The sequence below is a fragment of the Gigantopelta aegis genome, chromosome 3 (assembly GCF_016097555.1).
Source record: "Gigantopelta aegis isolate Gae_Host chromosome 3, Gae_host_genome, whole genome shotgun sequence".
NCBI lineage: Eukaryota > Metazoa > Mollusca > Gastropoda > Neomphalida > Peltospiridae > Gigantopelta > Gigantopelta aegis.
The window spans coordinates 25,392,854-25,464,942 of NC_054701.1; the positions used below are offsets into that span (position 1 = coordinate 25,392,854).

Genomic DNA, 72,089 nt, shown 5'->3' on the forward strand with positions numbered 1-72,089 from the left:
CAGGTCAAATGCCTTGATTGTCCCTTCCTTTAAGGCCTGATGAATACAAACCTGTTTTTGAACGTTTGTGAATGTCTATCAGCTTTCCACGTAGCAACTGGGAGTGACTTTATCCGTCCATTATGATCTTCACAAGTTTCAGATATTCAATAAGATGCAGAAACATCATAACGCAACATCCTTACTGACAAGGTCAACATATGTACATGTGGATAAGATTATTGATTCTAGTCTGTATATGGTATACAACTGGCCCGAAAGGGGCCCCGAAACAAATCCTGGGGAAAGTCGGTATAGTACATCATGCTATTCCCTGACAAAGGGAGACGGCTGCGATTTACACTATTGAAGGACCTGCCTCCTGTCAAAAGTTCACTGATATATAACTTATCCTAATTCACGTGATTTGGTTCACTTTTAAGCCAAACATATATCCAGTTAGAAAGACGTTTCCAAAATACCAACGACAACCGAGTCAGTAGCATTGTCAAGTGATTTTCACGATGCCAGCACCACTGGCCATGACATGCCAGATGAGCTAAGATAATAACCATGATTCCAGTTCGATACCAATGGTAATGGCTCTGAATTGGAAGACAGCGATCAGACCGGTGATGAAAGTAACTCAACAATGAAGAGTCATAAAGATGATGTGACAAATGACATTTAAATTTTCTTGTTCTGCTATTGTAAAAATATATCAGGTTTCCTTTGAAGACTACTGGTCAAAAATACCAAACGTTTGACATTCATGCCGATGATTAATTAATTCATTTCATTTCAACTTATCTTCGTGCTTATATCCAATTAAGGTTCAAGTACGCTGTACTGAACATACACCTCAGCTAACTGGGCTGTCTGTCCAGGACAGCGGGCTAGTTGTTAGTGGTTAGTGAGAGAGAAGAGGGTGTAGTGGTCTTGCACCTACCAAATGAATCGTAAAAACTGCGAACAGGTACCTACCAGCCTTATGTCCGATGGCTTAACCACGACACCACCGAGGCCGATTAATTAATAAGTGTGCTCTGGTAGTGTCGTTAAAATAAAATAAATTTTGCTAGAGCTATCGCAAACAGACAGACAGACACAGTTCGTAGTTACCACAAATCATGTTAGACACTAATAGCAAAATTATAAAAATATCAGTGTTCACTTGTCAGTAAAGACGTCTGGTATATCAAATGCCGTGGTATGTGCTATCCTGTCTATGGGATGGTGCATATAAAAGATCCTTTGCTGCTGATGAAAAACTGTAATGGGTTTCCTCTGTAAGGCTATATATGAGCATTACCAAATGTTTGACATCCAATAGCCGATGATTAACGAATCAACGTGCTCTAGTGGTGTCGTTAAACAAAACAAACTTTGTCAGTAAAGAAACATTGCTATCCTTTTCATTTCAACTTATCTTCATGCTTATATCCAATTAAGGTTCAGGCACGCTGTCCTGGGGACACACCTCAGCTATCTGGTCTATCTGTCCAGGACAGGGGGTTAGTTGTTAGTCGCCAGTGGTTAGTGACAAAGAAGAGGGTGTAGTGGCCTTACACCTACCCATTCAGCTCTTAAGAACTCGCTCTGTGTTGGAGCCGGTACCGAGCTGCGAACCCTGTACCTACAAGACTGTAGTCCGATGGCTTAACCACGACGCCACCGATGCTGGTCCTTTTCATTTATACTAGTATTATTGACTGTTGCAAGAGTTATCGCCCCGAATGCATAGTTGTCAAAACACTATTGTGAGACAACCTGCCACTGGTGTAAGTTCAGCCAGACGTGTTTTCGCTAACGTTTGCTAGCCTAGGTTTTACGCTACACATTAAGCCGAATGACCACGTTAGGAACCTGTCATAATAGACTGCAAACGTTAGCATCGCTGGCTTTCGCTGAACACGAGGCTGGACCTCCGAAAGCCATGATCACAAAGTTACGATCGTGTTTGATTACGCGAATCTTAAGGGCGGAACGTAACCCAGTGGTAAATCGCTTGCCTGATACGCGGTTGGATTAGGATCAATCCCAACCACTTTCAATTTCAATCAATTTCTCGTTCCAACCAGTGCACCACGACCATGGTATTTGCTATCACTGACGTAGCCAGGATTTTGTAGGGGTGTGTGTGTGGGGGGGGGGGGGGGGGGGGGGGAGACATACATATTGTATGTATGATTTTATAGCATTTAATACAGTTTGCTATCCTGTCAGTGGTATTGTGCATATAACATATCCACTGATACTAATGGACGAATGTAGCCATATTTGTTTTCTAAGACTATATGTCCAAATTAACAAATGTTTGACATACAATAGCCAATGATAAATCAATCAGTATGCTCTAGTGATGTGGTTAAACAAAACTTTAAAAAAAATTAATTATAAAATTATATACACATGGTTATGTGGTCTACATTTATTATGTTTAATTATTTTAATGAGTATAATGCATCGTATTTGAATCTAGTTTTTCATTTCATTTTGTTTTGCTGTTATTCTTTTTCAGCTGTTGGCAGATATGTTATAATGTGTTTAACAATAATTATAATATAAACATAATGTGATGTAGTGTAATGTAATGCGATATAGTGATAATATGTGACGTCACAAGACGTAACAGGATACTATCGTATCATAAACACGTAACAATATAGATACTAATATTATACTGGTATTTATTTTACATAATGTATTTTTTGTCTGAAAGCTGTAGTTGTGTGTTGTTGTATTTCAGTGTTTCGTTTACGTATTATGATATTATATGTGAAAGACAACACGGAATATAATGATACATGACACCGAACTCTACTGTAATATAATGATACATGACACCGAACTCTACTGTAATATAATGATACATGACACCGAACTCTACTGTGATATAATGATACATGACACCGAACTCTACTGTGATATAATGATACATGACACCGAACTCTACTGTGATATAATGATACATGACACCGAACTCTACTGTAAAATAATATAATGACACCGAACTCTACTGTAATATAATGATACATGACACCGAACTCTACTGTAATATAATGACACATGACACCGAACTCTACTGTAATATAATGACACATGACACCGAACTCTACTGTAATATAATGACACATGACACCGAACTCTACTGTAATATAATGACACATGACACCGAACTCTACTGTAATATAATGACACATGACACCGAACTCTACTGTGATATAATGATACATGACACCGAACTCTACTGTGATATAATGATACATGACACCGAACTCTACTGTGATATAATGATACATGACACCGAACTCTACTGTGATATAATGATACATGACACCGAACTCTACTGTGATATAATGATACATGACACCGAACTCTACTGTAATATAATGATACATGACACCGACACCGAACTCTACTGTAATATAATGATACATGACACCGAACTCTACTGTAATATAATGACACATGACACCGAACTCTACTGTAATATAATGATACATGACACCGAACTCTACTGTAATATAATGATACATGACACCGAACTCTACTGTAATATAATGATACATGACACCGAACTCTACTGTAATATAATGATACATGACACCGAACTCTACTGTAATATAATGACACATGATACCGAACTCTACTGTAATATAATGATACATGACACCGAACTCTACTGTAATATAATGATACATGACACCGAACTCTACTGTAATATAATGATACATGACACCGAACTCTACTGTAATATAATGATACATGACACCGAACTCTTCTGTAATATAATGACACATGATACCGAACTCTACTGTAATATAATGATACATGACACCGAACTCTACTGTAATATAATGATACATGACACCGAACTCTACTGTAATATAATGACACATGATACCGAACTCTACTGTAATATATTGATACATGACACCGACACCGAACTCTACTGTAATATAATGACACATGATACCGAACTCTTCTGTAATATAATGATACATGACACCGAACTCTACTGTAATATAATGATACATGACACCGAACTCTACTGTAATATAATGATACATGACACCGAACTCTACTGTAATATAATGACACATGATACCGAACTCTACTGTAATATAATGATACATGACACCGACACCGAACTCTACTGTAATATAATGACACATGATACCGAACTCTACTGTAATATAATGATACATGACACCGAACTCTACTGTAATATAATGATACATGACACCGAACTCTACTGTAATATAATGACACATGATACCGAACTCTACTGTAATATAATGATACATGACACCGAACTCTACTGTAATATAATGACACATGATACCGAACTCTACTGTAATATAATGATACATGACACCGACACCGAACTCTACTGTAATATAATGACACATGATACCGAACTCTACTGTAATATAATGATACATGACACCGAACTCTACTGTAATATAATGATACATGACACCGAACTCTACTGTAATATAATGACACATGATACCGAACTCTACTGTAATATAATGATACATGACACCGACACCGAACTCTACTGTAATATAATGACACATGATACCGAACTCTACTGTAATATAATGATACATGACACCGACCTCTACTGTAATATAATGATACATGACACCGAACTCTACTGTAATATAATGATACATGACACCGAACTCTACTGTAATATAATGACACATGATACCGAACTCTACTGTAATATAATGATACATGACACCGAACTCTACTGTAATATAATGATACATGACACCGAACTCTACTGTAATATAATGACACATGACACCGAACTCTACTGTAATATAATGACACATGACACCGAACTCTACTGTAATATAATGACACATGACACCGAACTCTACTGTAATATAATGACACATGACACCGAACTCTACTGTAATATAATGACACATGATACCGAACTCTACTGTAATATAATGACACATGACACCGAACTCTACTGTAATATAATGACACATGACACCGAACTCTACTGTAATATAATGATACATGACACCGAACTCTACTGTAATATAATGATACATGACACCGAACTCTACTGTAATATAATGACACATGACACCGAACTCTACTGTAATATAATGACACATGACACCGAACTCTACTGTAATATAATGATACATGACACCGAACTCTACTGTAATATAATGATACATGACACCGAACTCTACTGTAATATAATGACACCGAACTCTACTGTAATATAATGTACTAATCTAGCTGGATTTAGCTCAGTTGGTTGAGTGCTCGCTTGAGGTGCTTGCGTTGCAGAATCGAACCACCTCGGTGGATACATTCAATTGATTGGGGTTTTTTCTCGTTACTACCACTGCACCACAAGTGGACAAAGGCCGTGGTATGTGCTTTCCTGTCTGTGGGAAAGTGCATATAAAAGATCCCTTGCTACATTAGGAAAAATGTAGCGGGTTTCCTCTGATGTCTATGAGTCAGAATAACCATATGTTAGACATCCAATAGCCAATGATTAATTAATCAATGTGCTCCAGTGATGTCGTTAAACAAAACAAACAAAACATGTAGCTGTACTTCATGTATTATAATGTAGATATCCCTTTTAAGGCAAAAGGAAAAAAAAAAAGAAGAAGAATGTAATACTAAGAAATTGGAAGTGTTTGTGGAAAATTGTGTTGTTTCGATTACAGCAAAATATACTTTCAAACCGACAGCACAGTTATCGTATTCAAAGTCGTACTCTGCATAAAGAAGAGTTAAAAAGATGTTTTCACAAAGTCGTAACTGTACACTTGTCAAGAACCGAACACAAATCTCCAACATTGATTTCTTTTACTTGTTTTATTGTCTTATGTTTAACATTATCATTTAACTTGTTACATTTTGATTTGGTTGTAATTAACTGCACAGAATGAATAATTTAAAGCAGCTCAGCACTTTCCACACATCGTTGGACAGCGGTAGGGCACGTTGCTATACCTGCAGTAACTACTTGGCCACTGGGCGCCGCAAACGGCTGGATCAGTTGCAGGACAAGTCACTGGAATACATAAATAAAGAAACAAACAAATAATTGATAAATAAATTAATTAATAACTTAATAATTGATAAATAAAGAAAGAAACAAATAATTGATCAATAAATAAATAAATAATTCATAAATAAATAAATAATTCATAAATAAATAAATAACATAAATAAATGATAATAAATAAATAAATGATATTAATTTATAAAAAAAACAAAAACATGAATTTGTTTTTATTCCAGCTGCATCTTTAATGCAATTGTTTGGTACTAATCACAATGTATAGCAATACGCAGTTTCAACCACTGCACCACGGCCGGTATATTAAAGGCTGTGGTATGTGTTGTCCTGTATGTCGGAAAGTACTTATAAAAGATCCCTTGCCAATGGAAACATGTAGCGGGTTTCCTCTGATAATTACCAAATATTTGACATCCAATAGCCGATTATTAATAAATCAATGTTCTCTAGTTGAGTCGTTAAAGAAAATAAACGTTTAACAAAATTTATGGAATAAAAACAAAACAAAATGTAATTCAATCCTGTCTGTATTATACCTACATCTGAGAATATAATACACTATTATTTTTATTACATACCCATTTAATCTTACTATAGTAATAAAGACAATACTGACCGTGAAATATATATTTTAAAATATTTTATTGAACACGTGTGATACAAAATTTTGTATACGTATTATGTGTTCACCCGAATGACGTCATGTTTCTAGCCAGGAATGACGTCATGTCTCCTGCCAGGAATGACGCCATGTTTCTAGCCAGGATGCTCAGCTTTCCGTCAATTCCATAAAATTCAACCAACTTTCCAGACGAAGTAAGTTGTGTTATTTAATTAAACTTTTGTTAATAGTAATATAGAAAGGTGGTATGTAATTAACACAGAACCACACACTACAGTACGTGTGCTGTGTTATTTACTTAAACGTTTGTTAATGGTAATATAGAAAGGTGGTATGTAATTAATACAGAACCACACACTACAGTACGTGTGCTGTGTTATTTACTTAAACGTTTGTTAATGGTAATATAGAAAGGTGGTATGTAATTAATACAGAACCACTCACTACAGTACGTGTGCTGTGTTATTTAATTAAACGTTTGTTAATGGTAATATAGAAAGGTGGAATGTAATTAATACAGAACCACACACTACAGTACGTGTGCTGTGTTATTTACTTAAATGTTTGTTAATGGTAATATAGAAAGGTGGTATGTAATTAATACAGAACCACTCACTACAGTACGTGTGCTGTGTTATTTAATTAAACGTTTGTTAATGGTAATATAGAAAGGTGGTATGTAATTAATACAGAACCACACACTACAGTACGTGTGCTGTGTTATTTAATTAAACGTTTGTTAATGGTAATATAGAAAGGTGGTATGTAATTAATACAGAACCACACACTACAGTACGTGTGCTGTGTTATTTAATTAAACGTTTGTTAATGGTAATATAGAAAGGTGGTATGTAATTAATACAGAACCACACACTACAGTACGTGTGCTGTGTTATTTAATTAAACGTTTGTTAACGGTAATATAGAAAGGTGGTATGTAATTAATACAGAACCACACACTACAGTACGTGTGCTGTGTTATTTACTTAAACGTTTGTTAATGGTAATATAGAAAGGTGGTATGTAATTAATACAGAACCACTCACTACAGTACGTGTGCTGTGTTATTTAATTAAACGTTTGTTAATGGTAATATAGAAAGGTGGAATGTAATTAATACAGAACCACACACTACAGTACGTGTGCTGTGTTATTTAATTAAACGTTTGTTAATGGTAATATAGAAAGGTGGAATGTAATTAATACAGAACCACACACTACAGTACGTGTGCTGTGTTATTTAATTAAACGTTTGTTAATGGTAATATAGAAATGTGGTATGTAATTAATACAGAACCACTCACTACAGTACGTGTGCTGTGTTATTTAATTAAACGTTTGTTAATGGTAATATAGAAAGGTGGTATGTAATTAATACAGAACCACACACTACAGTACGTGTGCTGTGTTATTTAATTAAACGTTTGTTAATGGTAATATAGAAAGGTGGTATGTAATTAATACAGAACCACACACTACAGTACGTGTGCTGTGTTATTTAATTAAACGTTTGTTAATGGTAATATAGAAAGGTGGTATGTAATTAATACAGAACCACACACTACAGTACGTGTGCTGTGTTATTTAATTAAACGTTTGTTAATGGTAATATAGAAAGGTGGTTGTAATTAATACAGAACCACACACTAGTTGTTTTGCTGTGTTATTTAATGCACTCGTTTATAGTGCGCAAGATTTATACCACTCGTATACTATTCTTGTGCACTATAAACTCGTGCAATAATAACATGGCCAAACAACTGGTACGTGGTTCTGTCTATGCAACTCTTATTTGTATAAACCAATAAAACAATAAAAACTAAAAATGTTAACACATATTCGTCTGCAATGGAAAATAAGATACAGGATGTTGCAAACTCAAGTTCGAATATACTAATAAAACCCCGGATATAACAAACTACGTTTGGAATAGAGAGACATACACACAGGCAAACAAAGAGCAAACAGACATATGCAGTGACGCCTGTCTAAACCGGATCAGAAAGAAATGTTTTATTTAACGACGCACTCAACACATTTTATTTACGGTTATATGGCGTCAGACATATGGTTAAGGACCACACAGATTTTGAGAGGAAACCCGTTGTCGCCACTACATGGGCTACTCTTCCGATTAGCAGCGAGGGATCTTTTATTTGCGCTTCCCACAGGCAGGATAGCACAAACCATGGCCTTTGTTGAACCAGTTATGGATCACTGGTCGGTGCAAGTGGTTTACACCTACCCATTGAGCCTTGCGGAGCACTCACTCAGGGTTTGGAGTCGGTATCTGGATTAAAAATCCCATGCTTCGACTGGGATCCGAACCCAGTACCTACCAGCCTGTAGACCGATGGCCTACCACGACGCCACCGAGGCCGTTCGAACCGGATCATGTCGGGGACCTAATATTTATCCGATTTAGACAGGATCCGGTGTTTAAAGGGTCGCGTTTTAGAATATAGAGTTATTTTTCCTTGACATCGGTATCGAATTAGTCCGAGAATTGCCGAATAAATGTGACTGTCGGACTAATGGTAATGTCGCTATATCCCAATTTTGTTATGTATATTTATGCATCACGTGTGTGTATTTTACTCTAAATTTATAGTACATCCCATCCTCAACAATTGTTTTTTTGGGAGTTTTTTTTGTTTGTTTGTTTTTTTGGGGGGAGGGTTGTAAATAATTTCAGTTTGGTTTGACGTAAAATGAAAAGTAAAAGTGTTTTGGAAATAACAAAAATATACAAATTCTGTGTGCAATTTAGAAAACAATCCGCTCAGAAATAAATAACTTCTAGTAAATTTCATAGTATGAAAAAAAGGTGTTGCCCGTGTGACGGACTATAGTTGTTTCTAGCATTTTGCTCTCAATGTGTCAGTATAACAATCTCAGATAGACCGAATTTAACAGACACGCAGAGATAGACATACATACCTCGTACATATATATATATATATATATATATATATATATATATATATATATATATATACGTGTCTGTGTGTGTGTGTCTGTGTGTGTGTGTGTGTGTGTGTGTGTGTGTGTGTGTGTGTGTGTGTGTATGTACGAGGAAGTGTTTTGTAAAAATGCACAAAGAATAAACTCACGTGTTGTGCACGTATCGCCGGAATAAGCCGTTTCGCACTGACACGTGCAGGTATTCGTGTTCAAGGTACCGTAGTTTCTACAGATCTTACCACATGCTGAAAAATAACATCTCTGTAATTAATAATATTACTATAATTGGGTTGACAGGATTTAGGTACTGTTGTTTATATTAATTTTTATTTATTTTTCAAATACGATCAGTTGCCATGGTAATCATAAAAGTAAAAACGATGAAGATCAAGCTGCTGAAGCGCAATGCACATTTCATTTTAACTTATTTTCGTGCTTATATCCTTAAGGTTCAAGCACGCTGTCCTGGGCACACACCTCAGCTATCTGGGCTGTCTGTCCAATCAGTGGGTTAGTTGTTAGTGGTTCGTGGTTAATGAGAGAAAAGAGCATATAGTGGACTTGCACCTACCCACTGAGTCGTTAAAACTCGCTCTGGGTGGGAGCCGGTACCGGGCTGCGATCCCTGTACCTACCAGCCTGTAGTCCGATGGCTTAACAACGACACCACCGAGGCCGGTATGCACTGCCCAGGTCAGGTCAGGTCAGGTTATAGGGTTTAACGTGCACATTCAGAGTACGCTATTGTAGTGTACGCCTGTCGTGGGCGCAAGTTCTTGGGAAGCAAGCCCATGTGTCCAAGACAGGATGCACTGCACAATGTTACATGTTACATTTATACATACGCAAAGGTCCGCATTTTCCACACATCATAGGGCAGAGATACTTGACATTCCAGTATCTTGTGCACGCGTCAGTCGGCAAAGTAGCGCACCATTTTGACACTGAAGTTGGACAGGTCACTGCAATAGTAAAAAAAAACATACAGTTTTATTGAATATACCCCAACACAGAGGCTATTATGTGCCTAACATGATAAGTATGTTTGTCAGCTACTTTAACCGACAGAGCCGTGTGACCGTATGATACAACCCTTACAGATAACACCGTTAATCGAGTGACGTGTTCATACGCTTTCTTCTACGTCACCACAAGAAAATAGTTTGGCTTCGATTCGCATAGGGCCCCTGGGGAGTAGAGTTTCTTCGTGTAGCATAATCAACATGTAATTTAATATCATGACTGGACTCGAGAATAATCAAACTAAAGCTCTGTGTGGCATCATATTTAGGGGAAATGTGTATTTTAGACACAGTAGTTGACTACAATTTGGTCGTCGACGATTGCCGAAGTATTACATATATCCATCTCTATCTCTCCCCTACAGCATATAAACAGGGGGGGGGGGGGGGGGCTCTAGAGATGACTCGAGCTATGCACATCCCTACCAAGCGCCAAGCGAGCCTAGCGTTGCTTGACAATTTTGTCTAATGATCCAGCGCGGTAGAAGCGTAATTCAAACATTATCAGACTCTATCGACACTGATTACTACATACCACGACTTTCGATACACCATTCATAGATAGCGGAGTACAACTCTCCGCTGACGATATTTGACTCCAGTATTAAACAATGCGATATAGCCACAGGTAAAAACAAAAGTTCAGCCTCTTGTGGACAGTGATTGCTATATACCCCGACTTATGATTCACCATTCACAGGTAGCCAGACTTATGATCAACCATCCAACATCAAACGTGCCTGTCGCTGTTCGACTTCTGTGTTAAGCAATGGGACACCTCCCCCTAGATCCAACAATGGTACCCAGGTAATTAACACACGAGAGTCAGCAGTACAAAACGAATCAGAATATAGTACAATATTAGTATATCACAAAATCGAATCGCACAGGTGACAGTTCTAACATAATAATGTGACTAAATCTGCTACACGCAGCGTGTAATTCGGCATCATGGAAGTAGTGGTAAAACTACTGTTACTGGCGAACGTTGAGTTAACAGTGGCAAAACCACGCCTCTCTCACCGCGCCTCCAGCGAGCTTCTCCGATAAGAGGCGCTAAAGATAGATCGGGATTTCCCAAGCTAAAAATAGAACGATGTTACCCTTCTGTTGACTTTATTTTCCCCTTGTGATAGGATGTCGATACATTCCTTTGCTATACTATACACTATATACAATACACCCTATTTAAGACGAGGGTGGGGCCCTATTACAAGAGGAACACAAACTTATCAGAATGGTAACCTCGTTCTATTTTTAGCTTGCGGAAATCCGATCTATTTTTAGCGCTTCTCATGAGAGAGGTCGCTGGAGGCTCGGTTTTCCCCATGTTAATTAAATAGGCGAAAGTGCGCCAGAAACTACTCGTGGATATAAATACTACCACCCGGGGAAGTGTCTTTGACAAACCTAGTACCACACAAAAATTGTCGTCCAATTTAGTAGGACGCACACATGTTTCAAGCACACTAATTAAAAGATAGTTCAAGAATACTAACTAAAATTAAATTATAAGAGTTTACTGGCCAGATGAAACAACATTTTCTGACAGCAAACCCTGTCACATTTATCACTAATAACAGGACTGGTAGCGTTAAATGTGGAATCAAAAGTTGGATGCATCACGAACGTTGAATGTTGAGATAGTATTTGGTGTACTGCTTCCTTGGGTGTCATCTGGTATTAAAAACAAAATATTTAAAAAAAAAACTGAATGAAAAAAAAGAAGAAAAAATAGAAAAAAGGCACTTTTAATATTAAAAAGAACACTTTCTCGTATATTTCTAGGGGAGCAACTGCCCCCTTGCTTGCATCACATCCTTCTGAGCACGGCACTTCAATATGCACAAGAAGAACGCAGTAATGTCAGGTTATATTAAAGTGCCAGACCCTAGTTTCAACCCATGAAAATGGCCACTCAATTTTGTTAATCTATAAATATGTAACACATTTGGATAAAGTTACGATAGCATGAAACAAGAGTGTGAGACACTGAAACGGGGAAATACTCTTAAAATATAGGCTAGAACTGGTCTCCAAAATCGTTACTTCTCAGAGATACGTGCGTGTTTTTTTAAATATGAAAACTCTATTTCGTGGTACTAGAAACAACAAGTTGACCAGAAACACTTCGGGTGTACGAAAATAGATAATCTAAAGAATAAAATCTAAGTAATGTCTGATTTCACTTATCAAGAACGGCTCTAATAGTGAAACTTTACGTGTAATGTTTAAAAACTAGCGTCTGTCACTTTAATATATAGCCCTGGGTCCAGGTTGATGCATATATCATCTTCATTATAGCATGGAGTGCAGGAATATATACTCACGTGTCTGACATCGGTCTCCGCTATAATACGAACCCTGGCACGTGCACGTGCATGCGTTTGTGTCGAGGGTGCCATCGTTCTCACAAGCCAAGCCATTACACGCTGAAATCAAATACAGAATGGGTGAATGTTTAACGACAAGCCAGCACATCAGATATTCGGCGTCAAACAAAATGAAAGAATAAGGCGCAAATTTAATTCATTCGTCATTACATGCATATACTTATAAGTAATCAACATCAATCACTTTCATTGTGGAGTACGTAGAGGATACATGGAATTTGCGCCTAAATGAACGACTGTTTAAGGACACCCCAGCACGAACTATAAATCGGCTATTAGGCGTCAAACAAATGTTAAGAATAAATGAACGAATGTTTAAGGACACCCCAGCACGAACTATAAATCGGCTATTAGGCGTCAAACAAATGTTAAGAATAAATGAACGAATGTTTAACGACACCCCAGCACGAACTATAAATCGGCTATTAGGTGTCAAACAAATGTTAAGAATAAATGAACTAATGTTTAACGATACCCCAGCATGAACTATAAATCGGCTATTAGGCGTCAAACAAATGTTAAGAATATATGAACGAATGTTTAACGACACACCAGCACGAACTATAAATCGGCTATTAGGCGTCAAACAAATGTTAAGAATAAATGAACGAATGTTTAACGACACAGCAGCATGAACTATAAATCGGCTATTAGGCGTCAAACAAATGTTAAGAATATATGAACGAATGTTTAACGACACACCAGCACGAACTATAAATCGGCTATTAGGCGTCAAACAAATGTTAAGAATAAATGAACGAATGTTTAACGACACAGCAGCACGAACTATAAATCGGCTATTAGGCGTCAAACAAATGTTAAGAATAAATTAACGAATGTTTAACGACACACCAGCACGAACTATAAATCGGCTATTAGGAGTCAAACAAATGTTAAGAATAAATGAAAGAATGTTTAATGACACCCCAGCACGATATATAAATCGGCTATTAGGCATCAAACAAAGGTTAAGAATAAATTAAGGAATGCTTAACGACACCCCAGCACGATATATAAAACGGCGATTGGGTATCGATGGTATACGAAAGTACACTGTATACGTCAATATAAATTACTATCAACATCAACACAAAAGTTCTCAAATTGTCGATAAAACAGTGTAAACAGCTATAAACGAATCGCATCTATGCTATAGCATACCGAAAATTAAATTCTTGGAAAAGACAAGAGCAAACATTGTGGCAAGATCATGGAAACAATGTATTGGTACGTGACAAACAGGAACAGATATATAGAGTTTTTATATTATCGATAAAGACACAGAGAACACGATATTCACATAACTTGAGTCATATTATATATATATATATATATATATATATATATATATATATATATATATATATATATATATATATATATATATATATATATATATGTATGTATGTATGTATGTATGTATGTATGTATGTATGTATGTATGAGAGAGAGAGAGAGAGAGAGAGAGAGAGAGAGAGAGAGAGAGAGAGAGAGAGAGAGAGAGAAACCCTATTGCCACTTCATAGGCTACTCTTTTCGATTAACAGCAAGGGATCTTTTATGTGCACTATCCCACAAGCAGGACAGTACATACCACGGCCTTTGTTACACCAGTTGTGGAGCACTGGCTGGAACGAGAACTATTATCGACAAAGACATGAAGTGCGAAATATGCACATCATTTGAGTCATATTGTTTTATAATTAATATTTTTATATGGAGTTTTATATATTAACGACAAAGACACAGAGAACGCAATATTCACACATTTTGAGTCATACTTTTTCATTATTATTTTTTTTTTTTATTTGGAATTTTTATATTATCGACAAAGACACGAAGAACGCAATATTCATACCATTTGAGCCATGTTATTTTGTATTTAATGTTTTTATATGGTTATCATCGGCAAAATAAATTTACAATGAAAAGTGTTGAAATTTCAATCTGAAAACGTTCACAAAGTATTGCTTTTATAGTGATTTTAAAGGATTTTGTCCAGAAAGTGAAGGCCATTTTTTTCTCAGAAAATATTTACAATATACGTTGACATGTACTCTCAGGTAATGCTACAAAACAGTATAAAATATTAAACAGTGTGTTATAGACGTTGTAACATACATGATCATTATGTATTATATTCAATACCGTATTTCTGTACAAGTCTGACTTGAAAAATTACGACTGGGTCTTGAAAGTATGCCGCCATGACTCACTGTCAGGTACTTAAATCTTTGCCTACAGATGAGAACTGGTCTTGGCAACAAAATATGGCTCCAACTTAGTCTGTAGAAGGACTGCCACCTTATAACACAAGTCCGTACAGAAGCCAAAAACATTTCTTCAACTTTCACAACAATACAGACGTTTGAATGTACACACAGATGTGAATAAAACGATATTTCCTATAACGAAATGCAAGCACTTTACAGAAATATTGTTAAACTTATTTTGAAGGCGAAATACATGTAAAGGATTAATCATAGGCTTACGGGCACATAAGTTTGTAGGCAAAAATGCCCGAATTTGTATAACAACGTTTTGCCCATATATGTTTGATTCTGTGAATTAAAATAAATAATAAAAGGTGTCCTTTTTTAGTGTCGCCGATACCACCAAAAGCACACGTTACATAATCATGTTAACAAGTTGGCTTCCTTTGGAGGACGTGTTCACTAGATGAATGTATTGTTATATATGTGAGGGGTGGGATGTAGCCCAGCGATAAAACACTCACTTGATGCGCGGTCTGTCAGTATTGTACACGCATTAATATATCTACATTATTAATGCGTGGACCGCTGGGAACAAGATGATGCACACGGAAAGTTAAACAAATTAGGTCTGTTCAAAGAGAGAATAATACACTGACCACTTGGTGAAGAATTTATTAAGATTGTTCTTACTAAGATAAATACATTTTTCTACTTTATATCTTTGTTTAGCTTCGTTTTGGAAATGTATAATATTTAATTGTCCCCTTTGCACTTTACATTTATATATAAACTATTTAGCTAATAATAGTAGCAGGTCAAAAACATTATCTGTTTTAATATTATCTTTACATCCAAATATCACTAGCTGAAGTATCACTAGCTCAAGAGAAAGCTTTAAATTACATATATGCTTAAAAGAGTTTGATAACCAATTTAAATAATCATTCCAAAAGTTCTGAACAATTTTACATTCCCAAAATAAATGCACTATAGATTATTTTCCTTCATGACAAAACGTACACGTTTCACTGTCAATTAATTTTAATTTATATGCGAAACTATTAGTAGTTAATATTCTATGAAGTATTCTATATTGGAACCATCTAAGTTTTATTTCTTGCGTGGTTACAAATGGTTTTAAATAAATAGTGTGCCAATTAAGGTCTGAAATAAAATAATTTTGCCATTTTGATATTGCAGAATTTGGCTTTTCAGAAGTTACAAGTGTGTAATAATATAGTTTCGAGCCATTTCTGATAAAACAAAGTTTTCGTTGAACAGGGGAATCATCTAAAGGAATATTTGTTTCTATTATATTCAGTTTCGTCTTCCTAAGGTAAGCCTAAAGTGAGTCAATAACTCCTTGATACTCTAAAAAAGATGCATTTAATTTGTATAAATTATTAAATGCGGTTAAAGTTAAAAAGTTGCCGTATTCATCAACAAGATCACAGATTTGAGATACACCTTTCCCAAGCCATTTCTTTTTAAAAAAAGATTTGCTGTTAATTTTTATATTGGAATTATAAAAAATTGGCTCTGATAAAAAGTCTTCAAAAGATGAACCATTAATTAATAACAAGACGTCACGGAATGCAATGATACAGTCTTTCCAAAATAGATTTTTGACATGTTTTAAGCACAATTGGGGGAAATCATTACCAAATAGAGGTATGTTACGGAGTTGTGGAAAACATGCAAAACGAATAGGTTTCCATTTTGGATCTTTGGTTTCCAATTTTCAAAGCTTTAGCATAGTTAAATATATCTATCATTCCGAAACCTCTCTCATTAACAGGTTTACACAAAGATATTATTTTTATCCTGTCTGGCTTTTAATTCCATACAAATTTAAATAATATCGTGTGCAATTCTTTCTGAAATGTTTCCGATGGATTTAGTAATGTTAGAAGTAGATAACCAAGCTTAGATATTAACAGAGATTTTATTATAGCTATTCTTCCAAGTGGTGTTAACAACCTTCTCATCCATGTATTTATAATTTGTTTAATTTCAAATAGTTTAGAATTATAATTAAGTTTGGTCATTTCATTTAAGTCGGTACTAAAAATAATTCCAAGTGCTTGAAATGAAGGAGGATTCCATTTTAGATTAAGATTTTGTCAATATCGTATTGAACTATTCCTAAGAGAGCCAATACAGATTACCTCTGATTTATCATAATTAATATTGAGTCCTGATAATTCGGAAAAGATATTCAAGGTATGTATTGCTTCTTCAAAATTCTACTACCATCAAGTATAAAATCAGTATCATCGGCATACTGTGAAATTAGGTATTCTTTATTGTTTATTGAGATGCCTTTAATTCCTGCAAGAATTTCTACACAGAGAAGAAATATATAAGGAGATAATGGATCACCTTGCCTACAGCCTCTATATATATTAAATGATGAAGACGTATTTCCATTAACTATAACACTTTTTTATATTTTGGTAAAAAAAAACAGAAATCCAGCGTTTAATATCTGTTCCAAATTCGAAAATGTAAAGGGTTTTATGTATATATGGCCATGAAATGCAGTCGAATGCTTTTTCGAAATCTACCCGTAGAAATATTCCTGGAATATTATGCGATTCAGTATAATACAAAATATCATACAATATCCTTATATTGTCACCAATATAACGACCCGGCATGAAACCAGTTTGGTCTTCATTAATAAGAAAATGAAGTACTTCTTTAATTCGTTCGGATATACACACAGATGCTAATTTATAGACAACATTTAGAAGTGATATCGGTCACCAGTTGCTAAGAAAACGTTTCGGTTTATCACCTTTAGGTATACAAGTTATTATTCCCAGTTTCTGAGTAACAGATAATTCACCACTGATAAAAGCACTATTAAGGGATCTGAGAACAAAATAGCCTATGTCTTTCCAAAACCATTTGAAGAATTCTGCAGAAAAGCCGTCTGATCCTGGACTTTTGTTATTTTTTGTGCACTTCAATGCATTTGATAATTCCTCATAGGTTAATAAACCTTCTACAGAATCAGCCTGTTCTTTACTTAATTTATTTAAATCTTGATCTGAAAGTAAATAATTTAGATTGGTGTCGCTTATACTTTTTTTAAGAGAATAAAGCTTTTGATAAAATTCTTTTGTTTCGTTCATAATTTTTTTTTTTATCTGTAATAATAGAACCATCGTTTTTTTCAATAACTGTTATGGATTTACTAATAAATTTTCTATTTTCCAAGTTACAAAAGTAATTAGTAATGCGTTCACCCTCTTCTATCCATCTAGCTCTCGATCTGATGTATACACCTTCCGTTGTTTTTTGACGCAAATTTTCTAAATCTTTTCGTTTTGCCATTTTAATTATTAACACGAATTAGCAGCAATGGACACCCACCCTCCCCCAGTAAGGTCCGGTCCCTGATCGATCGCAGCACAGTCAATTCGATCGTGTGTCTTATTGCCTGCTATTCTAGTCTGTGTTCCCAAAATGCCACAAACAGGTTAATCAGAAATAATTGTATCACAATCTGAAGTACACCATTTTTGTTTAGAACATAACTTTTGGTAAAATGAAATTGATAAAGAAGACAAGATGGAAATGATTACCAATTTTGTAAACGCATTTTTAAACAACAATAACTGTTTTAAAATATCGCAAAATATTGAAAAGCTCACGAAAATAATACTTACCATTTCGTAAATGAATATTATTTCATATATTTATAAAAAATAATAAGTGAAAAGCTATGAGGAAAGTTATTAACTTGTAGACCCACCCTATCAACGTGGTCTTGTCCAAAATTAATACAGGCGAATTGCACGAAATAATTCTATATGAGGTTGAAACACCCCTAAATGTAAAGTCCAATCATATATATACGTTTTGCAACAAAAATTAACAGTACACGAAAACATATTTTTAGTGTATTCTCTATTACAATAAATCATGTTCAAAATACAGACTGCAATACTAATAAATTTGCCTTTACTCCACTCCTAAAGCTAAGATTCCATATACGCGGTATGCGGTATGCAAATGCGAATGCGAATGCGTACGAGGTATGCGATTTGTGTGATCCCATAAATCCGAATACTCATGTGTTTTCAGTCTTTGTTCCATGGGATATCTTACATACGTAAGAATGAGAGAAACGATAATTCCGTGGTGTAAAGTATAAAAATCTCCCATCCGATTTTGTCTACGCATTCGCACCAATAGCTACACTGAGCGATCCAGTTTGCCGTCTACGCAAATCGCATTTGCAGTCGGACATATGGAATCAAGCTGTTGTATTTACATGTTTTACATTTTTTTGTCGCATTCGCATACCGCATAACGCGTATATGGAATCTTAGCTTAAGTCAGTGACGTCACGTCAAAAGAAAGAAACAAATATTACGTCATACTTTTACTTACTACAGTACAAGCATTTTCACTGAATATAGTAAGAAAGGAGAATCGATAATTCGTTTTTTTAAATTTGTGAGATTTGTTTAATAAAACATAATAAAACTTTCGTACAGATACTCTTATTTGTAGTATTAGAATATTATCCCCTAATTTTGGTAATTCTGACATGGAGTCAACAGAGGAAGCCCGCTACATGTTTCCTAATGCAGCAAGGGATCTTTTATGCACTTTCCCAAAGACAGGAAAACAGATACCATACCACAGCCTTTGACCAGTTGTGGTGCACTGGTTGTAACGAGAAAATATGGATTCACTGAGGTGGTTCGATTCTGCGACGCAAGCACCTCAATCACCTCTCGTACAGTTATGAACCTAATTGAGTACTCACGCGCTGCGGGTTTCTCACAGCTTCCACACTGTATGGGGCAAATATACGGAAGATTGTAGTAGCGGGTGCAGTCATCTGTTGTTCGGGAAGCACACCACGAGCTCTGAGATGTCGGACAGGTTACTATGGAAACAGCGAAACAAATCGAATTAATAATGTAAATCTGAGTCTGATTTTTTGTTTTTGCATTAATAATGTATAAACGAATTTAAAATTTGAATATTATGATGTTAGTGTACCTTGAAACAGTGCTGATGCCGTTTTTTTAAAAGTTGTATGCCGTTCCTAGAAAAAGCATGCATCCAGCCTTGCACCCCCTTCCCCCATGTCGATAAACCTATGAAGGTCCGCCTGCGATGATAAATACAATACGTACGTGTCTCACATGACGTCCCCGAGTAGTCTGAAAGACACTGACACTTGCAGGTATTCAAGTCCAAGGTGCCCAGGTTTTGACACGATAAACCATTGCATGCTGAAAAACAAATGTATCGTTTTATTCTATCAAATTGTTTCATCTATTATGTATAGTTATGATATATATATATACACGAACCATACATACATCCATATATGCTTCCATCCATTTATCCATCCATCCATATATATAATATAGATATTCAAAAACACACACACACACACACACACACACACACACACACACACACACACACACACACACATTTGAGAGATTTTTATATGTAAAATATGTAACTGTAGTTCTAAAAAAAATATGTTGTTCTTCTAGTCCTTCGTCCACAGCTGGTGAGCTATACATTATCCCCTGCCATACACACACAGCTGCTGACCTGTACATAACTCCCAGCCATACACACACAGCTGGTGACCTGTACATAACTCCCAGCCATACATACACAGCTGGTGAACTGTACATAATCCCTTGCCATACATACACAGCTGATGACCTGTACATAATTCCCAGCCATACATACACAGCTGGTGACCTGTACCTAACTCCCATGTAATTCACATAATGGCCATGTCAGAATATATTCTGTGAAAAATTCGATATCAAGACGTTCACGTGACGAACTAATTCTAGGGAGTACTCTCCCTTAAACTACCGTGCAAACAATCAACATAGGTCGACCACACCGATCTCGGTGGTGTTGTCGTTAAGCCATTGGACTTCATTAAGGCTGATAGGCATAGACTTCGCCGCCTGGCTACCGGCTTCCTTCCACCCAGAGCGAGTTTTAACGACTCAATGGGTAGGTTCTAAGACAACTACACCCTCTATCTCTCATTAATCACCAACCATTAACAATTAACCCACTGTCCTGTACAGACAGCCCAGATAGCTGAGCAGTATGCCCAGGAAAGCATGATTGAAGCTTAATTTGATATAAGCACGACAAATAAGTTGAATAAATCGACCATAAAATGTTAGCCACCCTCATACAGAGCACCGGCTCATGTTGCTCTTATACAATTGACAGAATACCACTTGCACAGATTTATCAGTTAGTACTAAATACAAAAAGGAATTTCAAACCAATGCGTTACTTAAATACAAAAGACGTCAACCTACTTGTAATGATCAAAGAAGGGTTTTAAAAGGCATTTCAGAATTTTGTATCATAATTTTTTCTGAGGAATTATTTCCTAACTCGGACTACAATAAGTGCTACAACAAGTAAGACAAGTAAACAGTGGTGTGCTACCTAAAGGTCATTTATATGTAACGTCCTCTTTACTTACGTTTCGGACAGATACCACAACGCTGAGGACACGTGTTACGCACATAGAGGTTGGTTTGACATTTGTCCAATGTATAGATACTGCAGGAGCTTGGATCTAGTGTTGGACAATCCACTGAAAACAACAACAACAACTGCTTTTGAAAGTTAAGAAAAAAAATCAAACTATTGACAATAAAATTCGTATGATAAAATCCGTGAGAAAGAGAAACAGACAGACAGATACAGACAGATACCGACACAAACACAGAGAGACAGACAGAGAGAGAGAGAGAGAGAGAGAGAGAGAGAGAGAGAGAGAGAGAGAGAGAGAGAGAGAGAGAGAGAGAGAGAGACAGAGAGAGACAGAGAGAGACAGAGACAGAGACAGAGAGACAGACAGAAAGAGGGATAGAGATAGAGGAAGTGAGAAAGGAGAGAAATAGGTGGGGCGAGCGATATGGGAAATTGGATATGAATCATTTGGTTATTTTCCACACGTAGTATTAGAGACAACCACTATATTATACCCATTAGCTGCAAGGGATATTCTATATGGCCTTTGATATACCAGTTCTGGTGCACTTTTTGAGAAAAGTTCGATAAGTGAAGATTGGATTGGAAATTATTTAAAGTGCACGTTCAGAGCAAACTGCTTTTGCCGTGGGCCAGTTCTTCCGTCTAAGACAGGAGGAGACCCGGGAGGTTAAATGGTGCTTTCCTGGATTATTTACTAAAAGTTTTACTTACGGGTTTCACACAAGTCACCCTTATACAGAGTTGGACAGGTACAGGTGCAAGTGCTTATGTCCATGGTTCCTCCGTTAAAGCACAGTTTCCCACCACAGTCTGCAAACAAACAAACACCTTAGTAATATCACATACACACAACTGAAATCTATAATAAAGTACGCAAGGCCTTTTTTAACAGTTACTAATCGTTCTGACCGATTCTCATCTTTTGAATTGTACTGCCGATCGCCTTCTTTGTATTTACCCGATATCTCATTTTGCAAGATCGGTTTGCGTTCAGGTCCAAATATAAAATTACGCAAATCTTTAAAATTTACTTTTCACGATTATAATTTCTGTATAAAAGTGTATATTAACACCACAGCGATGTATAAATTGCTGGAAAATTCTAATAATTATTACAATGAGCAACTGTACGTTCCAATCAATTAATTCGTTACAATATCAATCGCAAATAACAGCAAGTAGGATAATAATAATAATAATAATAATAATAATAATTATAATAATTATTATTATTATTTATTATTATTATGATTATTTGATGTGTAGGAGTTTGTATTTAAAAATTCAATTGCACTGAACTCTTTTGGAAGCGTGTTTACGTTATTTTTAGAGGGGGGGGGGGGGAGCCTTAATAATAAAACTATAAAATGGTTTGTATAATATATATACTGTCAAACTTGTCTTAAGCGGTCACACAAGGAAGTAAATAAAAGTGGCCGCTTGTTTTAGCGCCTTTACTGCTAATTAATGGATGTGTGCTTCACAGTTTACTATAAATAAGCTTTTGCTGTCACCTCCTTCAGGAAAAACTGCAGCTGGAATGTATTAAATCAACCGTTCTCATCAAGTTTGTTTTCTCTTTCCATTTATTTATTTAATTTCTACTTCATGCGGTGTATTGTCATAGTAAGTGAATCTACAAATGTCAAACGTAGCCTGCCCAGAGGCAGTGTGACGGAACATGCTCTTAATTTTGTTTTCGCCTGTGGCGATATTAATTGTTTTAGAGGGCCGTGTGCAGTTCCATATGCATTTAAGCCCAGGTGACCAGGACCAGTAGTTACGTAATACCTCCGCGAGTGCGGTTTTTACAACCGTGATTTTGGCGACTGGCGACAGAATGTCTGGTCATCTAAGGAAATGTACCGACTCTGTGAGAGGTGGAAATATCAGATGATACGTGAGGTACCGCGATGTGCCCCCAGGCGATATTTGGTTTTATAATAAATAGCTAGGGTTTTAGAGATATCGGGGAGAAACATAGGAAGGCTTCCAGGGATCGCTGTCCGTCCGGACTGGTAAATAATTTTATTTCTGCCCTGTGTATAACCTTGATGTGATTGATGTGACTTTAAATATTTTAATACTGTATTATACCAATATTATTTAGACGGTGCTGCCGCTCATCTGACGCAGTAATACTGTAGGCTCACTGTTCTATATATATTATTAAAGCTTAGCCAGTCATCCTAGAGGACCTAGGTAAACTGTAGGTTATTGTCTTTATTGTGATAGGTACCAGTATTAATTCTGTGTTACAAGGTTATTGAACGAGTAGTAAGGGTTAATTAAAAATTAACCAGTTAGAAATAGAGTTGTAATTCCTTTATTAATTAAGTTCCCCTGGAAGCGTTTCTCAATTATCACGCGTTATTGAACGAGTAGTAAGGGTTAATTAAAAATTAACCAGTTAGGAACAGAGTTGTAATTCCTTTATTAATTAAGTTCTCCTGGAAGCGTTTCTCAATTATCACACGTGTGGGTGTTGTGCCACGGTGAAGTGATTAGCATATTGTGTAAACTAGACACCTAGAGATTAACTAATTAAGTGATCAGTTCTGGGTTGTTATTATTTGTTGTTGTTAATTACCTACTACGGCGTACATTTGTCAGCGTAGGTTAATACAGATTCCAAAGTGTATTGTGTTTTTGTTGTGTTTTCTAGTGAACTAAACGTGCTATATTATATATACTTTATATATAGATCTTATCTCTGATCATACCTAGACGAGCCACAAGCGGGTATAACTGCCCGTTACAGAGAGATCTAATAGATATACAGTTAGGAGAGATATTTGGACAATCGTGTTTCATTCAGTTACGGGTATTATAGGATCCCCGTGACAGGCAGTTAGATGCTTTCCATAGTCATACTTTCTTAATTGATACACAGTACAGATGTCGGGACTGAATGGGTACTAGTATTCCTGAAGGTGTGAAGATCGGTTATTTGCCGCGCCTTATCGCTGTTGTTAAATATCCCATTTATATAATAGTAAACATTTACTGTGGCCGCTTCATACAGGTATTTTAGCGATTTGGGTGGCCGCTGGCCGCGTTAGACAGGTGAACGCTTATTACAGGTGTATTTACGTTATAAATCGTTTGGGAGGGAAAAACGAGGCCGCTTAAGGCAGGTGACCGCTGAATACAGGTGGCCGCTAGGACAGGTTTGACTGTTTTTAGAGAGAGAGAGAGAGAGAGAGAGAGAGAGAGTAAGAGAGAGAGACAGAGAGAGAGAGAGAGAGAGAGAGAGAGAGAGAGAGAGAGAGAGAGAGAGAGAGAGAGAGAGAGAGAGACCCGCTGTTGCCACGTCATGGGCTACTCTTTTCGATTAGCAGCAAAGGATCTTTTATATGCACCATCCTACAGGCAGGACTATTAGCGACAAAGACACAGAGAACGCAATATTCACACAATTTGAGCCATATTATTTTGTGTTTAATGGGGTTTTTTTATATGGTTATCATCGGAGTGAGTGTGGAGTGAACACGGAGGGGCTTGAGGATGTGGATACAGGATGGAAACATAAATGGTTTCAAATACAATGGTATCCACTTGTTTATAATAGCCCCAACTAATCTACTGTCAGTGTTTTTATGGGAAATCGTTTCTCGATTCTCGCATGTCAGTCGGTTCTTGCAGTGACAACGAGGAGCACGTGCAAATGTCTTTATTTTAATAGTTTTACACACTGTATGAATGGCGTAGTGCGTTAGCGCGAAGCCGTTCATAAATACGTGTGTAAAACGGGTTTGGTGTTTATCATCGCATGAACGTCAAAAATATAACGTTCAATTCTTATAATTCCAAATGCATTAATATTGCCATTATACAAAACTATATTAAAAAACCCCAATCGAACTCTATTCCGTAATGATTTGCAACTGTATCAATACACAAATAAGGGAATTCCCTTAGGAAGTTACATTCGGGGGTTTTCTTGTGAAATCTCCGATTCATTATAATGATTTACATAAGGTTTTATAAATTTTAATTTTTTTAATCAAATGTGGATAAAAGGTTATAAAATTTAAAATAACTGAACATCAACTGATAACGCAAACAGTTTTTTTCTTCAAAAATATCAAACGATAATTAGTTAACAATTGAACGGTCTATATATTTAAATGGAAGATTTGTTGTAAAGCGGTTAGAGTATGTATTTTGAACTAATTAATATAAGGGAGAGCGTCAAATTATTTATAAGATTTATCAATTACTATATTAAAATTGCAGTTGCCAAAAGTTGAATTAGTGAAAAGTGAATGTGAAGACCGACTTGAAAGGGATAAAGTGGTTTCAGTGTTACTGTGTGTGTGGATTTCAGAGGAAGTTTCTGATTGTGTGATATTATTCTCGGAAAGGACAGGTCGCGTGATTGTGCATGAAGGCGCATGTGTTTTCGCGCGTGTAAGTTGTCGATTTGGTGTTTTTGTTAAATGTGACAAAGCTGCGCTCGTGTCTCTCTTTTGATTTGTTGAGCATTCTCTGCTATATCTTCTAATAGAAGTTTCGTTTTTGTGGCTTGCCATGTACATTATGTGTCTCAGTTCAAAACCGGAGTCCTTTAAAGTCTGAATTGTCACTGTCACTCACAGTGCAGACAATATTGGGGTAAAAATAGAAACGATGGAAACCTCTGGGATTCCGTTGTTGACGTACTTGATAAAAAGTAGTTCCGGTAATAACATTCTGTTTTTATTTGTTTACCGAAAAAGTGCAGTTTTCACGTTCACGTGAACGGGGTGGGTTTTTTTTAGATCACGTGATAGCATTTTAACCAATCCAGACGCCTATTACAAAACAGTAATTATAAAATGGAATTATAATCTAAGCACACCCGTCGTAAGTCGGAAGTTTGAGAAATTACAATGAAACCGTCGAGTTGGCCAACTTTCTTCTGCTGACAGTCTGATCCTAGCATTACTTACCACATAGGTTGCCAGATTGCTTGTTGGGACATGCTGCAGCGCTGGTGCCACTTATGTACGGGTATTTTATGGAACTCTGTCTGCAAAAACAAAAGCACAGAAAGTAGAAACAACTAACAAGTAATAACTTGTCTAAAGAGTCGCGCTGTCGTCAGGCGTCTAAAACATTTATGGATTATGCCAAAAAACCTCTTTCCGGTAACCCATCTCTAAATTAGTTGGTGGTTTCTTTTCTTTTTCTCTTTTTTTTTTTTTTTTTTTTTTTTTTTTTTTTTTTTTTTTTTTTGGGGGGGGGGGGGGGGGGTGGGGGTGGGGTTGGGTAACCCATAAATAGGTTAGCAAATTTTCTGTCCTCAGATATAAACTTTAATCATGGTCTCACACCAGATCTTTTACATGGTGATGAGGCAAAGCGATCGCAGTCACTCGCTGAACTGGTTTTTGCGCCTAAAGTTAGGTTAATGTGATATGATAGAAAACGAGTTGTACCAGTGCACTTGGCATCCTGAACACTGATGGAGGAGTGGCGCGGATTACTTGACCAAGTTATTTTTACCGGCCGCGGTGGTGTAGTGGTTAAACCATCAGATTTAAGGCTGGTAGGTACTGAGTTCGCATCCTTGTACTGACTTCCACTCATAGCGAGACTTAATGGGTAGGGGTCGATCCCATTGGAGGTATTTCTCGCCAGTGCACCACGTCTTGTATATCAAAGGTCGTGGTATGTGCTATCCTGTATGTGCGATGGTGCATATAAAAGATCTCTTGCTACTAATAAAAAAAGATAGCGAGTTTCTCTGTAAGACTATATGTCAAAATTACCAAATGCTTGACATCCAATCCGATGATTGATAAATCAATGTAATCTAGTAGTTTCGTCAAACGATAACTTAAATGGGTACGTTTATGGTCATTACACCGACGTCTCTCTCACTAACCCCTAATCCACAGTCTTGGGCCCCGTTTTAAGAAGCGGGGGGGGGGGGGGGGGGGGAGAGTGAGAAAGAGAGAGAGAGGGGGAGGTGTAGTGGCCTTACATCTATCAACTGAGATGCCCTGCAAGGAAGCTGTTATCGAGGTGCAAATCCAACATCGAGGCCACCAGCCTCAAGTCTGATGGCTGAACCACTACACTGCCGAGGTGGGTTACTTACCCTACGGCATAGTTACATATATGATGTATTTTACTGGCGTATACACTGTTTTCGCAATATGCCGATCCACAGCCAATTCGTATAGCAACTGCCGAAACAATCTATTAGAAATAAAAATATAAATAAATAAATAAATAAATAAATATAAATAAATATAAATAAATAAATATAAATATAAATATAAATAAGTAAAGAAATAAATATAAATAAATAAATAAATAAATAAAAATAAATAAGTAAATAAATAAATAAATAAATAAATAAATATAGTTAAGTTTCACGTTGAGTTTCAATGAATAATAAATCACAATAAAGCAATACTATTATATGTGTAATGACCTATCTTCTTAGGAAAAAATCATATTAAAGGGACAGTCCTGAGTTAACAACCATTGTGTGACCAACAGAGCCTTTTCGATGACGTAACGTACAAATTAAATACATTTTCTTATTTAGAATATCAGTGTCTGTATTTACAAGGTGTTTGTTGTTGTCCTAATGCTTGTAGTAGCCCAAGCCGGACAATAAGTTCGTACGTACGAAAAAAATATATATCATGAATTAAAGTAAAAACTGTGTGCTACAAACATTAGCATACGACCGCAAACACATTCGATATACAGACACTGGGAATCTAAACATGAAAATGTATTTAGTCTGAAATAGTAGTCGCCAGCAAGGCTCTGTTATCGCAAACATCTTACAATGGCTGCAAACTCAGGACAGTCCCTTTAAAACAATAATAGCCAGTGTGTTATTCCCGATCTTGTTAATAATAAGTCATATTAAAATAATACTAGCCCGTGTGTAATGGCCGACCTTCTCAGAAATATACGGACGTCCAAAAGAAACTTTACATACATGAAATTTGAATAATTTGATAAATATTGTTATTAATAAAAACGAGAACCAATTTAGAAACCACCTTACAAACACTTTGCTTGCATCACGAAGTGCACTGACTCGTTTAGATGTTGAACTTCATGATACGTTCATATCACACTATACCATTCTTTTATAATGTCCTAGCTACACAATAATACCAGTAAGTCATAACAAGTCAAAGTAAGTTAAAACAATGGCTGATCTATCAATTGTATAATGACCCATCTTCTCAGCAATAAGTCATATTTAAACAGTTACAGCCTCAGTTTAATGACCTATCTTTTCAGTAATACTATTAAGTCATACTAAACTACTAAACAATACTAGCCTGTGTGTAATGGCTTACTTTCTTTGTAATAATATTAAGTCATATTAAGCAAATCTAGCCTGTGTGTAATGGCTTATCTTCTCAGTAGTAATAATTAAGTTATATTAAGCAATATTAGCCTGTGTGTAACGGCCTGTCTTCTCAGTAATACTATCAACATATAAAACGATACTAGCCTGTGTGTAATGGCTTATCTCCACAGTAATACTATCAACATATAAAACAATAATAGCCTGCGTGTAATGGCCTATCTTCTCAGTAATACTGTTAATTGAATTGAACTGAAGTCATACTAAACAATACTAGCCTGTGTTTAATGGCCTATCTTCTCAGTAATGTTGTTAAGTCATATCAAACAATACTAGCCTGTGTGTAATGGCCGACCTTCTTGGTTTCATCATCACCTACTCTTCCAACGCCGAACCCATAGTCGGCTACCTCGTCATACCAGGCTTTGATGGCGGCCTCGTAGCTGTAGAACCCGTATGCCGCGTTCTGACCGATGTAAACTTTTGGTAATTCTACATGAAAAACATTCATAGCAGTTACTATTTAGAACTGATGAACTACAGTATTCCAATTACAGTTTTACTTTTTAAAATCGTTATCACTGAATGGGTGGAACATTAAACTATATTATCTATTTAAAAATGCTTAAAAGTATATCTAAAATGTAATCGAAATTATAACCATATTGCATAGTCTCTCGTGATCTTTCTTGGATATTAAAGTAAAACACGAAATTTCAACATGGCCGATAATTAATAAAACAGTGTTTGTTTAAGAACACCTCAGCACATTTTGTAAATACGGCAGTTGGGAGAGAGACAGACAGACAGACAGACAGACAGAGAGACAGATATGGGGAGATATAGGGAGATAGGGAGACAGAGACAGAGACAGAGAGAGAGAGAGAGAGAGAGAGAGAGAGAGAGAGAGAGAGAGAGAGAGAGAGAGAGAGAGAGAGAGAGAGAGGAGATGCAGAGATAATGAGAGAGAGAGAGAGAGAGAGAGAGAGAGAGAGAGAGAGAGAGAGAGAGAGAGAGAGAGAGAGAGAGTACTGCTGCCACATGTTATTCCTACCCCAACTGACAAATCAATAAGATATCTTTTATATGCACTTCTCACAGAAAACACAGTACATACATACCATGCCGTCGATGTACCAGTCGTATGACATTGGCTGAGACGGTGGGAAATTCTGACTATAGAATATCGTCAATACTGCGACTCATCCCCCCTCTCCCCCATTCGAGCTGTGTATCACCGAGCTACACCCCACCCCAACATAACTGTGTGATAAAACACAATGAAAGTGCACCTGGAACGGCGTGTGCCGTGCCCCCGTCATGACCTCTCACACACTGCCTCGCCCACTTGGCTGCTACTATTGCGATGTCGTCATCCCAAATCTAGAAGACAAAAAATATTAAAGCTGCATTTCCATCTTACCATCATGGACCAATGAAAATACAAACATCGCTGTACCACGTTACGGTTGTTTTCCCATTGACAAAATGGGTGAAGTAAATCTGTGTTACAACCGTATACTTTTTAAACCCCACCTCTCACTGACCCGAACTTCGTTACCGCGTCATGCAACGTGACGTATAATAAATAGGGTGTGATGCAAGTCAGTTAACGCATAAACTAACGAGTGATATGCATGGTGTTTTGGGTGGGGGTTTTATTCACACATATGATGTTTTGACTTGGGACTGTCAATAAAAACGAAAACATCCAGTGCCCAATAACTATACATAACACTCGTGAGTTTATGCCATAACTTTAACAAGTACAGAACCACTAAACGTGTATTATTTCGCTATCAACAGATGCAATATACACATCTGACGCCACTTTTAATATAATTATTCTACCACTAAAGAATAAAGGCGTACGGGCTCCCATTTTGTAGGGGGGTGGGGTGGAGGGGGGGGATGGGTGTTACAGGCTGGAGTTTGTCCGAATTAAGCGAAAATGCCAGAATCTGCATAACAACATTTTATCATACTAGCATTACCACCTAACAGCTACAGGTATATAGGGTTGCAAACGAATCTCTACACATTTGTACATGGATTACAACTAATTGTGATGGTAGAATGATGTGAATACATGGTAGACAGGTCTCAGGTTAGCACATTTTGTCCGAATATCGGTATAATGTTTGCCCGAATTTGAGGTTTTGCACCAGCACTAGGGGGTGGGGGGCAGTTGTCCCCTGTACTCCTGCCCCCTGCTCCTTCCATCTCATACGCTTATCCTAAAGAATAGAGAAGCTACCAGCAATTTGAGTTCTGTAATAGGGAATGTTTATTTTTTCTTCTTGGTTTTTTTTTTTTCTTGACTTAGATGGCAGATAAAGTATACTTCACACAAAGGAAAAAGGAAGAGGAAGAAACCACTGGCTGCCATATCGGCAACTTCTACCAATAAACCACCAAAGGGTTTTTTATACGCATCCAGACAGTACATACCACTGCGTTTGATATAGGATAGGGAAACACTGAGGGCGATTCACACACTGTACTTCATGCAAGCGCTATACCACTGGGCTATATTCTGCCCCTTCACGAGAAGTAAAATAATGAATATATAAATAGTTAAAGTAAGGTGTACGTAGTAATAGTTAAAGTAATGTGGATGTGGTAATACTTAAAGTAATGTCAATGTGGTAATAGTTAAAGTAATGTGGATGTGGTAATAGTTAAAGTAATGTGGATGTGGTAATAGTTAAAGCAATGTCAATGTGGTAATAGTTAAAGCAAGGTGAATGTGGTAATAGTTAAACTAATATAAATGTGGTAATAGTTAAAGCAATGTCAATGTGGTAATAGTTAAAGTAATGTGGATGTGGTAATAGTTAAAGTAATGTGGATGTGGTAATAGTTAAAGCAATGTCAATGTGGTAATAGTTAAAGTAATGTGGATGTGGTAATAGTTAAAGCAATGTCAATGTGGTAATAGTTAAAGTAATGTGGATGTGGTAATAGTTAAAGTAATGTGGATGTGGTAATAGTTAAAGAAATGCCAATGAAGTAATAGTTAAAGCAAGGTGAATGTGGTAATAGTTAAACTAATATAAATGTGGTAATAGTTAAAGCAATGTCAATGTGGTAATAGTTAAAGTAATGTGGATGTGGTAATAGTTAAAGTAATGTGGATGTGGTAATAGTTAAAGTAATGTCAATGTGGTAATGGTTAAAGTAATGTGGATGTGGTAATAGTTAAAGCAATGTCAATGTGGTAATAGTTAAAGTAATGTGGATGTGGTAATAGTTAAAGCAATGTCAATGTGGTAATAGTTAAAGTAATGTGGATGTGGTAATAGTTAAAGTAATGTGGATGTGGTAATAGTTAAAGAAATGCCAATGAAGTAATAGTTAAAGCAAGGTGAATGTGGTAATAGTTAAAATAATATAAATGTGGTAATAGTTAAAGCAATGTCAATGTGGTAATAGTTAAAGTAATGTGGATGTGGTAATGGTTAAAATAATTTGAATGTGGTAATAGTTAAAGCAATGTCGATGTGATAATAGTAAAATGTAGATGTGGTAATAATTAAAATAATGTGGATGTGGTAATGGTTAAAATTAATGTGGATGTGATAATAGTTAAAGTAATTTGAATGTGGCAATAGTTAAAGTAATGCGGATGTGGTAATAGCTAAAGCAAGGTGAATGTGGTAATAGCTAAAGCAAGGTGAATGTGGTAATAGTTAAAGCAAGGTGAATGTGGTAATAGTTAAAATAATATAAATGTGGTAATAGTTAAAGCAATGTGAATGTGGTAATAGTTAAAGTAATGTTGATATGGTAATAGTTAAAGCAATGTGAATGTGGTAATAGGTAAAGTAATGTTGATGTGGTAATAGTTAATTAATGTGGATGTGGTAATAGTTGAAGTCATGTGGATGTGAAAATCGTTAAAGTATGGTGGATGTGGTAATAGTTAAAATAATATTAATGTGGTAACAGTTAAATAACATTCAGCTATTATTATACTGTAGAACACCAGGAAACTGTGTTATGAGCGTTGAATATTCCTGACCTACAATTTTAAACATTACTGATCATCAGAACTCATGAATATGTAAATGAATCTTGTCTACGTGTCATTAGTTTAACATGCTATAAATATATACCTCAACGAAGGTTAAACATCTCGCAATACTGTTCTCTTTGTTCTCTTTCTATTATTAAATGGAGTAACATTACTGTTTCTTGTTCAAATATCGGAACGGAAACTTGTGTTAGAAACTGTCGAGAAGCCTTAAATTTATATCGGTCGCACATTTAAGAGATAAATTTGCTTTATTCAGTGAGTACTAACTGACCTACTTTTCTAAGGATTCCGTATATCCATGGGATGTGAACTACTGGATGTTTGTTCCATGTAGGTTTGTTTATACTTATTGTCCGGCTTATATCCAAATAACGTTCAAGCACGCTGTCCTAGGCACACACCTCAGCTTCTGTCCAGGAAAGTGGGTTAGTGGTTAGTTGTTAGTTGTTAGTGGTTAGTTGTTAGTGGTTAGTGGTTAGTGAGAGAGAAGTTGATATAGTGGCCTTACACCTACACACGGGATGCGAACACAGTACCTACCAGCCTTAAGTTCGATAGCTTAACCATTACAGCACGGAGGCTGGATGGAATGACACACATATTGCTGAAAATATCAGGAAGGACAGGCCCGTAGCCGGCCTGTTATATGGGAGGGTGCGCTATGTAAAGTGTGTGTGTGTGTGTGTGTGTGTGTGAGAGAGAGAGAGAGAGAGAGAGAGAGAGAGAGAGAGAGAGAGAGAGAGAGAGAGAGAGAGAGCGTACATGTGAGTGCGCATGCGTGCGTGAGTTTATGTCGTCGGACCCTGCATTGCGGCCAAACTGTTGTGTGTGTGTGTGTTTTGGTGTGTGTGAGTGTGCGCGTGTGTGTGTGCGCGCGCGCGCGTGTGTGTGTGTGTGTGTGTGTGTGTGTGTTGGTGCGTGTGGGGGAGTTCGTGGGATTGTGGTGGATGTGGGTGTATGTGTTGTGTGTTTGTTTGTTTTTTTCCTATTGTCTGTGTATTATTGTGTGCGTATTGTTTTACCAGCTTGAGCATGTTGGTGGCAGTAGGCTGCACGCCGTTGCGGTAGTCGTTGTGTTGCTTCACGATGGCCGTTTTTTCTGCGTCTGACAACACCGAGTTGGAGACGCCGACGTCCACAAGACACATGGTGTGGTTTTCGTACAGGTACAGATACTTCTGCTCACAGGTCGATCTCTGGAAACACAAGACAAGTTGTACGTGTACGTCACAGAGCAATCAATTTCGGCCGTGCTTATTACGTTGTATGGTATGGCTTTGGCGTCCAGGTTGGAGCGCCTTTATTTAAATCACTAGCCTTTATTTAAATCACTAGCTTATATTTCTATCTAAAAGTTGTTGTTGTTGGGTGGGTGTTTTTTTAACCTGAAATGGTCATATTTTCACACCTAGTCGTGTGAAATATATTTCTGAGTGTATAATGTTTAAATGTTAGTTACAGACCAGTATATTATTATTATGTTTGTTACCAGCTGAAGTGTCCTGGTAATTCAATAGGATGTACCATCTATCCAACAATGAGTTGTTTCAAACCGCATTTAAGGGGCGGACGAGTGTTTGATACAGTTTTAGAAAAAGAGTTGTAAGATAAATGGTATCTAATGGACATGAGTGTAGTATTGTGTTTCTTGCAGATCCTATATACCACGTTTAGACAAAATTGAAAAATGTTTACAACTAAAACTTATTACTGTTGCAGTTCACTTGTTCGTCACAAAGCAATGAGTTCCAGGTTAACTGCTACGTCATATGTAGTCCCGAGGGTTGGAATTGACGTATCTACAATTCACAACGGTGATTGGTTGTGTTTCTTGACCATTTAATTCCAGTCACACAACAATAACGTTGTAAGCTAAGGTTTGTTTATTCTAGAACGATTTATAAACACTTCACCTACAAACTACTTTAATCATACGAAGAAACATGTAGTCCACATTGTGCAACAACATAAAATTTACTAAACCATAAATATGAGGTGAGATAACAAGACTAATATATGACATTGTGGAGTATACAGAAAATCAACAAATTCCCCGCTTATTATTGTTAATTGACTTTGAAAAGGCATTTGACTCTGTAGCCTGGGGATTTATTTCTAATGTCCTGAAATATTTTAGTTTTAGTCCTTCAATACAAAAATGGATTTCTATTTTTCATAAGGATTCTCAATCTACTGTTCTTGTTAATGGTTTTGCTTTATCCATTTTAAATTAGAAAGAGGTTGCCGTCAGGAGGATCCGATATCTCCATATATATATATATATATATATATATATATATATATATATATATATATATATATATATTATTCTTATTTTTAACGAGATTTCTAATAAGATGCTAAAAACTAACAATAATATAAAAAGTTTAACAATTGGAAATAAAGAATTTTTGTTAACTCAGTTTGCAGACGACACAACAGTAATTTTAGATGGAACAGAAAGAAACCTCTATGCAGGTCTAAATACATTGGGGATTTATGTAAGATTTTGGGGCCTTGGAGTTAACGTGGACAAAACTAAGCTAATGTGGATAGGTTCTAAGAAGAGGAATGGATACAAATTATGTAAAGAATGGAAATTTGCTTGGACACAAACTTTTGATTTATTAGGTATAAAATTTGATATTGAATTAGAAAATATGGTACAGATTAATTATAAGAATAAATTAAATTCAAAAAAGAATTTGTTAAAAATTTGGTCTCGTAGAACTTTAAAACCATTGGGGAGAAATATAATATTAAAGAGCTTTATTTTACCAAAATTAAATCATCTATTTTCACCCTTCCTAATTCACCTGATGGCGATATTCAACTACTACAGAGACAATTCTTTTCTTTCGTATGGAATGGAAAATCTGATAAAATGAAGCGTATTCAAATGAGAAAAATATGAACGATGGTGGTATTAAAGTTACATTAATAGAAGATTTTATTAAAGCACAAAACGTTGGTTGGATTACAAGATGAGTTAACACTGACTCTAAATGGAAGGGATTGATTATTCGTGAGTATAAATTTTTATGTAATATAATGGATTTTGACTCTGAAGGAATAGGAAAACACTGTCAATATATATATATATAATTATTTTATGAAAGAAATATTAATGGCGTGGGGAACATATCTTAAAAAATGCAAATCAAACTCAGTGTTTGAAGATATATTATCAGAATATATTTGGAATAATAATGACATAAAAATAAATGGAAATTCAATATTCTATAGAGATTGGTTCGAAGAAGGGATCAAATTTATTAATGATTTATTTGACTTATAAATTTTTAACTTATAATGAATTTAAGCTGTTTTTTTACTTAATATTTTAAATTGTGTAAAGTTGAACTGAAAAATAAACTGCCGTCTCCTATATTGCCATATAATATTGGAAAGTTAAATACAACTGTTAGAGGAAGTAAACTTTATTATGATACTTTTCTAAATTCGTCTTCTCAAAATCGGCATACTGCTTAAAATGGGAAAACATTTTTAACTGTACTTTTTCTGATTCTGATTGGGAAAATATAAATATAATTCCCTCATTCTGTACTGATAGTAGTGAACTGCGCTGGTTTCAGTTTAAAATAATTCATAATATACTTTCTGTTAATACCTATTTATTTAAAATTGGTTATATTTCTTGTCCGAAGTGTAAGTTTTGTAATTTAGAACTTGGTGCAATTATCCATTTATTTTGGGAATGCACTTTAGTCAACTCAGTTTGGACTGATATTCAGAATTGGATTCATGTAAAAACCGGCAGCAACATTAAATTTAATTTATTTTATTTTTAAATGTACTTTTTGGCTTTAAAACCAGAAATAATGATCCAGTTAATGTCGATGTACTTGTTACAAAACACTTAATATTTAAAAGTCATTTCAACGCACATGTACCCAGTTTGAAATGGATCCAAAAAGAGTTGACTGAATACTATTGTGTTACAAAAGCAGCAGCTTTTTTCCGCGTACAATTATGATAAATTCACCAAATGTTGGTCAATTTGTCACAATTTATTTAAAACTTAGATTGTATTTCTTCTCCTTTTTTGATACTTAGTATGTCCTCAGTCTCCTTTTTAATTTTTCATACATGTATGTCACATATATTTGAATTTTAGCTAAATATCTCCTTAACTACTTTGTTTTTCATGTAGTTAAACATGTTTTTGTTATATGCACTGCGTGTGTGGATATCATGTCAATAAAAATGGGAATAATAATAATAAAAAACAAATAAATATGAAGTTGAAAATATTAATGTGCCATGCGTATTTAGAAATCGTGTAGTCCTGGGGTCAGACAGATTTATCTAGCACCGTGCGAAAGCTCACTAATTCAGTCCAGAGGGCAAGAACAACGAATGTTGCATCACATTTGGTACGTGTCCGTTCATTGGGCGCTGTGAAATGAACTACCCAATCAAATGACCGGTTAAACCAATGCCTGATATAATTTATGAGTGATTTTTATTTCTTCGGTTATGAGTGCCCGCTGGGGAAATAAACTTTAAAGATGAAATCTCGCCGTTTTATCTTGTAGCATCGTCTACTACTGCAAGTACGCCTACAGTGTTTATATATTCTGTGTCATAACTATGAATGTTAGTAGCAATTTATTGGTTAAATATACAGCACTATTAAACAGTGGCAAAGCAGGCGTGTGACGTGTGACCAGGAAGTGTTTAGCAGGCTGGAGAGTCTAAACTGGGACGAGCGAAGTTTATGTGTGTGTGTATGTGGAGGGGGGGGGGGGGGGGGGGGTCAAGCCATGCTCTCTCGGAAAATATATTGGAAAAAAAGGGCGAAAAAGGGTTTCGTTTGTTTGTGTTAGTTTGCGTTTGTGTGTGTGGTGGTGTTTTTTGTTTGTATTTTTTTGTTTTTAAATGAAGACATTGGGTTTGAAAATGGGAAACTTCACTGTATTCAAGCTTGGGTGCTTAAATTCGGATAAACCTTTTTTAAAAATAGGAATCTCCACTGGGTTATAAAACATGATATCATACATTTTACTGTTCAAATGAAGACAGTTTTACAATAGCAGATTTTAAAAGAAAATTATAATTTAAGAAAATATTATCACGGGCCTACTTGCAAATACATATGTGTATCATAATTTACTGTTTTTATATTTATTTGAGATTTTAAAATCCAACAAAATAATCAATCCAATATATAATTGTTTTACATAATTGATTCGATGATTTAAAAATTGTAATGTAATGTCAGCAGATTTCCAAGTGCTATTTACGTAAAACAGGAAATCAGTTGTAACCAGTTATAACCAGTTATAACCATATAGGACTCGCCTCAATTGTTAAACTGAGGTTCGTTTTAATATGCGTTGCTCCCTCCACCTCCACTCGTTGAAAAGCGAATTAGTAACTTTACATTTCGTGCGTCTACAGGCTTCTATTTTCATAGGAGCGCAGGATGATTTTTGCCCGAATTAAAACGAAAATGCGCGAATCTGGATAACGTTTTATTTATTCATATTTGAATTACTACCAAGCTGCATTATTTAGGGTTCCAAAAGAACCACTACGCATTTTTACGTGCATTACATCATGGAAATACACAGTGAAAGTTTTTATTTACGGTTATAATGTTTTAGTTAACGACGCATTCAACCCATTTTATTTACGGTTATATGGCGTCAAACATATGGTGAAGGACCACACAGATAATGAGAGAAGAAACCCGCTGTCGCCACTTCATGGGCTACTATCTTCGATTAGCAGCAATGGATGTTTTATATGCACCATCCCTCAGACAGGATAGTACATATCACGACCTTTGTTACACCAGTTGTGGAGTACTGGCTGGAACGAGAAATCGAACGCGAACGCTTTACCACTGGACTACGACCCCCCCCCCCCCCCCCCCCCCCCCCCCCCCCCCCCCCCCCCCCCCCCCCCCCCCCCCTCTCGGCTATTGGATGTCAAATATTTGGTAATTCTGACACGTAGCCATCAGAGGAAACCCGTTACATGTTTTCCTAATGCAGCAAGGGATGTTTTATATCCACTTTCCCACAGACAGGAAAATACATGCCACGGCCTTTGGCCAGTTGTGGTACACTGGTTGGATCGAGAAAAAACCCAATCAGCTGAATGGATCCACCGAGATTGTTCGATCCGGCGACGCATGCATCTCGAGCTAGCACTCAATCGATTCAGTTAAATCCCACCCTTTATTACACTATGAATATTTTTAACTTCTTCATTTAAGCGCCAGGTTTAATTTCCTATAAACACGTATCTTCTCCAAGGTGATATTTTACGTTTTTTAAGCCCGGAACTTAAATACCGAAAGCCTTGTATGCATCAAAGGTGATACCACCTATAGACAATATAATAACTGGATTTCCTCAATACTTTTATGTTCTGTATTGCCTATACCTTTTCCGCTGTCCAACTTTAATACGTAATGGCTCCTATCAATGATAACATAAACATATTACGTAGCTCACAATCCGTATGCTTATTCAAATGTATTATATACTTAGAGGCAATGTGCATGTATCTGAATATTTTGTTATAGAAATGTCATATCAAATATACAAAGTATGTTGACAAATGACATATTTGTGACAACTGCAAATGAAAGAGGATTTTGTTCAAATTGGATTTGTTTTTAGAATAAAATGCATTTAAAGCAAAATTAATCATAACTTGGCGTTTACTAAATGCGGAAATCGTTTTTGCACACGTGTTGCTTGCTCGCTCGACGCGCAGTCGGTGTGGGATCTATCCCCGTCGGTGGCCCCATTGGGCTATTTCTCGTTCCAGCCAGTGCACCACGTTTGGTATATCAAAGGCCGTGGTATGTACTACCCTGTCTGTGTGGTGGTGCATATAAAAGATCCCTTGCTGCTGATCGAAAAACGTAGCCTATGAAGTGGCGACAGCGGGTTACCTCTCTCAATATATGTGTGGTTTGTAACCATATGTCTGACGCCATATAACCGTCAATAAAATGCGTTGAGTACGTCGTTAAATAAAACATTTCTTTCTTTAATTTTACGTGTTGCTTGCACTTGTCTTCATACAAAAGAAAACGTTTTTTGTGCCTGACTGTCTTTTTTCAGTATGCCAAAATAAGTAATGCTGAATAAATGATGTTTTATTGTCAAAAATAATCAATACTAGGGTGTTGTTTTTGTTTTTGTTTTTTTTCAAACGTATTTTATTCCACTTCAGTGAGAAAATATGACTGAAATACACATTGCGTTATTTATGTCTCTCAGTACACGCTCAGTCTGATACAGAGTGTCAAAGGCAGTTGTCAATCAGCAACGTAACAGTTCCAATATAGCTACGCATTTATTACCCATAAAGTAAACATATATTACCAATGTCCTGAAATATCAAACGTAACAAATGGTGTGAAGCAGAAACTGCATTTTGATAAACCATGAAGTGAGTATATCCACTGGCAGCACGGCGATCAAACCATTCCATGGTGTTATTTGGTTTTCATCCACGAATATTCATGCCGTTATCATTTTATGAGTTTTACAGCAAATAAGGAGCATTCGTGCGAATCAAGGCAAATCCATTTGACTACATCTGTGACGGTACGACAATACGCTTAGGAATGGGATGGAGTATTATGTTAAATCAGGGGCGGATCCAGGAAATATTTTTAGGGTGGAGGGACTATGGGGCAAAAGGGCATATAGACCAACTCGTCAAAAAGGCATCCCAATGAAAAAACAATGAAAAGGAGAAAACAAAGGTACTTCAATATTTATTAATTTTTGCTTTGAAATATAAAGTTTATACATTAAGCTATATGCCTATAAAAAAATACAATTAAATAATTCCATTTATTGGTAGAGAAACAATTGTTTTAGAGGGGAATCTTGAGAATGTGTCAAACGCATTTACTAATGGCGTCATTGTTTTATGTGTACATATTCAACACACTAATATTTTTTCCACAATTCTTCACAGACAAGTAACAAAGAAACAAACATGTTGACCATGCTATATTTAGCCAACGATTATTTGGGAAACCCCTCTTGTCGTCCAGTGCAAGACTTTAAAAAATATATTATTACTAAGTTAATTATAGAACATATGCGTGGCGTTGATTAATTTGTAGTTATTTGTTACAAATAAATGTGAAAATTAAATATTGTAGTTTCAACTTTGACATAGGACCTTTAAGACTGTTTCAACACTTACATCGATTGCACGTCGTCGTCGATCATTGTCGCCTTTTGGGGATTCATTTGGCTTAATGCCAAGTTTGTTGTCTTCGTTTACCACTCCATCCTCGATTAATTCTAACAAAATATAGAAAACAAAATTTATATAAGAATGATATTATTGACCATTGTTCTCTCTCTCTCTCTCTCTCTCTCTCTCTCTCTCTCTCTCTCTCCTCTCTCTCCTCTCTCTCTCTCTCTCTCTCTCTCTCTCTGTAATTGTGTGTATGTGTATGTCCGCGCGTGCGTGTTTGTGCGTGTACGTGTGCGTGTGTGTTTGTTTTTGTTTTTGTTTACATCTGTATTTGTTTTTATTCTGCCATATATTGACTAAATTCGGTTTTTTATTTTAAATTAAACAAAGAAAAGTAGTATTTGCTTAACGACATTTCAACCCTTTTAAAATTATAATATTCAAGATTTGGTTATTTCAACAGTTGGTCGTCAAAACTGTCAAACTTTAATACCGCCAAAAATATCCATTGGTTTTGGTTATGTATCCTGCAACCGGCCTCGGTGGCATAGTGGTTAGGCCATCGGTCTACAGGCTGGTAGGTACTGGGTTCGGATTCCAGTCGAGGCATGGGATACCGACTCCAAACCCTGAGTGAGTGCTCCACAAGGCTCAATGGGTAGGTGTAAACCACTTGCACCGACCAGTGATCCATAACTGGTTCAACAAAGGCCATGGTTTGTGCTATCCTGCCTGTGGGAATAAAATAAAAGATCCTTTGCTGCCTGTCGCAAAAGAGTAGCCTATGTGGCGACAGCGGGTTTCCTCTAAAAAAATAGTGTCAGAATGACCATATGTTTGACGTCCAATAGCCGATGATAAGATAAAAAAATCAATGTGCTCTAGTGACGTCGTTAAATAAAACAAAACTTTATGTATCCTGCATTTGGCACCATGCATACAAAAGATGCCTTGTTAAAACACTTAGATTTCAACTCGCTATGAAGCAAGACGTTGCTGTTTGTGCTCTCGAGCTAATCCAAACCCCACCCCCCCCCCACCCACCCACCCCACCCCACCCCCTTAGTGACCTTAGTGTACTGCCATCTCAATACCCAGAAGAGGAAGAGAAGAGGACGTGAAAAAAGGAGACGTGCGCCAGGGGCGACACAGGGGGAACCAAACCTGGCGACTGAACCGCCAGCGGCGGTTTCATCTGCGTTGTCACCCCCTCCATCTACTCAGCGGAAGGAGACCAGCTCGCCACAGGCGAACAAGTCGACGGACGCGATCAGCGAGACACTGGACACTGCCATGTACCAGTCACCACCGCGACGGCCCACTTCTACTCCCAAGCCGATTCCGGTGAAGCGGTTAACTTTACCTACCGCTCCCGTTGAGTCTGCAATGGATACAATTGTTGCCGCGGCTGCTAAGCAAAAAGCCGTCACACCACCAGACGACCACCCTGCTAAGTCGAAGCCGTCTGCTCCAACAATCCCCCCGCCTATTGCCGAGGAGGACGTAGACCCGTGGGAGTTGGTCTTGGGGAAACTCAAGAGACAATTCCGGGACTACGTCCAAGGGGATACAACAGACACGAAGAAGTTGAGAGGCCGGTACAGCAACCAGAAATGAAAGCCCCTGCAGGATGGGACTCACTACGAGCTGCACACCCTACGGTTCAACGACGCGACGGGACTTATCGTGACACACCGGCGCCAGCAGATCTTCAGACAAGCGATTCTTGTACATCAGATGGACAGCCCAACTATCCACCGAATCGTCAAGACGATCTGCGGCGTCGGTTACAACATCGTCATCCAGGCCTTGCTTGGCAGGAAGCACCTGATCCCGTCACTGACTGCTGGACCGGTCCTCAACTCTCCGTGGGCGCCAACCTCTCTAGGACAGGCACCTCCTGTTTTGGGCTTAGTTGGACTTAAAACATTTCGGCCGCAGGTCAAAATTTTATGTTTATTTTTTCGTAAACAGTCCGACGCAGTTTATTTTGGCAGCCCTTCTAAATTGCTCAAATCACCTTAAAACCTTTTCGGTCGAGTACTCTAATTTTATTGTTTGGACTTTGTGTAGCTCATTTTCCTTTCGGTCTTTGACCAACTACTATATTCGTATTCCAAATTCCGCCACCTCAAACCTACTCTCCCCCCCCCCCCCCCCCACTCCCCGGCCCGGACCATATAGATCGGACTTTAAACTTTTAGACCTTCGTTCAAAATGTTATGTCGAAATTACTTCTTTTTTAAAATATTATTAAATAGTCCGGTTTTATCTTTTTTTTATTTTTATTACTGTCCTTCAAAAATGCTCCAAATTATATAAATATTCGGCCGAGCAGTCGTTTCATTTTATTTTTGGCTTGTAAATTTTTATTATTATTATTGTTTTTTAAATAATTTTTAAATAATTTTGTTTTGTTTTTTTTGTTTTTTTTAATCCTACTAATTTCTTTTACTAATTGCTATTTTCAAAATTCTGTCCATCCTTGACAGTGTGACCGGGGCTTAAGAGACTGTATCCGTAAATGCTCGGTCACACTGTCAAGGACCGTCTGGCCGGATCCACGACGGATGAAAACCTTACGGATGACCCCGGATAGTGGTCTGTCCGCGGTACCCCCACAGATTCACCACGGTTTAACTACGGTTTTCAACGGATAAACCAAGGATTATTAAGGACAGTGGATTTAGCTGATAACGGGGAGCGCTACGGGTCGCTACAGGTCGCTACTTATCGTTAAGGATCGGTACAGTTAAGTACGGACCACAACGGATTGTCACGAATGATACCGAATCATATCCGTGGCGAACCCGGCGTCCTGATCCTTGATAGTGTGACCGAGGCTGTGGCATGGTACTCTATGCAGAGTTATTACGTATTAGTAAGGGTTAGAACGGTTTAGTAGGGATAGGTACGTATAAGTAAAGATTGGTACGGGTTTAGTACGGGTTAGTAAGGATAAGAATGGATTTCCATCCGTAGTAGGGTTTTTTTAGCACGTTCAAAAAACCAGTACGGATTGGAACCACACCTATGGTGCAGTTTATGAGAATAACATTCTTGTCTTGTCTTGTCTTGTCTTGTCTTGTCCTACGTATGATCAAGGATCCAACACGGATTACTACGGATTACTAGGGATAATCCCTGATAATCCCGGACTGAATCCGTAGTAATCTGGGATGGCCGTCCTTGAAAGTGTGACCATTGCATAAGCTAAAGAGACTGTTCAGAATTTACCGCTATTGTAAGTTAAAAGGTTGTTTTGTTTAATGACACGGCTAGAGCACATTGATTTATTGATTATAGGCTACTGGATGTCATACGTGTCCCATTAGTATCAAGGGGTCTGTCGTTCACGGTCTAACGACTACCATTACAAATGCGAGGTATTTTCCTGTTTACAATATATAGCCAATGCGTTTCTGGTCGTCCTAATCACAGGTATCCCCAAACAATAATGTCAGATTATGAGATATGTTATAGTAACATTATGTAAAATTCTTTATATATGTAAGTATATAGTATTTGTATTAGGGGTTTCTGTTTGGGTGTACCTGTGGTCCTAATGCATTAGTTCAAACTATATATATTCTCCCAACAATTTGGCGTTAGCCTGAGGTTAAAAATGAAACATTTGCTGGCATCAAATAGACAATAACTCCCGCAAATCTAAACACTCCATATGGTTATGTCTATTGTAAACTGAATGTTTTTTCTACGGAACTAACTGTATATTTGGTATTTCTTGAACAAAATACCTGGCTACAATCTAACTGTAGACCCTTGAATCGTCAAGTTCGCCTGTTCCAATTGCTAATGACGTCTCCGGGTGTTATTTTTAGTGATGACTATTGCGGTCAGTTTTACTATGGCAATATTATTGCGATAGTTAAACTACTATTGCGATAGTATTGCAATGGTGATAGTACTATTGCAATAGTGATAGTACTATTGCAATAGTATTGTGAATTCTTAAATCGCTTGATAACAGTAATATAAATAGATATTTCGCAAAACTATTTACTTCAATTTTCTAATATAAAGGGGCCTATGTATGTAATGATGTATGTATTTATATATTTATGTCTGTATATTGTATGTATGTCGAGGTTGACTGTTACATACATAGATATTAACGCACTGGCACAGGGGATAGTTAAATCCTTTCTGGCCTCACAAATTGTCCCATGCCGTTGCTGGGACTCGAACCTGTGGCACCGAATCGCCCGCAAATTCCAGATTAACCACGATGCGCTCTGAGCTATTGAGGCATCCATAAAAAGGATGCTCTTTAACTCAACCACATGTATGGGGCCTACAATCTACGCGGTCGATCCCGCGTTCGTGCATGAATCAGTGAGCAGACCTGGCACTGGCTAGTATATATTTAATTATGAATAACGATATGTATGTATGTATATATCTGTGTGTGTGTGTGTGTGTGTGTGTGTGTGTGTGTGTGTGTGTGTGTGTGTGTGTGTGTTTGCTTGTGTGAGTGTAGGTGCATCTGTACGTATGTTTGTGTTTGTATGTATGTCTGTGTTTGTACTTAGTTATTTGTAATAATGTCACACGGTAGTGAAATCATATTCAATAAATTTATAATATAAAGACCCCACATTGTTGTTATGCTTTATTATCTATGGTGTCCAATGTTTTTGCAGAAATATCAACTTATTAGTAATCATTTATTTATAGTTTCGAAGCTTTCTGCAGAATTTTTTTTTTTTTATGGTTTCCAATGTTTGTGTAGAAAAATTAACTTGACCACGTGATTTGACATTAATTGCGATCACTGTGCAGTGACAATATCGCCTGCTGTTGAAAACACTATCTGAGGACACCCACGTAGCAGGGACGCAGAGGTATTTCTTTGCAATGATGGATAACGATGGATATATTTGATTATGTTTACTCCACAAGATCAAAGGATTTCGCTATGCATAATATCGAAACTATTGATAGTGGAGCAAACAATTGCGTTAGTTATCGATAGTTGAATTAACTATCGATGCATTGTTATCGAGACACTGACTATCGCAATATACCGATAGTTCGATGTGTTGTTACACCACTAATTATTTTCATTTGATAGCGGAAAAAGAATGTAATTAACCAATCACAATACAGAAGACACTCGAGGTCAGTTTACAATATAGAATAGTACCTTGGTGTGTGAAGATTAGGATGATCAGAAACTCGCTGGATAAAAAGACACTGACGTTCTAAACAATAACATTTATTTAAAGTGTAATTATTTTATCGTTAAAAAAGTCTTATTAATCGGATAGGGGTGGGAACGTAGCCCAGTGATAAACCGTTATTTCTCGACCCAGCCAGTGCACCACGATTGATATATCAAAGGCAGTGGCATGTGCTACCCTGTCTGTGGGACGGTGCATATAAAATATGTCTTGCTAGTAATGGAACAATGTAGCTGGTTTTCTCTTTACGACTACATGCCATAACTACCAAATGTTTGACATCCAACAGCCGATGACTAATACATCAATGTGCTCTAGTTGTGTCGTTAAACAAATCGGAACCCTCTTATAATAGCAGCAAACTAAGGCCTGGGCTGCGTTCAGCCAGAGCGAGCACAAAAATACGTCCGCTAGACTGGTTTAGGGGCCTCACGTTATTTCATTTCAACTTATTTTCGTGCTTATATCCAATTAAGGTTCAAGCACGCTGTCCTGGGCACACACCTCAGCTATCTGGGCTGTCTGTCCAGGACAGTTGGTTTGTTGTTAGTTGGTTAGTGGTTAGAGAGAGAAAAAAAGGAGTAGTGGTCTTACACTTACCCATTGGGCCCTTAAGAACTCGCTCTGAGTTGGAGCCGGTATCGGGCTGCGAACCCTGTACCTACCAGCCTGTAGTCCGATTGCTTAACCACTACGCCACCGAGATCGATGCCTCACATTAAACCAAATTGCCACGTCGGGAACCAATCAAATAGTTCGCGAACGATAGCGAAACGTTCGCTTGCTGTCCCTTTAAACCAATGCTAAAATGTCGCTCAACAGACACTCATTTCCAACTTAACAACTTACCTGGCTCTGCCTTATTCAGTTCGGGAGGTGGTTCGGCAAACACCAGACAGCACAGACACAAAACAATGACAGTTGTCTTCAGCAAGTTTTCCATCGTGAACTTCTCCTCAGGCCAACAACCAGTAACATCCACTCGTCGAAATCGTCGTTAAATACTAAGCGAGAATCGCAATAAAGAACATAATTTGCATATCGCGAAATCGGGCCACAATGTGTAAGCCATTAGCGCCAACTAATTTCGGAAATGACGTCCGGGTAGCTTTTCCGTAATGCACCTGATTGTGTCCATACAATTATTATTATTATTATTATTACACGCATGAATGGTGTATACTCACCAGCAAAAGAAATGAAAGCATTGAAAAACAATTGCGTCACAAATTCAAATGGTTACACGTACGTGTCGTTACGCATACATACTCGCGTGTCTGGGTGCGCACGCGCCCCCCCCCCCCCCTCTCTCTCTCTCTCTCTCTCTCTCTCTCTCTCTCTCTCTCTCTCTCTCTCTCTCCCTCTCTCTCCCTCCCTCCCTCTCTCTCTCTCTCTCTCTCTCTCTCTCTCTCTCTCTCTCTCTCTCTCTCTCTCTCTCTCTCTCTCTCTCTCGCTCTCTCTCTATCACACAAACACACTCGCACACACATAGACAAACACAAGACACACGCACATACGCACGCACATACACACACCTACATATACACACACATACACAAAAACCACACACGCGCACGCACACGCACACGCACACACACACACACACACACAGAGACTCACGTACACACAGACATACACACACGTACGCGCGCGCGCGCGCACACACACACACCCACACACATCCCCTGCGCGTGCTGTAACCTCACCGTGGTGCAGGGGTGTAACATTTTCTTTGAGAATGGCCAATACAGCACAAAATTGAAGTTTTGAGTAAAATTCAGTATCTATCTGTGATATTTCTGTTTTTGAACAGTTCTTTACACTGTTTTTGTTTAAATCTTGAATTTTTATATTGATGTTGATCATCACTTTATTTGTTTGCATTACCATAGTTTGACACCCAATAGCCGATGTATTTTTCGTGCTGGGGTGTCGTTAAACATGCATTCATTCATTCATTCATTCATTCACACACACACACACCAAAACCCTATTTCGGCCACAATGCAGTTGACGTTGCATTACCTACTCACTAACTGGATAAATTTTGGCTCATCTTTATTTTAATTGGTTAAATCTCCCATGGCAATATCACTTTTGATCGGACCGGTGGGACCGTCTCAGGGCAATGTCACTATTTACGGAAGGTCATGTGACTGGGTTTTGACCAATAAGAATGCAAATATGTTTTCATTATGTAATAAATGTGTGTGTGTGTGTGTGTGTGTGTGTGTGTGTGTGTGTGTGTGTGTGTGTGTCTATATATATATATACAGACAGACAGATAGACGTACGTACACGTGCATAAACACATCTCTATTTGCTAGAATTCCCCTCTTGTTCCCACTAAGATCTTTCCCTTTCCTCCCCTTGTTCCCGAGCCTATGAATATCGGGTGAGTTCATACCAATATGCACTCATTAGCCACCTGTTCCATCCTAGTCCTACATGTGGAACACCCAAACCAATATAATTATATCGATATACTTGTTGTATGTGTGTGTGTGTTTTCATTATTAATAAAACAGTTTTCATTGTTTTCAACTGCTTTTATGTTCCCATGTTTTCTATCAGTAGATGCAAACGAATGACGAGGATTCAGAAAGTTATTGAAAAATAAAATTTAGGAGGCTTTAGCGATCATATCAACAGCTACAATTAATTTCTGGGGGAAATACTAGTATTTAGACAAAACAAAATGTTAATAATGTGTGGATTTATAACGTCATATAAGCTGTCAGTAACGGATGTAATTATTACATCCTATAGAAAACACACGGGCAACAGGATCTGGGTTTCCGGTTTTTGTTTCACGATAAGAATAAATCTAATGAATGTAACATCATGGTTAGCGGCACTTTGGATGGGCGAAATGTCAGGTGAGTTGACACTGTCGTGACAAAAGTATCAATTTATATTAAGGCGGATTTTCCTACTGCAACAAGGTTACTAATAACGAAACGTCCACACCTAATACAACTACTATCTCATTGTAGAACAGAAACGAAAGTCGTAGTTTTTAACGACACCTCAGCGCATTTTATATTACGAGTATCCCTCGAATGTAATATCGCCCGGTTCTGTTAATATTTGAGAATATAGATCGAATACACACACACACACACACACACACACACACACACACACACACACACACACACACACACACATATATATATATATATATATATATATATATATATATATATATATATATATATACTGACGTCCAAATGAAACTTTACAAGGCTTGAAATAATTGTGTTATATAAAACCAACAAACGGTATGGTGGGATATGAAAGTATCATGAAGTTCCAACATCTAAACGTCACAATGCATATGGAGATACATGCAAAGTGTTTGTGTGGTGGTTTCTAAATTGGTTCTTTTCTGTCAGAAATAATATTTATCAAATTATTCAAATTTTATGTATGTAAAGTTTCTTTTGGACGTTAGTGTGTAACTGGGGGTGTGCACTGACGATTCGTACACGGTGCGCACGGGCATTGTCGTCTTGAAAAACAAAACGTCGACTCACACGCCTAGCAAACGGGACGACAATGCCCGTGTTCACCGTGCACGAATCGTCAATGCTCACCTCCAGCAGCACAACATCTATCGAATGCCATGGCCAGCAATGAGCCCAGACCTTTCCCCATTGAACACGTCTGGGACATGATAGGGAGACGTGTGCGTCAACGTCAAAGACCGTCGACCACGTTAGCTGCAAGATGAGTTGAACAGACTCCCTCAAACTGACACATCGTGGCGGTATCACCCACTCCTGATAAAAAAACGTCAACTTTCAAATTTCATTTTTGACCCCAATCGTCCTTCAAGATCTTTGATGGTCATAAGACCTACTGTAATACTAACTACCGGTTGTAAATTTTGCCTAATTAATTCACTATTATCACATAACCATTCCCCACAGCTAATATACCTTACAATTTTGGCAACTGTAAATTCTTATTAGAGTTTCCCTACGTTTTTTTAAGAGCGTATATATATTTGTTAATGATAAACACTGCCACTTCCGTTATCTTTATAAGCGGTGATATCCCCCAAAATGAAACGTTTATAATATTTTATAAAGAATTGCTGAATAAATAGAATGACAGAAATGACAGAAAGTAAAACTCATCAGTTACAACTGCATTAAACATACAAATGGATATAGAATGGGACAAAATAGAGGCTCGTATAATACAATTTTGATTCCTAATATATATTGACGATACTGAAAAACACTGGTAATCTCTCTCTCTCTCTCTCTCTCTCTCTCTCTCTCTCTCTCTCTCTCTCTCTCTCTCTCTCTCTCTCTCTCTCTCTCTCTCTCTGTATTATTATTATTTTGTATATGGATCTGTGCTGGGGTGTCGTTAAACATTAGTGCACGGGGCACTTTATGTCAGTACTGAAGAACCACACATTCTACTTCCCTTCGGACATCAATTCATTCCTTTATACACACAGATAGTACAGCACACACCTCTGTTTTTCATTTATAACAGTCGTGAGGCAGATGATTTCAACTTCATTCGCAGGATCGAACCACCACAGTGGATCTGTTCAGCTGATTGGGGTTTTTTTCTCGGTCCAACGAGTGCACCACAACTGGCCAAAGGCCGTGGTATGCTTTTCTGTCTGTGGGAAAGTGCATATAAAAGATCCCGTGCTGCATTAGGAAAAATGTAGCGGGTTTCCTCTGATGAAAACGAGCCAGAATTACAAAATGTTTGACATCCAATAGCCGATGATTAATAGATGAATGTGCTCTAGTGGTCTCGTTAAACAAAACAGACTTTTTCATTAATTTTAACTTATTTCTGTAAGGTTAAAAGATATATTTAGGTTCGATTCTACGATCCAAGAACACCACTGGAGCGCTAGATACCGACTGAGTTAAATTCCGCCCCGACAAGTTGGCGTTTTGCAGCTCGAGTCACCTCCAGCCCCTATCTCTTAGTGGTATTGATATGTTATCAATATCAATAAGAGGTAGGGCTGGAAGTTACTCGAGCTAGTGTTTTGGCGTTTGTTGTGTGATTTTTAAATTTATTTATTTATTTATCAATATGGGAAGAGGTCCAAAATATTACGGCCACTTCGATTTCTCACTACCGCTAACAACTCGGCGATTTGAGCTAACTTTCGGTGAGAAAAAAAAAAAAAAAAAACCCATCATATCGCCAACTACCGGCCTCGGTGATGTCGTGGTTAAGCCAACAGAAATAAGGCTGGTAGGTACAGAATTCGCAGCCCGGTACCAGCTCCCACCAGAGCGAGTTTTAACGACTCAATGGGTAGGTGTAAGACCACTACACTCTCTTCTCCCTCGCTAACCACTAACAACTAGCCCACTGTCAGCCCATGCAGATAGCTGAGGTATGTGCCCAAGACAGCGTACTTGAACCTTAATTGGATATAAGCACGAAAATAAGTTGAAATGAAATGAGATTAGAAATAACTGAGACCAACACCGTAAGCCTAGTTTTGCCCGTAAACGTTAACCTACGATAGTTTGTTTTATTTAACGACGCCACTAGAGCACATTGATTTTTTTATCTTATCATCGGCTATTGGACGTCAAACATATGGTCATTCTGACACTGTTTTTTAGAGGAAACCCGCTGTCGCAACATAGGCTACTCTTTTAGGACAGGCAAAAAGGGATCTTTTATTTGCGCTTCCCACAGGCAGGATAGCACAAACCATGGCCTTTGTTGAACCAGTTATGGATCACTGGTCGGTGCAAGTAGTTTACACCTACCCACTGAGCCTTTTGGCTACGATTAATTAAACCACAGTTTGTATTACTATTAACAGTACACTTATTATATACGCCTCAAAAAATGACATTGGTAAAAATAATGCTATCGGATTATTTTTTACAGAATCAAAGACATCGTAAAGACAATCAAGTAAGTGAGCGTATGGTGATGCAAAAACACTATAAAACACGTTCGATTTGCATAAACGTAGCCATATTAACGTTTGTACTGAAACGCAAAAGCGCAATCCTCAGAGAAGAACGTGCATCATGAAGTTCTGTAACTTTGCATGCCGAACACTCCGTTGGTGGGGCATAAAAGGCCATATCAGCAGTGATTCAAACAGACCGCATAACGACACTGTCGGTAACGCAATAATGCCAAGATTGACGTCAGCACAACGCAATAATGTCATTGTGAGATTGCAAGCAGGGGCAACTCAACAAACTGTGGTAAGGCACTTCGGCGTCTCCAGACAGACCATCTCTGCTTTATGGGCACGGTACAACACCACTCAAAGTGATAATGGCAAGCCACGGTCAGGTCGTCCCAGAGTAACCACTGCCGCTCAAGATCGATACATCCGAGTGTGTCATCTTCGAAATCGAACCACAACAGCAACAACCACAGCGACACAAATCCCTGGACTATGCAGAATTTCTGACCAGACCGTTCGTAATCGGCTGAGGGAGGCAGGAATTTTCCCTAGAAGACCAGTGCGACGTAACGTTTTGACCCCACGCCACTTAGCGAAGCGTCTGCAGTGGTGCCAGCAGAAGGTGAGATGGACACGTGCCAGGTGGAGGACTGTTTTGTTCTCAGGTGAGTCTCGTTTTCTCCTCTCACGTACTAATGGACACACACGTGTCTATAGACGTCGAGGGGAACGTTATGCTCCAAACTGTGTTCAACAAGTCGACCGTTTTGGTCGTGGCAGTATCATGGTGTGGGCAAGAATCCATCATGGTGGTAGGACGGCGCTTGTGCATGTGGTAGGTGCACTGACGGGCATCAGAAATCGAGACGAGATCCTGCAGCATCTCGTCATTCCGCACATGAACATCAACGGTGGAGTGTTTCAGCATGACAATGCCAGACCACATGTAGCACGTGTTAGTCAGGAGTTTCTGCTGCGCCACAACGTCCAGACATTACATTGGCCTGCCCGTTCGTCAGATTTAAACCCAATAGAACATATATGGGATGCACTGGATCAGCGTGTGCGCCGGAGGAATCCATCACCCCAGACACTTCCGCAACTTCTTATGGCACTGCAGCATGAGTGGCAGAACATTCCACAACGTGTTGTGCAACGTTTGATTGCTTCCGTGCGTCGCCGTTGTCCAGCTGTCATTAGGGCTTGTGGTGGTCATAACCGATACTGACATTTTGCCCACCCCTATGTCACACATATGCCTGTGTACATGTTTCAGGTGGATTCCCAGAGATACTGTTTCGGACATGTACAGAGTAATCCCCTTCCCATGGCGTTTTGATCTTTGGTTGCTTGTCTACCAGGGTTTTTTTTTAATTAAACTTTGAAAATCAATGTCACGGTGGGTTTTTTAAGAGTACACTTATATCATTTTCTTTTGTCCTTAAAATGTGTCATGCTTTCTGCGTGACACGTAAACGCATGACCGGTTTAACTGCTAGTCACAGACGTAAATTTACGATGTTTTGTGAAACTGGCTCCCGACAGACAAACAAGATGACGATGGTTGATTACTATACATTATGAATGGTATGTTAAAATTTGTCAAACAGGATGTATCGCAATGACGCAGTGATTGTGAAATACAGGGGTGTCATGCCCATTTAAAAATATAAAACTTCTATACTATAGCTAAATAAATAATAATAATAATAAAATCCTGTCTACATTGTTGAAATCAACTAAAAAAAAAAATTTTTTTAAAAAGAAAAAAAAAAGAAGAAAGAAAACAAATAACAAATAAAACACAAAAACAACTACCAACTTTAAATCCGATAAAAAAAAAAAACACCTTCAAAATCACATTCTTTTCTACTTCTTCTTCTTCTTCGATGGTTACAATGTTTTGTTTTTTTTCAAGAATAAAAATAAAATTAAATAAATAAATTAAATTAATAAATAAGTAAATAAATAAATGAATAATAATAATAATAATAATAATAATAATAAAACATTAAAGAAAACACACGAAAAACCCATAACCCCCCCCCCCACCCCACCCCACCCCCGAAAAAAACAACAACAACGACAAAACAAAACAATACAAAACAGTCATAATAAAAAATAAAATAAAACAACAAACAAAAACAAAACAACCACACAATGTCATCTGCTCGCTGAGCATTTCGTTAATGATTAAAATGTGTCATATACGGAACTACATTCCAATATACAGTCAGTATTCTACTAACAAATCAATAACTTAAACAAGGGCTGTAGGGGAGGTACATAGTTCAATGGTTGCGTGGTCGGTCTAAGATCGATCCTCGTCGGTTAGCCCATTGGCCTGTCTCATTCCTTTCAGTGCACCATGACTGGTATATCAAAGGCCGTGGTATGTGCTATCCTGCCTGTGATATGGTGCATATAAAAAGATCCCTTGCTACAAATGGAAAAATATAGCGGGTTTCCTCTCTAAGACTATACGTCATAATGTCCAGATGTTTGACACCCAAGAGCCGATGATTAGTAAATCAATATGTTCAAGCGGTGTCGTTAAAGAAACCAAATTTTAAATTTAACTTTAGAAAGGCAGTTGTAAAAACCTCAAAATCAAATAGTTGGTTCTTGTCAAGCAGACGAATTAGGAGTAACAAATTCAACAGAGAAACTTCACGTTTAACTCGTTCATTAATTCACTTCTTTCAATCCAGTCATTTATGTAAACAAATGAATAAATTTAATCTACAAGTTTATGTATACACTTCAGTAAAATATATTAATTATTGTAAAATTATATTTTGTTGACAGAGTTATGACCCTTGAATAAATTCCCATGAAAGTCGAACACGATCTGGTCGTAAGTTTGTTAAAACTGGCTAAATTTCCATGATAAAACAATATGTAAATTTCAGCACTGCGAAAAAAAAAAAAAAAAAATAAATAAAGAAACGAGAGAAGGACCAACTAGTATGAAATAAAAAGCCACAAAGTACATACTACCACTGATCACAGTTATCTTCCTATTTGGTTGAACAAAATCTGGAACTATATCCGCACAAGAGATCTGCTCTTTTTCTGTGATTATTTCACGGCAGACCGCTTTTAAATGGCAACTATTAGACTAAGTTGACAGGGAGAGCATGTGGTTTGCAAACATGCCAAGTTGTAATTTGTTAACATTGAAGACTTTTTCGTGGTGATTCCAGCGTACGCAAATGCAGTACTTTATTGTGTGAAATGGGTCAACTCCGGCCAGGTTTAGAGGGTGTGTTTGCTTAAATCAATTAAATATCCAGTGAGAAAGATCTGTACAGCATGGGTTGTCCTTTGCATGTTATGTTGCCTCCAGACAGGTACAATTGCATCAAAGAAAATCCACGGGCCTACTGATAATAGTAAAAATTATCTGAATTACAAAATATGTTAAATACATTATATCTTTATACCACAGAGTGGAATCTAAAGGTTAATTATGACAATACAAAAATCGTTGCATTTAGGAGAGGAGGTAATTTAAAACGATGAAAAGTGGTCAAATAACGGTATTGAATTAGAAATTGTTGAATGTTTTAGCTACTTGGGTGTCAGCTTACAGCATAACGGTAAATTCAATACTGCACAAAACGTTGTTGCAAATCGAGTAATGGGTGCATTACTGTCTAGAACATGTAACTACTATTTTAACATAGAAACATTATGATTGTTTGACACGTATATCGGTGGCATGTGGTTTTAACAAAGCTAATAGTTTAGAATGTGTTAATATGCAATATTGTAAACGAATACTTGGTGTTAAAAGCAGTACAACAAACATGTTGATATATTGGGAATTAGGCAGAACACCACTGTATATAGATAGAAACATGCGTGTTATTAAATATTCGTTAAAGCTGTTAACTATGGAAAACTGTATATTACGTCAATGCTATGTTACATTGTTTGACAACTGTTTAAGAAAACCAGCCACAGTGAATTGGGTTGGCCAGGTACGAGATCTACTGTGCAGGCTTGGGTACGCTCACCTATGGTATGAACAAAATGTCACAAACTATAATTTATTTCTGTTTGAAATGAAACAGACGACAGACGAGTTAATCCAATCCATGTACGCTATAGTTCATACATCCACGAACAATGTTTTATATATATATATATATATATATATATATATATATATATATATATATATATATATATATATATATATATATATATATCAATACCTGGTTAATAGTTTTTGTTTACAATATTATCTACAAGAGTACTGGTGAGGTACATGATACGCCCATCAGGAGTTTGATGGAAAACCATATATATATAAATGAATATGTTACGGGTATGATTCAATTCTAATTACGTCAAATTTTGCGATGGGATGGATGAACAGTTTCTTTTGGACCAACCACCATCCCAAGTTGTTCCTATATGTGATTTGATGGTCCTGTATGCAGCTGTATGCAAGATATGATGTGGACAAGGATTTATTGTTATGTGCAGTAGACTGTGAAAAGTAGGCCATAGTTACCTTAGTAATAGTACGCGACACACCGCCGTCCCACGTTGTTCCTACATGGGAGATTTGATGGTCCTGTATACATCTGTATGCAAGATATGGCCGGACAACAAAAAGTTAACAGACGGACATACAGACATACGGACGGACGTTGCCATACCGTAATACGACCTATAGATGGGCGTATAAAAAGCAATTTCCTCAAAATATAAACAAATATGATGTAAGTACAGACTATCTGCGCATAGTCTTGCATTAGAAACTGGAAGATATAACAATACTGAGAGAAAGGATAGAGTATGTAAACTTTGTAATATGAATGCTGTTGAAGATGAGTATCATTTTATTTTGGTCTGTCCTTTCTACAATACTATCAGATGCAGGTACATAAAACCATACTATTACACCAGACCATCATCTTCTAAATTAATACAGCTACTGTCCATGGATAATGTAAAGTAGCTATTAACACTGTGTAAATATTTACTAGGGGCAACCACGCAGAGACATGATAATACGTAAGTGGAGTAGATACATTCTCTTTATTATATACACTCTTTGTTATATTGATAATTTTTATTACATTTTATATTGAATATTTCCATCACTTTCCAAACAATGTACATAATCGTATTCCCCTTTTAATGATATATGTATTATATTATAATGTTTGTAATGCCTATGAACTGTATGTTTATGGTTAATAAAATATATATACTAGCCACTAACGTTGTATAGAAGCAAATAGCGTAAATAATTGTGGTTTGTGGTCATATTGGTGAACCGTACAAGAAAGCGGAGGGGGGTCGTGGTGAAGGCGGATGTACGTCTGCATGAGTCGTTGAAGGTTAGTGTATGTTAATACATGCGTTTCAAGATCTCATTAATATAGTACAGGAGCATTAGGTCAGAGAAAGCTGAATTTTTCAGTGAAGGTTTATTGATGTTTCCAGAGTCATAATCCGCAAACATTCCAAAAATTCTGCCTAAGCTAACCGCAGGAGGGAAGAAAATAAAGATGGCCGCCATTATCATTATGCGTTTACCTATGTTTGGAACTAAACTGAATACAATGCCATATTAATACCATTTTTCAGGGATTTAGAATACAGGTAACTCATTTATACCATAACCTAATTTAGAGTGCTAATTCCTTACAAAGACTATGTATTTAAATTTAAAGGGACACTTACGTCACCACCCTGGCTAGTTTTTTCCTTATTTTAAATTAATTTATTACTCGCCAACATGTATATCCAGAGGTTTCTTATCTAGACTGTAGAACTACACTTTTAGCTGAATATTATTAAGGAAAGATTGCTGGGGTAATTAGTAAGGCTTGGTGGCAAGTTCTTGAAATGATTTCCGACCACTTAGGGTCATGACGTAAGTGCCCCTTTAATATATATCATGATTTAAGTCTGATTTAAAATCATCAATGCAACACCAATCACTAATTATAATTAAAATATGAATTAATTAAGTATCAACTTTAAAGTGTGTCAAGGTAATAACATGATTATATGCTTGAATAATAGCATATATGGCTGCTTTCTCAACAATTCTCTTCACAATTTTATTGGTCAGTGTCTTCACCATCAAGTGGACAGGAGTTTGTACAAGTCTGTCCGGCACATATGGAGCACATATGTGTACAATCGAGGCCTGCTTTACGGCATTTGCATCTCTTGCCGCATACTGTTTTACAACCACAAGATATGATGAACAATACCTGTTCTGGTGCAATGGGTATATCAGTCTAAATGATGGTGAGCATTCCATCTTTTACCTCCCATCCCCATTCAGTTGGATTCAAGTGAGCAACATTACCAAGCCACTCTTGAACTGTGAAATAGGCTCGGTATGAGTGGTACTTCGCTGCTGCAGAAGTAGGTGAGAGGATCTGAAGTTGGAACGTGCTGGATGTCTTGCTCATTTTTTTGCATATACTGTGCATACCTCAACTTATCAAGTGCAGTTACTGACTGTTTGCCATTGTATAACTTCAGCAGGAACAGTTCTCCCACCCTGGCGATTTTATCGGCACTGGCATTACTCTGCTTAAATACATCAAGCAAGTTCCAGTCCCCTTTGCCTAAAACTTCAATAGCCTTCTTTTTGCCAATGCCGTACATCGCTGATGTGGTATCATACCCAGTAATGGCATGTGCTATCAAAATATGTTACCAAGTTTGTTGTGACATTTTCTGTTAGATGCTCTTTATAAACTGACTCTCGTGAATACTGCATGCAGATGTTGTCTGTGGTTGCCCTATCAATTAGCATGGCTAGCAGATCTGTGTCTTTGCCAACAAGCACCACTGGTCGTGCATTAGTATCAGCAAAATCCAGTGTTGTGCTACAAATTAAGTAGTCAGCATCAGCCTGACTTTGTCAGCAAGCAACACCCTCATAGATAAGTCTTTCCTTCAGCTGTTCAATTAACCGTGACTTGTTAGTACGATTTGCTAGAACTGAATGTTGATTGTTGGTGACTGGTGTATTTGGATCAAATACTATATCTGCAGAAGTATTTTTTTACAGAGCGACGATTCTGTTCTACAACTTTTATGGACATACTAAGATCAGTGTAGCCATCAAAGCAGATTGTGCAATCTCAGCCATAATTTTATAGCACATGTATTACATAGGTGTCACAGACATCATCATATGTGCATTCTACTGGCCATGTTACACTCTGCAACATATGTCCTTCATCCACCACATAGTAAGAGTTCTCAAGACTATTTCCTGATACTGGCACAACAGGAGCTTTCAGGTGTTTGGCAAGAACACGTTTGGTGTTTTTGCGCATCACACCCTTTTGAAACAGTGCAGGTGGCTGTTTGCTGAACTCATGTTTGAGATGATTTTCCATATCAGATGGCTTTCGTATCACACAGGTAACCCGCATAAAGAGTAGTGTTGTATCGACTTCAATATCTTGGCCACGAACAGTGACAGTATTGGTGGCTGCTCCAATGGATATGACGCGGTCATTTCGTTTGAGTTTGACATCAGAGTAGTTTTGTCCTGTTAAACGTGCAGCTGTTTCTATACCTAACTCTACTGCACAATCTGCATTGAAACACTTAGGGGCCACAACCCCTGTTGAAATGCTGACCAAGCCATCGTGGTAATCACCACCATAGGCGAATGGTGGGTGGGAAGTGAAGTAATTTCAAAAGGTGACAATATGTCTGTCATCACGTGTTGTTGTGGCTGCCCGCAGGTCTGAGTGTTGGTCACTTGTCTAAGAATGCACACCACAAAATAACTCTAATGAATCACATACAGGAACGCTTTGTGGTAGGGCATGGACAACTTTGGCTTGTGTACTCGTTGTAATACCACAACCATGTGCATCAACACTTGCTCGATTGTCTGGTCAGTAAAACCACCAGACCAGAACCTGTGGCTCCTTCTGATGGTCCAGTACCCACATGCTGTGTACTTCTCGTATTGGTCCTTGGCCATTATTTTGGGCAGCTCTTTCATCTGGTCCAGGTATAGCCTTGATGATTTGGCATATGTAGTATGTCCTCTAGAATGAAGAACCGGGATCATCTTTGCAACACAGAACAAATGTAGTGCCCAATCACCAGTGCGCTCAGCACGGATGAATAACAACAGGATACGCACCATATTCATGTACTCAATCCATAGCTTCTCAGTTCTACTGGTTGTAGAGAGATCCTTCCCAAGATCAACCAATATTTGTGTGACTCGCATGAGATCATGCCCAGGGAGTAGAGTATCTTGGCTGCATCCATCTTTGAGCAGCATCTCGTGTAGGGTGTTCAGTCAATTCAAGTCCACACCATCCAAACAGTTTGGCGTACGAAGCATCTCCGAAACAATCGCTGTAGCAGAGAGCATGTGTGCTCTAAGAGCACGAGCATATGCATAACCTGTGAGCATGTGTTTGACAGAATTTGGTGCATAGACCGTTTCCCACTGCTCCTGCAAACAACTACAACTCATGGGGTTACCGATTGCCCCCATGTAAGAGATGATCATATGGAATCCACCTAGTCTGACAAAAATGTTCGTAATATCAGGGAATGCCTGGATAATCTCTGCAGCTTTAATGTACAAGGGCTGATCAAATGTGACAGATGACATACCCAAATGATATCTCGGTTAGGGACTGTGCATAGGATAGGGATGAATAGATAGTGGCTGGCTGGGTGGGATTATGATTCAGAAATGGGAGAATCTCGATTCTGCTGATATCTAACTGTCCTTGCCTGACTACTGTCTGGTTAAATCCACTCCATGATGGACATCGTTTTGGATCGGATACAAAATAGTTGGCCAGCCACATCGTGTCAAGTGATATAGCAAATTTAAGAATTGGTGGATCAGGGTCAGGAGGTTCTGCAGGGCCAATGGACACTTGCTTGAGACCTGGGCTGCTTGGCTTCTTGTACCTTTTGAGTGGTATTTCTGTAAATCTACCAACATTAACAGCCAACCGCACTGTAGTTGAACGAGGGAGTTGTGGTTCAACATGGTCACCAGCAGGAGTGATGCCAGCAATGCCACACATGGTAAATTTCAAGTCAAGCATTAAAATAGATATGAAACATAGACAGTTTTTTGTATCATTCATTCACAAAGATTCTGCACATGCTGAAAATAGAAAATAAACGTTAATTTCTATACATTGATGCGTAGATAAAAATGTGTATATTTCCTCTTTGTTGGACCTTAATATGACAGTAACTCTTCTTGGTGACCTGAAATCACAAAAATAAATTGCAGAAGTTAATTTATGATCTCAAAAAACCCTCATCAAGTGATAATCTATGCACTGTTAAAGTAGAAATTTCCCCCAAAACACGATTTTTACTACTATTGGCGGCCATCATTGTTTTCTTGCTTCCCGCGGTTAGCTAGGGTTAATCTTTGGAATGTTTGCGGATTATGGACCAGGAGGCATCACTTTACCATCTTTGAGTAATTCAGCTTTCTCAATTTTTTATCCCAGGTGTTTCCATAATGCTCCTGTACTATAGAGACTAAACGCGAACAACCGTGGCGTTCTACAGGATGGCCGTCATACGAGTTATGAGAAAAACAAGTCAACATAGACAGACGGAGAAATGACGTGCAGGCAAGGAATCTCGCTAAAAAAAGAATCCAACCTGGTGGTGCAGACTGTCGAAACGAGAAGCGTTCCAGCGTTCAATCAGTTCAAGTGGCCGCATACATCCCAGTAGAAAACTTCACTTCGCTGACAAAAACAACGAAGTGAAGGATTCCCAAGTCAAGCCGCATAAGCACGTGCAGTGTGCACAAGCGAAATAAACACGTCTTACCGCGTCGAGCTCCAGACTGGGAATGTATTGCATTGGAAGCATTTGATTAAGTATAAGGGAGGTAACTCTGTCAGGGACTAAACATAGCCCCTTCCCAAAAGCAAATGACACTGAAAAACGCTTTACCACTGGGCTACGTCCCGCCCCTACAGTGACACAGATTCTACATATAATGATGTCACCAATATCGATTGTTGAGATCACATAGGGCAAAATACATGCAGTTTTCTGCCATATGCCATTTTACTTTTTTATGGAATACTCTTCAAGAAGAGTGAAAGCCTCCGAAGTATGTGAAATAATTAATATGAAATCAATGTGTTCTAGTGGGGTCTTTAAACAAAACAAACTTTAAAAAATAATAATATGACGTCATCATGTTTGTTTTTATATCATATGAGGTTGTTAGATTAAGTCATTTCCTTTCACCCCTCTTGGAGAGTATTCCATAAAAAGGCAAAATGGCAGCCAGCACAAAATTACATGTTTTTTTCCCTATGCGATCTCAACGAAGTCGATATAGGTGAAATAGTTATCATCTAGTACGTGGAATCTGTGTCATTGTAATGGGGTTTTTCAAGATTTCTGTCTGGACAAAATGTAGCTAAAATCTAACGAAAAATAAAGGTAGGAGAGAAATGTGGTTCGGACTTTAGGCGTGAGTACAATAAGTTATGCATAATGCAGGTGTGGGGGTGGGTATCTAGTCTGTGGCAAGTTTTTAAGGGTGTCAAGTACTGCTCCCTAGAACTCGAAAATGTTTTTTATTTATTTATTTATTTTTATTAGCGCGGGAAGCTGTGTCTACCGTGTGGTAGTCAGCCATTCCATGTTTTCGCTAAAATAATCAGACTGAGAAAGCGATCCTGACCACCGTATTGTTATATCGTTATGGTCACGAGTGTCAAACACTTTTGTTTTTCAAACCTACCATATTATACAGGGTTTCTCTGTAAACTCCCTCAAGTTTGCCAATAAGCTGCTAATATTTACTATAATGACCACGAGACAACAAAAGCAGGAAAACGAAAAGGGGGATAACTATTCCTTGAAAACGCAATGACGTCACTACGATGCCCGGATATTCAGTACCGTCAGTTAGCGTTGACAAACCTAGCAATCGCATTTATTATATACATACAGGGGTTCAAATATTTCCACAAAAATTACTTGCCACAGGGCAAGTGCTAATCAGATATTCACTTGCCCCATATATTTTTCCACTTGCCCATAACTCTTAAGGTAACCAATTATACTACTGTACTTAATTTAATAATGTAATAATCTTGAATTTCAGAAAGTAATTGGTTTAATTGCACAAATAAAGAATTTTGGTAATAGGATACACCACTTACCCAGGAAGTACTAAATGTATATGTCTGTTCAGTAGTATCCACTGTTTATTGTACTTTTGTCCGTCTTCTCTACTTGTTGATTTAAACTTTATGTTTTAAATAGTGTCCACTTGTTGATTTAAACGTTGTTATTTGTTTGGTAGTGTTTACTTGTTTATCTTTATTGTGTCAATGTATGTCTTAGTGACCACTTGGATGTGGCGAAAACCCTTTCTACTTGCACGAGCCATTTTATTTTTAATGGCTGACATTGGTTAAAAATCTGTTACGGATTTTTGCCCATGTGTTATTATTGTGAGTATATTATTTAACACTCTCGACCCCAAAACACTTCTGTGGGATGTTTTTACCCTGTTCATAGCTGAGAAACATCTCTCGCAAACAGCCGTGGCTGGACTCAAAGTAATCATGAGCTCCATTACTCTGCTTGGTAAACAACAGCACGGTGGTAGGCCTACATCGATTGCAGCCTTGTAATTTATTTATTTTGTTAACATAATTTATTTGTTAAAAACAATATTAATAAAGCAGAATTTTATTTTATAAATAATGCTGATTATTATTATTATTATTATTATTATTATTATTATTATTAATATTATCATGATCATTATGATTATTATGATTATTATTATTATCATCATTATCGTTATTATTATTATTATTATTAGTAGTAGTAGTAGTAGTAGTAGTAGTAGTAGTAGTAGTAGTATTCCATCAAAGGATTGAGATGTCCTATTACGCATTAAAATGTTTTTTGTTTCTAACGTCACAATATTTTTTCCCATAACATTCAGTTAAACAGGGGTTAATGGTTAGTAAATAGTGAGTGGGATGAAAGTGGGACAGACAGATAGAAATGCGCAGGAGTACGGCTCAAATCATGGGTACAATGAGTGTATATTGAACAAAAAAAATCAATTTTCAAAGGATATGTAAAAAATTTCAAAGTTGTTTTTCACCCATGTTCAGGAAAGACTTTATAGAACGTAGTTGGAGCAAAGTTTGCTATGTTTGGTTTGCACCAAGTTGGCATCAGACTAGAGTTATCCACCCATTTGGTTGTCCAAAATACGGAAACTAATGCGAGAAAATATAGTTTTCTTGTTATGTGATTAATGGCTGGGGAGCTGCTTTGTATACCGGATTGTTACACTGGGTTTGACAGGTAAGAGGATGCAGTTAGTGAATATGTGCACTTGGTTTACACTGGATACTGCATAATGTCCCCCAGAGCACTTTGAAGTCATGCAAATTTTTTGTAAAATGCGCAGAAATGGGTGTGATTCGGTCCCTTAGCCCACGTGTGTTTGTTTACATTGATATAACGCGGAAAAGAGCTGGACAACAGAGGTCGTCCTTTTGAGTGTTCATCGGGCCCAGGCAGGTAATGTTTCCTGTGAAATGCTAATGGCCTGGTGAAATTAATAAAAGTGCTACATCCACTGGGGCTACATGAGAATACATAGTGAAATTAATTGTGGTCTGAGGCCAGTTATGGCAGAGCCTCGCTGCATTCGCCATTCTAACCTTCGAAGGATAAAGCCGATATCTTAAGACAGTATATTATATACATAGCAATGAAATATATAGATTTACGGAAACCACAAAAGTCATATCCGGTGAAAAGTCATATTTTCACTGTATTTTAGCTACAGTGAAAATATAGAAATCGTATTTACTTTTTTGTAACAGTGCATGATTAAATTATCTCCCTTTGTCTCGTTTCTTCGTATTTAAGTTTAATGATTACCAATGCATCTGATCGTATTTGAAAAATAGAAAAATGTAATTTAAACAACTTTACCTATTAAAAAGGGATACGAAGTGCAATTACGATAAAATGTCTAAAACGAATTGAATACGAAGCTAAATAATGACACAATGTAGTGTCATTGAGTATAAGTGTCACAATTTAACGGCGTTCGATTCGTTTTGTTTTTGTGGGAGTTTTTGGAGGATCGCTTCGTCACGTATGTTTGCACAGCAGTATTATTAAATAAATGTTAACAAAGATCATTTTTATTTTTAAAAGTCTATGTTCAAGTAAATTTTCTGGAAAGGTTCCATAGGAAGAAATATATCATGGCGTTACGTGTTTTCGATAGAATAAGCGAAAGATATTACCAAAAAGCGAAAGATATTGTCAAAAATTAGGAAAGATGTATATAATAAATAGACCATTTCATGGTGTTTTTTCCGAATACGATTTTTATGTCAACTCGTGATACTTTCACTCATTGCTTCAATTCGTGAAACTACGGTTTTCACACATCACTCGTTGACATAAAGATCGTATTCGAAAAAACCATGAAATAGCATATATATATATATATATATATATCCTGCAATCACTGTATTTATTGGCAAGATGTGACGTACAAGATATATAGGTCACGTGACATAAGCCCGACTCGCCTCGAGTATTTCAGATTAGATTTTCAATAAATATACTATTTAAATCATTTGTTTTAGTACAGTAAATACAAATAACTTTTGAGATAACAATACCAAACTTGTATATTTATTTATGAGTTTAGAAACGCTTTTTCAGTGTGACGAATGTAGCTAGCGTCTTATAAAGAATGACGTCATGTATCTTGTATGACGTCATACTGCAAAAGCCTTCCTAGGTTGAGATACTCGATTTGCGTACACAAAAATGGATTAAGTAATAGTTATATCATGGCTTTGACGAGTTAACTGTATATAGACGGCGGGACAAGACGGAGTCGAGTGCCCGCCCTCTAAATACAGTTAACGAATCAAAACCAATGATATAACTGTTTTGTACCATGCTTGACGCGTCTGCGAGGGGCGTGGCCTAAAAATTGTGCAGTTAACTTCAGTTACCCGCACAGTTTCAGTTATACCATGGTATTGCAGTTACACCCCAGTTGACATCAAAGAGAAAAACACCAAATCATGGTACAAATAATGATTTTCCGACTATTCCTGTGGAATTGCAGAATAAAAGAAATAACTGGTTACTGGCTTTATCCTGCTCAGGTCGAATGGCTAGGTACGACCTTATTCAAAGTCAATTTGTATTCGCTGTATTCGTAAATATAGAACAGAACCATTTCAGATGCGTTAATATTATCTTTATTTTGTTTTGTTTTGTTTAAATAATCGTTTCGAATAAACAGGACTTGTATAATATGAAGACTTGTGTTACTGGGTTATGGTAGTGACGTAAACAGGTCACTCGATGACGTCACAGCGGCACTCAACACGAGCCGCACTTGTGTGGACAGCTGAGCTTGAGGTTAATAAACGTGCATTTCTCCTTCGTGTAGTAGCCGCAGAACCAAGAGTCGGATAAACTGCAGTCCACTGAAACACAAAACATACCCTGAGCCTTTTGTCACTATAAAAAATATTATAATTTTCTACAAATACTATAATATAAAACAGAAGTTTAAAAGTTTTTGTTTCAACGACATAATATACAACAAATAGTATACAACAAATAGTATAGTATACAATATATAATATATATATATAATGCGCAAAGCCTTTTTTACAGTTTACGATCGTTCTGACAGCTTCTCTTCTTATGATCTACACTGCCAACAGATTTGTTTGTATTTGCCCGATGCCGTAGTTCGCAAGGAACCTTCTGCGCTCTGAGTCGGGATTTAGCTCAGTCGGTTGAGCGCTTGTCTGAGGTGCTTGCGTTTAACTGATTGGGATTTTTTTTTTCTCATTACAATCAATACTGTTTTAATATTAAGATCTGAATAATTGTTGATATATATTTTTTTATTTTTTTTACTTTTTACAAAGAAAATGCGCAGTTTAATTAATGTTATATTTATATGTATAATTTTATTGTGATGTAGGTGTTTATATATAGTATGATTGTGTGTGAATGTGTCAGCCTCAGGTTTGTATTGAGTTTAATTAATGTTATATTTATATGTATAATTTTATTGTGATGTAGGTGTTTATATATAGTATGATTGTGTGTGAATGTGTCAGCCTCAGGTTTGTATTGAGGGGGGAGAGGGTTACCTGGCAGTAACTTACTTCTCCACTCACCAGCTTGACCATTTATATATTTTTTAATTTGGTGTTTTTGTTTTTAAAAATGTATAATATATTTACAGGGTGCTCGTTTTTAATTTGTTTTCATATTTTAATCTTATTCAAAATAAAAATTCAACTAAACTCCTCCTTATGCAGAGAATTCGGCCCCAAACAATCGATTTCAATTTCTTCACCAAATATTTGGGCCAAGGACTAAATAAACGTTTCCACTGAGGGACACTCTCCTAGTGACCGCACCACTCTTCTAATGGTGCCATCATTGGATCTTCTAAACTTTCTGACGTCGGACGTCGGGGCGCTATCCCCTGGAGGGTCACACTGAAGTGCCTAATAGGTATGGTGTCCTTCACTTTCCCCAATCTAATTAAAATTAGCTCCACTATTACATGTGGATCTAAAGACAGCCAGTTGGAGCTCATGTCCACCAATCAAAACCTTACTTGCAGAATCCTGCCAGTGATTTAAAACTAACAACACTGCGTAGTCCCCAATGTCCAGGTAACATTTCGTCTGTAAATAATAATTTAAATATTGACCAATCACACTTCGCCTTTTATAACGTTATTTGGAAGCATACAAATTCTAAAAATATCGGGCGAGTCTATTTTAGTGGCCGCAGTACAGCGAACCATACCAATACGTACGGGGTGGGTTATCAGTCTTCAATTTTATATTAAAAATTATTTATTTATTTATAAAATTAAAAAAACTAAAGCAGTTTCCAGTTTTACATTACAAATTATTTATTTTATAAAATAAAACATGTTTTAAGGCATTCGTAATTCACACGAAACATGTCGTATACCCTCAGGATAATTCAGAATGTTTTCAAATTATTTTTAAATCACTGGCAGGATTCTGCAAGTAAGGTTTTGATTGGTGGACATGAGCTCCAACTGGCTGTCTTTAGATCCACATGTAATAGTGGAGCTAATTTTAATTAGATTGCACTTCCCCAACCACTGAATAATTTCCTGTGGCCTAGGCCTAACCTCCTATCCCAACCTCCCTGTTCCTCAAAGGGCTAAATGGTAATTAAAATTTATGTTATTAGTTTTCAGTTAGACAAGCCCGCTCTAAAAGCGCCAAATCTTTAGATAATTAATAATTATATTTAATTGTGGACTGCGCAAATAAAATTAGTAAACTCCCACTATAGTTTTAGTTTAAATTTCAAAATTGTCCTGGTAAATTTCTGTCCCAGAGCCGGCCCATGGCCGGCCCGGGATGGACATGCTTGAAACCTCTGTGGTATAAGAGCATGTAAAATGATTAAAGCCAAGCCAAGTCATTCCAATCAGTTCACCACAACTGGTCAAAGGCCGTGGTATGTGATTTCCTGTCTGTGGGGAAATCATATAAAAGATCCCTTGCTGCATTAGCAAAAATGTAGCAGGTTTCCTCTGTTGACTACGAGTCAGAATTACCAAATGTTTGACATCCAGTCACCGATTATTCATTAATCAATCATTGAATGTGCTCTAGTGCTGTCGTTAAACAAAAGAAACTTTCTCTTCTTTCTTTTTTCATTTTTCTTCTCTTTTTTTTGCGCTCAGATCCAGTCTACTACCCTACACACATCATGCTAAATATTGGGCACAACCATGAATTTCATAAATACAGCCGTGATGAACGTCATCATCTTTGTCACTTAACTCCAGCCAGTGCACCACGACTGGTACATCAAAGGCCGTGGTATGTGCTATCCTGGCGAAGGGATGGTGCATATAAAAGATCCCTTGCTGCTAATCGAAAAGATTAGCCCATGAAGTGGCGACAGCGGGTTTTCTCCCTCAATATCTGTGTGGTCCTTAACCATGTCTGACGCCATATAACCATAAATAAAATGTGTTGAGTGCGTCGGTAAATAAACCATTTCCTTCCTTCCTTTGTCATTTAACATACAAACTGTGGATATATATATATATATATATATACATACTAGAGCACATTGATTTATTAATCATCGGCTAGTGGATATTAACTAGATGATCATACCGATACATAATATGTGTGGAACCACGCCACATGTGTCCATTTGTAGCAAAGAATCTTTTATGTGAATTTTTGCACGGCTAGAACAGCACATAACACGGCCTTTGATAAGCCCATCTTGGTTCACTGGGTGGGACGGGGAGAAACAATCAGTAAATGGGTCCATCGAGGCTTGAACATTATAGGATATAAATACAACAATAAATTACAACCATTATCTTCCTTGTCATGATGGTAATGATCACCAGCAACATTACTATCATCATCAACACACATCATCAACATTATCATCAATAACTCAACCAGCAACATTACTACCATCACACATCATCACACATCTTCAACATTATCATCAATAACTCAACCAGCAACATTACTATCAACATCATCAACATCATCATCATCAACCACTCAACCAGCAACATTACTACCATCACACATCATCACACATCAGCAACATTATCATCAATAACTCAACCAGCAACATTACTATCATCAACATCATCATCAACCATTTAACCAGCAACATTACTATCATCACACATCATCACACATCATCAACATTATCATCAATAACTCAACCAGCAACATTACTATCAACATCATCAACATCATCATCAACAATCCAACCAGCAACATTACTATCGCCATCATCAACATCATTGTCAACGACTCAACCAGCAACATTACTATCATCAACATCACCAACGTTTCAGCAGCAACATTACTATCAACATCATCAACACACGCCATCAACATTATCATCAATAACTCAACCAGCAACATTAATATCAACAGCATCATCAACCACTCAACCAGCAACATTACTATCATCACACATCATCACACATCATCAACATTATCATCAATAATTCAACAGCAACATTACTATCAACATCATCATGAACCACTTAACCAGCAACATTACTATCATCACACATCATCACACATCATCAACATCATCATCAACAATCCAACCAGCAACATTACTATTGCCATCATCAACATCATTGTCAACGACTCAACCAGCAACATTACTATCATCAACATCACCAACGTTTCAGCAGCAACATTACTATCGTCATCAACAATCCAACCAGCAACATTACTATCATCAACATCATCATCAACTCCACCAGCAACATTACTATCATCATCATCAACATCATCATCAACAACTCCACCATCAACATTACTATCATTATGATCAACATTATCATCAACATCATTATCAATATCATCATCAACGTCGTCATGATCAATATCATCATTGCCATCATCATCATCATTACCATCATAATCATCATTATCATCATCATCAATATCACATTATCAGTTTAATCATCAGGCATCAGCGCGATCCCCATCACCACCATCATCGTCATCACCACATCACCATCACCATCATCATCATCACCACCATCATCATCATCACAACCACATGACCAGCAGCAGCAGCGTCACGATCATTAACATTATCATTAGCTTTACCATCAAAAACGTTTGTTAACGACACCACTAGAGCACATTGATTTATTAATCATCGGCTATTGGATGTCAAACATTTGAAAATTCTGACACGTAGTCATTAGAGGAAACCCGCTACATTTTTTCCCAATGCAGCAAGGGATCTTTTATATGCACCATCCCACAGAGAGGATAGCATATACCACGACCTTTGATGTACCCGTCGTGGCATCACCATCAAAATACATGTTTAGAAAGACAGGGTATTTTACAACTCACGGGTTTTGCACGTGTCTCCGGTGTAGGTTGATTGACATTTGCAAGTACACGTGGCCACATCCAGTTCTCCCCAGTTTCTGCAGATCTTCCCACCACACGCTGAAACAATTCAAGTCAAGTCTGTACTGATCTAGAGCTTTACAGTTCATCGGTACAAACATAACAAAAATATATCGTTTTTACAATGACGGTACAATATAATGTAGTGCAGAGGAATGGATTATAAAATACACATTTATAACTGCACATACATATATGCATATATACATACATATAATACATACATAATACATTTAAATTAATCATTCTTGTAATAGTGATATATATTATAACGTGGCTCGTATTTTGTAACATTAAAATACATATTTCTCAAGTTGATTTAATTATTTAATATTTTTAACACTTAATAGCAAGATACCTTTATAGGCTGGCGGTCTTTTCCAATAAATTGTTTTTATGTATTTACTTCTTAAAGGCATATTGTCACAGACCACTGACCTATTTAATGGTCTAACAAAGTATTACCTGAAAAAATAAATTCGATTTGTCCCTAAATGTACATTATTCAACCATCTTCATAACCGCCATACTCC

General features: G+C 37.2%; 3 protein-coding genes across 3 annotated transcripts in view; 1 reads left to right on the plus strand and 2 right to left on the minus strand.

Annotated features, from left to right (window-relative positions):
- Positions 1-5,831: 5,831 nt before the first annotated feature.
- Positions 5,832-47,584, minus strand: LOC121367754 (multiple epidermal growth factor-like domains protein 10). Its single transcript, XM_041492104.1, has 15 exons — positions 47,428-47,584; positions 41,378-41,478; positions 34,192-34,365; positions 30,423-30,513; positions 29,468-29,622; positions 27,889-27,989; positions 26,735-26,814; positions 22,512-22,610; positions 21,784-21,897; positions 20,438-20,536; positions 20,062-20,184; positions 12,997-13,098; positions 10,490-10,606; positions 9,794-9,889; positions 5,832-6,049 (listed from the first exon to the last, which is right to left on the minus strand). Exons 1-15 carry the CDS (start codon positions 47,519-47,521, stop codon positions 5,940-5,942), a joined length of 1,656 nt encoding a protein of 551 aa, XP_041348038.1. The 5' UTR covers positions 47,522-47,584; the 3' UTR covers positions 5,832-5,939.
- A 14,157-nt stretch (positions 47,585-61,741) lies between these two features.
- Positions 61,742-70,957, plus strand: LOC121368563 (putative GPI-anchored protein pfl2). The gene is made up of 2 exons (XM_041493301.1): positions 61,742-61,747; positions 70,274-70,957. Exons 1-2 carry the CDS (start codon positions 61,742-61,744, stop codon positions 70,955-70,957), a joined length of 690 nt encoding a protein of 229 aa, XP_041349235.1.
- Positions 66,795-72,089, minus strand: part of LOC121389542 (cysteine-rich venom protein-like) — a 26,728-nt gene continuing 21,433 nt past the window's right edge. The window contains exons 6-7 of the mRNA XM_041521213.1: positions 71,497-71,595; positions 66,795-67,038 (exon numbers count right to left, since the gene is read on the minus strand). The gene's annotated coding sequence lies outside the window, so the exon portion shown is untranslated. The remainder of the gene's footprint in view (positions 67,039-71,496; positions 71,596-72,089) is intronic.

Coding starts and splice junctions, on each gene's coding strand:
- LOC121367754 (XM_041492104.1), bottom strand. CDS start 47,521: ATGGAAAACTTGCTGAAGACAACTGTCATTGTTTTGTGTCTGTGCTGT. Junction 30,514..34,191: donor CCACCAACATGCTCAAGCTG/GTAAAACAATAC, acceptor TTTGTCTTCTAG/ATTTGGGATGACGACATCGC. Junction 13,099..20,061: donor CTGTGAGAAACCCGCAGCGC/GTGAGTACTCAA, acceptor ATTTGATTTCAG/CGTGTAATGGCTTGGCTTGT.